We start from the raw sequence: 69,553 nt of genomic DNA on the forward strand, positions 1-69,553 counted from the left end.
CCCAACAAGTGTCCGGAGCAGGGAGGTATGATTTGGAAACTCGCCGAGGACAAGCAGCTGGCGATCTGCCTGAAGTACACGGGGGTGTTCGCCGAGAACGCGGAGGATTCGGAAGGAAAGGACGTCTTCAACACCAAATCCGTGGGCACCCTCATCAAGGAGGCCATGGCCACCCACCCGCAGCAGGTGGCGGACGGCTGCTGCTCCGACATGGCCATCACCTTCAGCGGGCTGAGCCCCAACCACATGCACGTGATGATGTACGGGGTGTACAGGCTGAGGCCCTACGGACACACCTACAGCGATGCCCTCGTGTTCTTGCCCCCGGAGGGCTCGGACAATGACTGAGGTGCCACCAGGGGAGGAGTGGAGTCGGCTCATCTCGCGACACTCGTTGGTACTGACACGTGCTGGTACTGCTGTACAGGTTGTTTTTGCACACTGAGGGTTGGTGAAGCTCTTAATTTTAAAAGTGGAAGGAGAAATTTTTTTTCTAAATCTTTTTATACGGAAAGCTTCTGGCTTTTGACAGAGCTGGAGTGAAATGATAAAAAGAAGTTGTTAATGTTTATAATGAAAGGGAATTAAGTTTATAGGGGGGGTTTGTACATGTAAATATTTATTAATGAAAATTCAAATGAAGTTTAGTCTACTCTTACAAATATATTTTTGCAAGACTTTGATTCTCTCAGTTCTTCCAGGCATTTCTAGAATGTCTTTTTATCTTTCTAAAATATACCAATAAAACTGACTACAGATTCAGTCTCAAAGACTAACTTTAAGATGTTTCTTTTACTCTCAACTACACAATAGCTTGAGCTACATTGTTTTATGCAGCAGCTGCTGCTTTATGTACAGCCTCCTAACCCAGTAAGGAATTATCAGGAAGCAAGGTGGCAAGAAATCCTTTAGGAAGTTGCAGCATAATCATATCAAGTGCCCTTTGGACTGCTGTTTCTAAGCAGACAAAAGAAAGAGATAACTGTATTTGAGTGAGTATTAATGTGGTCAGGGAGCCTGTTTGCACAAGAGTAACTGCTCATTTAAAACTTCACTCCACCTATAAGTGTATTAGAATAAAGGTTTGGTGTTATTTCCACTCATGTTAGTGGTGCTAAGTGTTTACAAGGAAGTAGATGGCTAATTGTCAGTAAAAATGTAGTGTAGATACATTTACAGAGGCTTTTAACGTGAAGATGCAGAAAGAGCAGCACGTGCTTGCACTCCCACCCTTGGAATTTTATGCGACACAGGTAACACAACAAAACAACCTGCAGAACTCCCCCATACTGGGGTTGAGGGGGGGGTGGTGATGGGGTTTGGGTTTGTTGTTACAGTTTTGGGGTTTTGTTTTGGGTTGGAGTTTTTTGGGGGGGGTGGGAGGATGGGTGGTGGTTGTTTGGATTTGGCTTTTTGGTGTTTGGGTGGTTTTTTTTTTTACAACTGAGGCTCAAGTTACTGGGTCACACTCCCTTCCCCTCACAGCACGTGCAAATAAACAGCACTTCAGTATTTACTCCATTTAGAATTCACTGACCTGACGTGGGTGTTTCAAGACTTAAGGAAGGTACTACATCCATCTGCTACATCTAGGACTATCACAGGCTTTGTTGGTACTACAATATTCATAAAACACCGGAGAAGATGGTGTTATCTCACCTTTAACAGACCGTTTGTGACACCCTAGCCTGAGCTGCAAGGGGGCAGGTGGGAAACAGCTGCTTCAAATTGTTGAGAATATCCACATCTTGTTTTTTTTGTTTTAAGCATCAGGTCCTTCCTTTTTGACAAGAAGGGTAAGACAACTGCTGAGACCCCCTGACAAGCTCCCACAGCTCAGCTGTTTCAGAATGTGTAAAAGGTGAGGCAAGATGCACCTTCTCGTCCTGTCAGTCAGAGCTCAGCTGAAAAAGCAAGACATATGTCCATGATTGCTGCTAAAACCTATATAAAACCTGTATTTTTGATGTTTTGCTAAACTGATAAACAATTTAAGCCTGATTTGACTTGTATCTTCTTACAGAATAATTCATAAAGGTTAGACCCACTGTTGGGAACAGAACCAGATGAAGAAAGTAAAATTTTGATTTCAGTGTTTCTGATATTAAAGACAGTTCTGACCCCCCCACAACAACAGCAGTCATAGGAGAAAGGATGGCAGTGAACAATTCAAATGAGAATCTCATTTGTCACAGATTTGAGAGGTACTGTAAAACAACAGGAGACAATGCAAAGGGAAAAAGCCACAGAACACAAGGCTAGCTTGTTTTACACAAAAAAAACACTGAAGTACAAACTGATTTCACATAGCACTAACCAGGAATTTATAGTGGGACCTTTAAGATGCATAAAAAAGTCCATCAGCATTCTGAAGTTCTGAGGTTTGATGAAACTTTTTCTGCTACGCTGCCTAAATTTTGTCTTCCTACATTGACAGTTTCAGATTTACCCTGTCATTTTCAGAAGTACAATCTCATAAACAATCTTACAGGAGAAATTTTAAAGTAGCACATACTAGGTAATATATTCTGTCTCCCACGTTTTAATTTGGCTTTAGAATCAGATGGAGAACTCCTTGCCCACTCTCTTCTGTGAAGGTCCCAGGGTGGGGAAACCAAACATGCAGAACAGCACCGAGACAAGGCATGGGCACACAAAATTACATTCTGCCTTTGCACAATGCATGTGTTAGAATAGAGACTTGAAAGATTAATAAATGCTCCCAGAGACAGTTATGAGTGGTAGACCTTAAGGTTTCCTTAGTTTATTACATGATTCCATTTTTCCATAGGCATAGCTTTGGGTATGCAGTTGCTGAACAAAGGGTTGGGTTATCCAGACAAACACACAGTGCTCCTGAACCCATTCTGTAGCTGTAGGGACGTGTGGCAGTGTGCACAAGCTGAGATCTCTTGAAGTTCCACCTGAAGAAGCTGCTCCTGGCTACACTGATAACCATGTTTTCCTATCATGCCTTTATCTAACAGTGATTTTGCTTCTGCTCCTAAAATAAGGCGGCAAACAGGGAGTAGAGAGCGTCAGGCACCAGGGTGGCACACGCTCCCTTCACTACAAGGAGAGCAAATATCAAAGTGTTGGCAGGTAGAAACCTGAAAATAGGTATAGTCTTCAGATATGAACCAGCATAAAAGAATTTCTAGTCCACGTATCAGTCTAAATTCATAAATCCTATACAGATAAAAGCATATTAAAAAGAGAAAATCCTTAAGTAAAATGAAGTTAATGCTGTTAATAAGTTAAAAAATAATGTCAAAAAAAATGATTTCTCCACATTCAAGAAACACGTAGACTAACAAGATGTTAATCAGAAGAAAAAATCTGAAATGTTTCAGAGGTTTTAAAAACTGTATTTATATTTCACATACACTTTATATTACTCTTTCAGAAGAGCATAAAAATGTAAACATTTCTTGGCTTTTTCCTCCTTTCTGTTTGAAATAGTCTACTCACAGTCCATGCAGAAATTTTTCCACCAGGTATCTTCAGTCACTGAAGACTTGGGTTTAAGACAAAACAAAATAACTGTAATAAAAAGAAATCTAGAAAACTATTGTAGCCTAACAGTACTTTTGCATTCACGTGATTTATTTAGCATAGCCACAGAACAAAATAATTTGTACATTCAGTCACATTAAAAACAAGGAATTACAAAGCAGTCCACATTTAATCTAAGTGCATTCCTTTGGAGTAACAGTTCCTTTTGTTTCATTTGTATGTCTTCATATGCCAAAGGCCATCATTTAAATAGTGGATATTTTCAATACCAATCCCTTTGTTGACCTTCTCACTGTGGAAGGAGGAAAAAGGTACAAAAGCATTAGATAGGTGAAATATTAGAGCAGTATAAAATATAATATTTAAAGTAGAAAGTGCAGCATTTGTCAGCTGGAAGGGGAAAAGCTAATAATCACAAAGTCATTATCTTTAAATGCGGGTGGACGAGAAACAATATTTGTTATTACATTTGCCCACATTGCTGATTGATAAGAGGACAATATTTGCCTTCCACATTTTGTCAACAGCCTTCCACAGTGTTTTTGCTATTTCTTTGTGGGAGACAGTTCTTCAGACTTCTGCCAGTTTCTTTAATTTTAGCATTTCTCTACCAAAGTAGCACAGCAGTTGTGAGTCTCCCCCTCCCAGCACAAGAGGTGGTACAACATGACTGGAATGTGAAATTTGACAAGTTCTGGTTCCAAGTGTGCCACCAACACAATCAAACACAGGTGAGTTGCCTTGCTGCTGGTTGCAGGTCACCTACCCACTTAAGAAAGAATTAAAAATGCTAAATTTATGTGCCAAGGACTTGCAGCATGTTACAAACATACCATCCTCTGTAGCAATGACTCTGTATCTTTTAAGTCATGTCATCTTTTAAAAATTTTTAGTCTGTGTGTCTGCATTGAATTTGTGTTTATCATTTTTCCAGTACATTATTCCACCAAAAAAAAAAAATCTAGTTTTGTCACAATAAACAAGACAAATCTCATCATTCTAGGAGTGAGAACAAGTTTCATTCCCCTGGAGAATATAATTTACTGTATTTACACCAAGTGTTCTATTACTTACACAGCTTGTCCAAAAGTAATCAGGAAGGAAAATGCTGCTAGCCCAGAATTAACACATTCAGTATCATAATCACACCAAGAGACTGAAATCACACCGTTCCACAATTTTCTGGTTTAACCAATGTCACACAAAAAAGCAGCCAACAGGCTGCAGAGATCAGTATCACTTTGTTTTCCCCTCCAGTTCATCATAATTCTCACAGGAACAGGATATTCAGCTGCAGGGCTGCTGAATTTGAAGTTAGGATTGGGAACACAGATAACCTTGGCTTGCAATGATCACAGCATATCACTGCACACTGAGGCCTGGGACACTTTAGTAGCTTTTCTTTCCACTTACTCTTGGAGTATTTTGAAGCACTACAAAGAATCCTGAGAGATATAATTTCTCAACAGCTACAGCAGGTCCAAGTCCAGGTTGCTCCAGTCCCACTCTATCCCTGTCCTCTGGAACACATTCCCTCTCCTCTCCCTTGTGCTGCCACCATTATGACTTGGGACCGCAGAGTCACCCAGCGCAGGAGATGATCCTGCTGAGCATTATCCCCACAGAAAAGAGTGACTTGTTTTCATCAAAATCAGCTTCCTCACTGCCACAAATGTCACACAGGGCTGGAACCAACCAGCCCAAACCCGCTGGGTGCCCCTCACATCCTGCTGCAAGACCTTACAGAACTTCAAATGACAAGGTGATGTAGCTACTTACAACATTGCACTGTGTGAAAGCCAAGAACAACTAGCACCCATTTCCATATTCTATCCCTTTTCCTTCTCCAATAATTTTCAGTTTATCCTCTGAACAGAGCTCTACATTTCACAAAAAGCTCAGATAAGCTAGTCAGCACATCAAGCAGGAATGTGTGTGGGTACAGGACAGGCCACAGAGGAAAGCCCAGACAGGCAGCCAAACACCAGCATGACTTCAGTCTCTCTGTCCCTGCACACAAAAATCACTTCAACATTTTCAATCCTCTCAAATCCAAATTGCATCTCTTGCCCAGCCCAGGTACTTGATACAAATATTTCTTTGTTCAACAAGGTCTTTGACAAAGTATGATTAGAGCTCTAGAAATACTAACATTCAGCAGTAATACTAATGCTGTGCACCTTAAAATCCATGAAATTTGATTCCAAATAAGTACAGAAGATATTCCCTGCCTCCCTTCCTGGAATACCAACCAACAAAACAAAATCTTAAAAAACTCTGTACTTGAACAGCACGTGCTGCAACAGTGATGCAGTAACCTTGACAGTGGTGCCTATATTCCAAACTAACATTAAGAATAATGACATGGGACAGGTTATATTTCAATTTTTAAAACACTTACATGTCCTCAGCTGACATCTTCATTACTCCCACACATAATGCATGTTGTTTTCCCTCTGCCATTATTGCCTACAAATTACTGCTAAGGAAAACAGATTTCTTTTTAAACTATTTCAGAAAAGGAAAAGCAATATGAAGAAATTACTTCCAAAACACTTTCAAAAGCCCACGTTGAACTTTTACCCTTTTAGTAATTCTAAAGCTGCAGCTCTTAAAGATAAACAAAACAATGCACTGCATTTAACAACTGAATCACAGTGTGCAGAACAAAGCATGTATTTATGAACTTGGAACAGCAATTACAGAAAAAAAAATCTCCCAGCACTACACTCCACGTCTTCCTTTGTGCCTATCACAGAGATGACAGTCTCTCCTTTCTGGAACAAAATGGCACATCTTTGTGGGGCCATTTCAGATTCCAAGGCACAGAAAAATTGGGACACAAATTTAAAAAAACAGAAGTACTGAAATCAGATTGTCTTTTTCAAAGTCTAGCAACAGCTGATCTTTTCCTACAGCATCTATCTGAAACACAAGCAGCACAGCTTGGTGTTATTAATGCTGTATTTGCTCAGGGTTTCCTTTCTCAGTAATATAATGAGGAGTGAATTAGCACTTTCCTCATTTTACACTTGCTGACTTCATCAGACACATAGAGCAAGTCCTGACTACAGTAAAGCCAATCCTTAACATCTTTCCAAATTCCATTGGAACAGGAAAGAATTCTTCTTTAACTGAAGGGAATAAAAGATTGACTATGGAGGCAGGGGACAAATTACACCGCACCTCATCTACTTTTACAGTTCTGCATAAAACCACCAAGGAGCTCCACTTACCAAGGAGATTAATGGAACAGCAGCCCACCCAACAGTACAGCAGGAACATCACAGTAAGTAAAAAAATAAGAACAATGTAACCTTGCCAAATAACATCTAAACCTCTGCAGCTCTTTTCTGATTACTAGTTATTTCATGAAATCCGATTAAAATCCAAAGTAATCCAGATTATGATCAGCTGAGAATACAAGAACGGAATTTAACTCGTCTCACAGCAGGCAATAATTCATAGTTCAAGAAGGATACAACAACAGTATCGACAGCAGCAGGGTAAAGCTTTGCTCCAGGAGACGTCAGGCCAGGGCACATTATATTGGCTCCACTGAGGACAAATTTAATGGCTCCTTTATCAACCTGCTGATGTGGCAGAATAAATGGGTCTAGGAGGGGAAAGATACAGCACTACAATTAATACAGGAAGATGACAACATGAATAACTCATTACCAAGTCAGTTTAGAGGGGGCATTTAGATACACAGTGTGCTGTGAGGGCAGGAAGTTTGACAATCACCAGGGCTCCTGCTGGGCTGTACTGATCCAAAAGGACACAAGTGCTGTCCCAAAAGGACACATCTTTTACCTGAGAATCAAAGGTCATCCAGCACTAGAGGCCTATGCTTCCTGCACATTCACAGACCCACGTACTGAGTAACAATTTTAACAAGTTCCCACAGGGAAATAAATCTCTCAAGTGCCCAGATACTCGGAGGTCTTAAAAAAGAAGAGGTCTAAAATCCCTCAAATGTATTCTTACAAATTAACCTAATATGAAAGAGAAACAGTTTCATGTTAAGAGGACAAAAAAGGCAAAGATGGACAAAATTCATGAAAGCTGCCAGCTCTCCAAGCCATCCTTCAAGTGCAGGCACCCTCTTGAAGTATTTTCAGCACTGAGATTTGACTGAATAACATTTTTTGGGATTCAAATCAGGGTAACACAATCAAGCAGAAGAGCAAGAAAAATAATGCAACAGTAAATTGTAAAAAGTAAAAAGCATGCAGCCTAAGTTCCTACGGAGGCAAGTACACATTACATCATTAAACCCATTATAGATCACAGAATATTTTTTTCATCCTTCTCTTCCCAGCACTTCTACCCTCAGAAAACTTACATTTGTGAAGCAACCTTAGCGTGGGGTAAAAAATCCCTTCTCTTTGCCTGAAGAACAGCAACTCCCCATTCACAGTGAGGATTTCTATATGTTCATGACTGCAAGATTAAAAAATAATTATTCCGATAGCTACTTTAATTCTTCTACAGTTTAAATGAAATATTTCACATCACAGAGTCTGGTCTATCTTGGCACCTGAGAATTAAGACAATCAATTAGCAAGAAAATATAAAACTAAACATATTATCTTTTTGCATGGCTTATTCTTCAACAATGGTCTCCTGCTCACTTCCTTCCCCTTTAAAAAAAAATCTATAAACAAAATGCACAAATTGCATTTCTTTGGGGTTTTTGAATGTAGTGCAAAGGGTGGATATGGAGAAAGAGTCAGCAAAAATGTACTACCCTCTATCTAGAAAAAAATAAAATAATCAAGATAATATATGGAAGCCCAAAAATTATAAAAAATGTTACTGGGAGGTATCCAAACAAGTCTGAACTTCCATACCCATAAAGCTGAATGTTTCCCTTCAACAACAGGCTAATCCTTGGGCAGTCCCTGAACACACTGCATGTTGACTACTAAGCAGCAGTTTTATGTTCTTCAAGCATCCTACAACAGCAAGTGCCTTCAAGAGCATGATGAGAACATGTAAACTTTCTGGTTTGGCCATAACTTGGACTATTAGCTACTAAGATATGACAGATGCCTTTCAAAAACAGCAGGTTCATTTACTCTACAAAGTCAACACATAAAGGAAGCACCTTAAAAGCAAAGCTCAAGAGAGAAGAAACTTACCATCTTACTATTTTGACTGGGTCTTTCTTTGGCATGATTTGGTTTAGCCATGGTTCAATAACAGGAAACTGGTCTATCAGTTGATTCTTGATACCTTTAATAACTGAAGTCTTCAGCTGGATACAGTTCGATACATTCTCCTTTTCATCAAATCTGTAAAGTGAGTGAAAGTTTTTCAGAAATGCACAATTTACTGCCTGAACGATGCCATGTCTGCAGCATTCTTCAGAAATGTTTATATACTCACTATAGAACAGCACATCAACTGTCCAACTTTCAAATCCAAGACTTCATGAGACTTAAATTTGTCTCCTGGGAACACTGGGCAGAGGGATGGTAGGGGAGCCCCATTAGTAGGCTGTCTTTATCCCTAAACTTTGTGAATCTCCACAAAGCATGCGTTTAGCCTCACAGACACACCCTGGCACACAGCGTTATTTCACTCAACTCCAAGAGCACTTTGCTGGCAACACAAACGCCCTGTTGGGGATGTGAGCCCCTCACCTCCACCGCACAAGTACGAACGGCGCTTTGTGCCACCCCGAAGTTGAGACAAGTTAATGACTCAGCTCCCTCCGGAGGGCTTCCCATTTAACAACCGAGTGCCCGAGGCAGAGCCGGGGCCGCGCTGCCCGAGGAGGCCGCGGGGCCGCTCCCGAGCAGGGCCGAGCCCGGGGCTGAGGGGGCGCCGGGCCCGCCCGGACCCTTCCCCTTCCCCTTCCCCCGCCCCTCCCGGCCCCGGCCACACTCACTTCTTGAACATCCTGCGGGCGGAGGGCGCCGGGCGGGGGCCGGGGCCGGGCTCCCACAGCCTCGGCGCTGCTCACACGCGGCTCCGGCCGGGCCGTCCCTCGCTCCGCGCCCGCCGGAAGCGCCGCTCCATCCCCGCGGAACGGGCGGGGCTCCGGCAGCGCCTCCCCGAGCACCCCCGGCACCGGCGCGGCCCTGCCCCTGCCCGCGGGAACCAGGGGCTGGCTACCTGCGGGCTCGCCGCCGCCTCGACTAAATAAATCCTTTAACAGAGTATCGGAGTGCTCGTAGCTACTCACGGCATTTAAACAGAAAATGTGTTGAACACGAAAAAACGCTGCCACCTGCAAACTAGCAGAGGTAGAAGCTGTCCGCTCGCCAGCTTCAGAACAGGACACACGATCTTGTCACCAGCATTCTGGAAATAAAAGGGAAAAAAAAAAAAAAAGGAAAAAAAAAAAGCATTTCTTGTCAAGGAGCAGATACCGGAGCCGGCCAGGGAGTCAGTCACAAGTGACAGTGCCACATCCTGCAGTAGGGACTGGGAGCAGAAGCCTGGTTTGCAGAGATTTCAGCTGCCAGGCAGAGAGATGGGCTGTGGTGGGGGCAATTATGGTCCATAGCGTTTATTAGAATCACATTAGATTTTGCTTGGTGATGGCTCAAGCAATGGTGAATAGAAAACCATAGACAGAGGGAATTTACCACACTGCTTCTTCACTCTCTGAGGAGCAGACATGCACGTGTTTGTTTTCTAGGCAGGTGGCTGCTATATAAGCAGACATACAGGTGGCCATCCTTTCTTTTTAGAGTTATGGCTTTTTAGAGTCCCTTCACTGATGTAAAGGGAAGGGAGGAGACGACATAAAACACCAGGTTATCATTATGCCAACAACCAAGTTCTTTTTTCCACAGAAAATTATGAAATCACCTTTGATACTATAACAACTAATTAAATCCTAAGAGTTACAGCAGTCATACAAAGTAAAAACAAGTTTTATATGTGGTATCATCTATTCAACTAGTGAAGTACAGCGTCAGGAACACACTAATAACTTTTTAAGAGGATAGGAATGAACTATGGCATTACATAAATAGTCAGGCATTTCACTTATAAACGCCACCTCCACCTACTTTGTAACATCACTAAAAATACTGAGTTATAATCAAGAATTCAATTATAACTGAAACACAGTGACACTGCTCGTGCCCAGATTAGAAAGTGAGAACAGCTTATCACACTGACAAACTATGTCATGCATTTTTGGTGCTCCTTAGAAAAATTTTCATTAAATAATACTTTGCCATGTAAACAATCACATTTTTAAAAACTGTAGTGAAAAATTCATTCAAAATTCCACCTCAGATGTTAAAACAAAAAGATAAAATTCTACCCTTCCTGAGGACTGTAACCACCTGAGCACTTGTTTTCATGCCTGCCTAAACAAGCAAGATTAGTCCCTAATTTTCAAAAATGGCATTTGTCAACAGGAAGGCCTTACCTCCATTCTTTTACTCTCTTAAAGCACTTGGACCACTGGTTCCCTTCAGGGCTGAGCTAACATCGAGTCTGGTCTCAACTTTTCCATCTTCTCTTCCAAATATTTTTTGCTGGTGTAGCTGCAGACTTCAGGGCCAGGTAACGGCTCACCCAATCTAAAAGTGCTTGTACAGAGGATTTTTGAAGAAGGCTCCAAGGACCTGGATTGGACTTCTGTAATACAGCTCTCAGTGTTACTGTTCAGCCTCACCACCAAGAAGCTGGAGACATTTGCTCTGGTTGCAGTGTCACTTTTAAGTACAAGAATTTTAAAAGCACTTTACCTGGACAGGACTGACAAAGCAAGGGGCATATCCAGCAAATGGCACTACAACTCTTCCAGCCCTGAGAAAAAACAGCCCTCAGGGCCACATGCTAAATAGAAAGGATTTAGAATCTCTTCCCCCATAAGTTTGGGGGGAGAAACCGTCACACTTGGTTTCTTTGTGGATCCCCAGCACTTTACATTACCATCACCTGCTCTTCCATATCCCAGAGCTGCATATTCTGACTGATGGGACACAGTCACTGACTCCTGGACAGGATAACCCTTTTGCACCTCCAGGAGAAGGGGCACTTAATCATGCCTCCTCTTTTTTAAATCTAATCCTTTCAACAAACCAAGAATCTGTAGGAATTTTGTATCTCTTACAGCTCTACACTCCTTACCTAATTTGGCTTAAGTGAACATGACAGTTACTGCGAACAGAGGAAAATTTTTCAGCACAGTCACATAAGTTTTATTTACTTAGCAAACCTGTTTATTTCTGTTACATCTGACTTGGAATGTAAGGTATTAGCCTTGGGAACCCACAAACTATTCTAAAGCCAGTCAAAAACAGACTTAAGCTTTGTTTTGCTGATGTATTTTTTTTAATCTGGAAAAAGTACTTTTCTACACATCACTGGCATTACATTCCAGGCCTCAGGAGTTGTCTGACAGTGACTCAGTGACAAAACACGCTCCAGAAGAACCTCAGTAACATCACATTCCTATCTCTGTGCGCCACAGTTTCTGTCAAGACAAGTTAGCGTATCTTTTCCTATCAAACGCAGAAGTGCCACCAGCCTTCCCCCGAGGAGCTCTGCTGTCAGGCAGGCAGGTGTGCGCTCTCTGCTGAAATCCTTGGAGAACCTCCTGGAACAAAAACCTCATCGCCTGGTTTGTTACTCTTTCCACAGCCGTTTCTCAACAGCGTTTGAATCATAACAACGTTCCCGGGGAGTTCACAGCCCTCTTTGGTAACAGATCCACCAGCATCAAAAAAAAAGAGACCCTGAAGGGCCACGACTTCTGTATTTGCTTCCAAAAGTTTTAAAAAAAAAATACTAGGCTGTAACCCGATGCAAGTCCGTATGTATTAAAGTCATATGAAAAAGCTGATGCTAAATGATTGTTTATCAATACGTGTAAGAAAAACCATTTCCATAACAGGCCGAGGCCTTGGCCGCAGGCTCCGGGGCCGGGCCCCAGCGAACCCCGCCGTGCACCGCAGCGACCGCAGCCGGAACCCGCGGGGGGACGGGCCGGGTGAGGGCCCGGGAGCCGCCCCGGCTGAGGGCAGGGCGGGACCCCGGCACGAGACCCCCCGACACCGCAGTCCCACCACCCAGAACGAGCCCGCCAGCGCGGGGATAACGCGCCAGGATCAGTTCCCGCGGGTCCCGGGGCGGTGCCGGGGCGGTCCCTGAGGCGGTTCCCCGGTGCCGGGGCGGGTCCCGCCGCCTCCCCGGCCGCGCTTCCGTGCGCCGCGCCCCGTCATGCACGGCGGGCGGATGCGCCGCCATCTTTGCGCTCCCTCCGCCGTGCGGTGACAATAACAACCGGCCGGGCCGTCCCCCCTCAGCAGCGCGGGCACAGCCGGAGAGGGGGGAGCGGGGCCCGAGCGCAGCGGCCGCGGGGCAGAGCGGGAGGCGTGCGGGGCCCAGGGGCTGGAGCCGAGGCGAGAGGGAGCCGCGCTCAGCCCGCCCCGCTGCTGCTCGGCGGAGACGAGGCGGCCGGAGCAGGAGGGGAGCGCAAGGAGAAGCCGGGGGAGCGGGCGGCCGTGGGGCATTCCGCTGCCGGAGAGCAGAGCTCAGAGGAGCTGGTGGGGGGTGAGAGGCAGGAACGGAGGCGCTCCACTGAGGAGGGAGTGGAAGCAGGAAGGCAGAGGCAAACTACCAGAAGAAACAAAGTATTAAAGAAAAGGGGAAGAGGAGATAAAGTGATTGCTCCGACAAAGAAGAACGAGAAGGAGAGGGAGTACGGAAGGACTCCACTGATGAGAGAGAGGAGTTGAAAGACCCCCCACGAGAGACAGCGAACAGAGACTGACTCTAAAACTCTCCCTCTCTTTGTCACACCACAAGGATTTGATGCCCCTCAGCCTGTTCACTTCTGTGTGTTCATGTTTCCCACAGGTTTCTCTTCCCCCAACCCCCCAGCTGCAGCCCAGGAGGTCAGACCTGCCACTGATGGTAACACCAGCAGCAGCTCCTCCTGCAAGAAGAGAAAGTTAAATAACAGCAGCAACAGCAATTCCGAAAAAGAAGAATTTGATTCCATTTCCTCCTGCACCTCTTCTCCTTCCAAAAACACCTCCTCGTCATCCTCCTCCGTCATCACCACCTCCTCGTGCTCCTCCTCAGGGGTTGCTTCCTCCAACCATCACCTCCAGAAGAAGCTGCGCTTTGAGGACTCCGTGGATTTTATTGGACTCGATGTGAAGATGGCTGAAGAGTCTTCTTCCTCCTCCTCTCCTGCTGCCTCTTCCCAGCAGCAGCACCAACAGCAGCTCAAAAATAAAAGCCTTTTAATTTCATCAGTGGCTGTGGGGCACCATGCAAATGGCCTGACCAAAGCTGCCTCCTCTACTGTTTCCAGTTTCGCCAACAGTAAACCTGGCTCTGCTAAGAAATTAGTGATCAAGAACTTTAAAGGTAACAGGCCATAATTTGTCACAACTTAGGGGGAGCTGACACTCGACTTCACGTTTTGTTTTCAGCCTGAAAACCGGTTCCTTTCAAATAGCTCCAGGTTTTACGGGAAAGGCTTTTCTGTGGCGAACATTTCTATACTTATGTAAAGGAGAATAATGTTTTCTGATGCGTGCTTGCCCAGTCATGTACACATCCTGAGCTACACTTTGCTGCTTGAAATTATTTTTCAGGCTCCTTTCACTCTTGCCTGTTGAGAAGGCCTTAACTTGTATGTTAGATGAAAGGTTTTACTACCTAAGTGTGTAAATTGCCTTTGTTCAAACTTCTAATGTTTGATACCTCTTTGCTAGTAATCCTGATTCAGGGCTTAGTGTTTATTTTAACCTAGTTTATGATAAGTCTTTGCACAGATCGTGGTTTTTTTTAAATTGGCCTTGAATCTACATGTCTTGCCTCTATCCGAGTTGCCTGTTTATAGGTTAATCTGCCTGTGCTTAGTTTTAAATGTTGAAACTAAGGTGATTATCAGGCTCTTATGGCGGATTTCCTTTCTGGTTTTCCCAGTTGCCTTTAAAGTAGGTAGTTCAGATTTTTACTGAGTGTTTTACTTGTAATATCTTCACTGTAACTTATAATTGTAGTTTCTTTTCTCTGTCTTAATTTACTCTTATTTTACAAGTTTACATTATTTTATAAATTCTCTCACAAGATGTGTTTGAGATTCTTTAGTATTGTTACTAGAGACCAGCTGAAGCAGAGAAGTGAAACTTTTCTGCTATGATGCTGTTTCATTTTCTGGTAAACAAAAATACAAATAGGTGTAGGCAGAAAGCTAAAATGCTGTCATTTTTTCCCTATAAAGATGAGGAAATCATGGACTTTTCTTACTTCCTGCCTCTTGCTGCCTTCCAGAACAGTCCAATAGCTTGCTTTCTTGAGTTGTTTCCTTTTCCTCATGTGTTTGGGGTTGGGGAGGGGTAAAAGAGATTACTGACATTATAACTGATTTCTAAATACACAATTGGCACAAATGTTCAGTAGAGGTACTGCATTAGGTAAGGATTAGGGTTATTTTACCCACTGTAATGTTTTACAGCAATTCACGATCCCAGTGAAACTTTAAGGTTCCAATTCTCAGAAATGTTCTCCGCCCATCACAGCAGCATCATTTAATTTGATTGTTTTAAAACATGAACTTATGATGCAGCATAGTGAGAAAGAAAGCCACTCTTTGGTTATTTGTACACCCATATCTTTACGAGAAGTTAACTCTTCACATGTAAATTACCTGTTAAATGTCACGGGTTGCATGGTGCTGTGATCATCATTGCTTATGGATTGGTATTTGAATCACTTGCTTAGAAAGGACATCTCAGTAATCTGACAGATTTGCTTTTTAGTTACTCTCAGATACTAAACTGAATAATAATCTTATTGTCTTTATCTTAGAGTGATAGCAATAGCATCCTTTACAACTTAAATAACTTCCTAAAATCCATACCCCTGGTGTTTCCTGCTGAGCAGCATACTCAGGAGTTGCTAGTGAAAACAGGCAAGTCTGTAGTCACTTGTCTCTCCAGGTCCTTAGGATGCAGCTAATGTTGGGATATTGCCAATATTGTAGGGAAACGCTTGGGAGAGAACAAAAAAAATTACTTCTCTCTGTTACTTATTTCTCAGGAAATCATAAAGCTTTAAAATTTGTTTCTTACTGTTAGGTATGTAAAAGTCAACTATAATAGAGTATAAACTCTGGGCCAGTTTCACCTGTTGATGGCATGGATGTACATGTGTCATCTTTCTCCCTAAATTTTCTTCTCCTTCCTTTCTCCATTTGGGAATGTGCATATTAGAACAAACATGGTCATTTTAGTTAATTATGAGAACACACAGAATTTTGAAATAGTTCTCATATTCTGAGGATATGACCTGGGGAATATGTGAGCCTGTTGCAAATGCTCTGATCTCGCTGAAGGTGCTGCAGGGCAGGGGCATCTCTAGAGAAGAGGCAGAAAAAATAACGGAGGGAGTCAGATCTGTGAAGCTTGAGCTGTTTGAACATTAAAGGAGGCTTAACTCTAACAAATATCCACTGGCCAAACCCAAGAGAGACATAAATGGATTACTTTAAAATTGGAATGTTTTCCTTGGGACCATAAAGCCTGTATTATAATTACAATGTTTCCATGCATGTTTCTTGAGGATTTCTTTCCAACCTCTAATACAGAGTAGAATTAATGAGCAATAAATTAAAAAATAAGATACACACAACTCTGTATCTTTTAATCTATCATTTTCACCTTTTATGTTCACTTTTTTTTTTTTGCTCTGCTGTCCTGGTAGTGAGAGTAATGAAGATATAGACAGTTCTTGCTGGTTTTATCCCTTCTTGAGCTGATCAGGAACAGTATTGTGCTTTTTGTAACCATACCAGTTTTGGGCTACAACTGCTATGATGTGTATTTGAAGAGCAATGCTCAATTTTTATAATGTGTTACTCTTTCAAATATAAATAAGATACTGCTTTTACATGAATGCTTTCTTTTCTTGTAAGTATAAATTCAAATCTGGAGCATCAACCCATACCTTTTACCCTCAAAGCTACGTTCTTTTCATTTCTGTAAAAGGTTCTGCTTTATCTAAATACTTTCTCAAACTTTATATTATTTCTTTTAAAGATAAACCCAAATTGCCTGAAAACTACACAGATGAAACCTGGCAGAAACTGAAAGAAGCTGTAGAAGCTATCCAGAACAGTACTTCAATTAAGTACAATCTAGAAGAGCTCTACCAGGTAAGTGTGTTAAGTGAAAGGGATGGGATGGGGCTTTTTGGGTCATTGCAGGATTTTTTTGCTTAAAACACTTTTGATAAGGTGGTAAGAATATGACATTTTGCTTAATAGCTGCTTTTGTCATTGAAAAACTTGTCACCAAATAGTTTCTCTGTTTTAAAATCATGACTAAAAATTTCACAAGACCTAATATTGAACTCAAAATTATTTTTTTTTTAATTTGCCACAACATAATCCAAGGTATGTTATCCCTTGCAACAGTTGACAATAATTAAATAAGGCAAGGATCTGTATTCCCTTTTCTGTTTTGGGCATATGGTGTTTATCTGCTAAAGGAAAAATGTGAAATCCTAAAACATTGGTGTTTAGGTAAGAAAAAGACGATTTATATTAAAATATAATTTCTGAAGACAGTATCTGTCCATGATCAAGTATCAGAGATCATTTAAAAACTGAAACTTTTTATTGACTTCTTGTATGTGAATAGAATACCATTTTTTCTCCGGGAATTGTGTTGTTTTTATTTGATTGTCATTTTTTGGCATTGCAGCAATCTGTCTGTTCTAACAGCTGAGAACCAAAGATTTATTCTCATCAACAGCTCTGATTGTTTTGTCTTAAATATTTTAGGAAGTGATCAGACTTGAAGGGCATTTCCTGATTCTTTTTTATAAGCTCCACTTCTGCTTTTTCAGCTGAACGTGTTGGGGAGGTTTCCCCCCTTCACCTTTTCCCTACACACGTCACGGTATTGCGGTTTTAGCGGCTTGGCAACCGTGCTGCTCTAGCTGGGTATTAAGAACCACTTGAACTTTTTACTCTGCTTTTAAAGCCTTTTTTTACCTGATTAGTTGTTTGATTTGTTCCTCTGTGTGTATGTAGCCTTCTCACCATCTCTTTTTAGTGTCTCTTCTTCCCCTACCCTCCCCTTCTCAGTACAAGTTGCATTTCCGTGTGGGGAAAAAGTCCGGTTTGCACAAGGTTTGGGGACGGATTTAAGGAAGAATAAATGGCCATTCCTCGTGGCACACAGTTCCTCAGTCCAATGCATTCTTAAGCTCACTACAGTAATTTATCATCATCATCATGGCTAAGCTTCGTGAACGAAGATTTGAGTCAGTAATTTATAATGCTCAATTAATTAACTAAAAATAGTGGGGGTTTAACTGAATAATTTATAGTATTGTTATTTTTGTAAATCTTTATGAAATTAATAACAAATTACAACCAACTGTACTGGCTGGTATTGTAAATTAATCTAGACTAAATAACTGTTAAATGCATGAAGGATATCCAAAATTTTTTTTAAAATACAAAGTTATATTGAAATCCTTGCTTCTGTTTCACAGTTATTACTTAAATTCCTGCTCACTCTTACCACAGGCTTAATTTAATGTTGCTTGTGGTCAGAAAACAAAAGATAAGCTTTTTTGTTTTAAATCTCAATGATTCAACATTGTAATAACTTAGATACTTCTCAGTGAAATAGAGTGCAATCAAGTATGAAATTTTTCTCTTTTTACATAAATCTAAAAATAAGTGTCTTGATTTAAAAATAGTAATAGGAATCACTAGTGTTTTTAGATGCTAACTAAACTAATACCATTTCTGAACAGCTGCTTGGTAAATGGATCTGATGCCAAATATGCCTTGGCAGGCACCATTATCCCAGCAGAGAGGGGAATTGCTAAAGAGTGCAAAAGTTCTGCTGCACACCTCAAAAGAAGATACTTCTTTTTTTAATGGAGGAAAACTTCTTGAGTTTGGTTTAACTCTTGTCTGTGTTGGAAAATCCCACTGGGCAAACATTTTGAAGCTTTATCTCTTTGTGATACCCAAGTTTTGTACTTTGTTTCTCCTCAGCAAGAGAAATTATACACATCTTTGAGATGCTGAAGTGCTACAGAATTGAAAGGTTCTTGCATAGAATAATTTTCCTTAGATTAGTACCTGAAAGTAGAAATCTAGATGTTTGGTACCAGATCCATACTTAATTTTTTTTTTAATCAATCAGAGTTAAATACTTAAGGAAAGTTCTGATTTTCTCTCATTGAAGCTGTGTTCACTTCTTTTTCCTACTTTTCCTCAGCACACAAAGCCAGGTGTTGATGCTGCAGTTAACAAACTAAAACAATAAACTCAAAACCAAACCAAAAGCCCAACTACCCCTATGCTACACAAAGGAAATATGACAGTTCTTCAGATTTTCTGACCATCTTCAGGGCACAGGTTCCCCAATCAGAAACACTTATTCCACTAATTCAGAACAGGATAATTTTTTGAACTAGAGCCCCTGAAGTTGTTGGGAATTTTTGATACATTACATTTACTGTTGTGCAATGCCAGTAATTTGCAAAGCATAATATTGCAGTAGTGATGTTATGCTTCACAAAGCAAATGTTAATAAAAGATTTGGTGTTTGTCTGCTTAGAAAGTTTAATCTCTTGAAAATAAAAAGCCAATTGAGCAAAATTCACAAAATTAAAACATTTCAATGGATGTTATCAACAAAGATGCAGAAGTTTTGCACTTGATGTTCAAACACTCAATCCTAACAGATGTCTTTAACACTTTGGAATTTCTGATACACAAATGCAAAAGCACAGATTTGTATGAACACTCCATAAAAGTAGTTGTATATTAATACATGTTAATTTATTTCACTAAATCACATGCATTTGTCCATCTACAGTGCAGAGACTAATTCTTTTAAGAATTTAGAGCAGCATGGTTAAACAGTACTTGTTTGGTAGTCAGCAGTTCTGACAGTGTTGGTAGTTGAGAAGAGGTGACCAGAAGGGAAAAGGGGGCACTGGTGTCCTGGGCTGGTGGGTCAAAGCCAGAGTAACGGTGGTTCCACAGGTGACAGGCAAGTTCCATCCAAAACATTTGCCTTCCCAGCTCTCTGTTGCCTCCTCCAAAGTAAGTGGAAGAAATTAAGAAATCCAGCAAGTTTGCACTTGCTGAAGGTCTAATCAGGCTTTTGATGCTCAGTGTTTTCTACTCCTTTGTTCTTTTGAATCGAAGTATCGGGTTATTTCCTGCTTTGCTGCCTGAACCTGGGGGTACAGTGGTGGAATAGAGCTGAGCAGAGCCCATAACCTGCTCTGAACACTGAACTATAGGTTATATTTTCTTATCACATCATGGTATTTGTTTGGTCTTAAATGTTAAGGCTGAGAGTTAAACTTGTTACTATTTCTAAATATTAATATTGTATACTTGGTTGATAATTCCAGCTTTCCTTATAATTGTAATTCAGACCTGGTTTAGTCTTAATTGGCACACTGACTCTCTTGCTGTACCTGTAAAATTCTGACAGTAAGCTCATGCAGGCTTGGGGTTTTTTTGCTGTTATCATTGTGTGGGATGGTTTCGTTGTGGGGTTTTGGTTTTTACGGAAGTTTGTTTTGTTTGTGGTTTTGGTTTGTTTGGGTTTTCTTTAATCCTGGAGCCAGTATTGGATGTAGTGCACTTGCACTCATCAATAATTGCCATTGATACCCAGGATAGATCAAGGAACTCCTTGTTTGGCTGTTTTGGTTGTTGCTGTGCTTTTATTGGTGACTGTCTGGACTGTTGGGGAGGGTTTGGGGGGACTTGAGTGTGATGGAGTAGATCTGCTTTGGGTGCTTCTGAGCTGTGGTCCCTGCACAGTTGCCTGCAGGTGCTGGGGAACAAACTTGATCTTCCAGTCCTTTGTTTGTTTGGTTTTTTCCCCTAGGAGTTGGTGGTACTGGCAACTGAAGTCTTTTCCAATAAATAAATAACAGCAAGAAGTGTTAGTTGAAAATTATATATATCTCTCCTCTAGCTTCTACAGGTGTTTTACAGAATATATTGTCTTTCACTAGTCTGCAAAGAGTTAAAGTTGTTCAGTTGCTTTCCAAATCTGGTCAATGGATATGAATTTTGGAAAAGTCTTGAAATACATTTTTGCCCTTAATGATTGTTTGCTTGATAGTCTCCAAGACACGCCCACATTAAATTTCTTCTCACTTGCTGTGAGCACAGTGATAATTCTTCTAACACTTGATGATGATCTAGAAGTTGGAATTTGTCACTGTAAACATCTGGAATGTAGTCATGCTGCTAATGTTCAAGGTTATAACTAAACTTACTCAGGCATGGGGTTGGTGGATGGAGATAAATAAAATATGTATATGTATGTACTTTTGGGGATGAGGGAAGCTTCATCAAGGAAAGGACTGAAAGAGGAAATTAAACCAGCAGTGCTTTTCCACTGCAGAGCACAGCAGTTAATAAAATTAAGACATTGAGTGTCTGCTCTGAGGTTTGAAGCCCAGCAAGCTGCTGGAACTTGTTAAACTCACATCCTTGTTCTTAGAGATGCCGGTCCTGCAGTTCCATGTGAGATACCTGTACTGGAACTGAAGTTGATAATCTGTGAGCTGTTCATGGCCTGCCTTTGTCTCCTGTTACCTTCACAGTGCCATGTCTCTCTCTGGTGTTTTGCATGTTAAAAGCTGTGAGAACCAGAAGAATTCCATGGTTGTTTGGGGGTGGTGTCCCCCTTTCCTTGTAAAATCACATACAAAAATATAAACAGATTTCTTAGTATCTGTTTCTCTTTACTTCAGGCTGTTGAAAATCTCTGCTCCTACAAGATTTCTGCAAATTTGTACAAACAACTGAGACAGATCTGTGAAGACCACATTAAAGCACAAATTCACCAATTCAGAGAATATCCTTTTTTAGCTGTTGACAAGCCAAAATGATTTTACCTGCAAGTGATGGATTTCTTTGACTAGTTCATGACGTTAGGCCACGGTAATCTGAATTCCTGGTTTTTGCACAAGTGGTTTTGTTTTCATTTTTTTTGTGGGACATCAGAGAACACAACTCATTCTTTTATGTCTGTAACCCTTTGAAAAGTTTGTGAGAAAGTTTCATTGGTATTTATGAAACACTTTGACATCTTACAAAAGCTCGTGTTAGACTTGCAGCAAGGCTTAAAAAGGCTGTATTGGCTGTATCACATCAGGCTTTTTTATACTGAATTTGCCATGCTTAGACAAACAGAAGTGTCTTCCAACAAGTAATTGTTGTTTTCTTTTTGAAAAATACTCGTGGTCTGGCAGGATAGATCAGGTTCTGAGATCAAAATGTTTTATTTTCAAAAGTTTGGAGTTGCAGCAGATCGAGATCCTGTTAAGCAGATATTAATTAGTACCAGAACTGTGCAGTGAACTGAATAAAAGATAAACTTCAAGGGCAAAATTTATCTCTTAGCATGAGCTGAAATTATAGTGCCTGTGTAGTGGTGGGCTCTTACATGTGTTTGTGATTGTTGTTTCTGAGGTGTGGGGGTGTGGATGTTTGTTCCGCTCCACAGGAATGGGAGATTAAACAAAACATTCAAAAGTGTTGAGATACTTTTTTTTAATTTGTTCAGATAATTTTGATTTCTGACTATTAACACAAGGACCCTCATTAAAAATAAACACGTTACAAGAAGTTAACTGGTTCTTTCTGGGAGTAGGTGAGTTTGTTGTGCTCTCTGTTAAGTGCCTTTAAAAAGTACAATAAGATTGGTTCATTTCATTGCTAGCACTACCTGTTAATTATGATTTTCTTAATGATTTCTTCATGGATTCATTGGATAGTGTCCTTTTTCTAAAGAAAATAGACAAATGTTGGCAAGATCACTGCAGACAAATGGTAAGTTTCTTATCTTTTTGAGGAAAACTGGTTGCCTTGCAGCCTGTGTTTTGCTTAACTCTGTTCCTTTTCAAACTTCTGAAATATCTTCTGCCTGCAGTGTGTGCACACACACACACACCCCCAGCTCCTCACTGTCACTTTTATGCAAACCTTTCTCTTTTATACCTATTTTTCAAGGAGCTGTTCTGTTATACAGAAACACGCTAAGTGTCACATTGATCATCTTGCTGGGATTGGCACACGATGTTAAATAAATAGCAGTGTCTAGGAAAGCACTTAGACACTTCCCATTGATGGGAATTTTGTTGTTGTTGAGCATAATTTGTGTTGCTCTTTAGTTTCAAGAGTAAAATGATTGTGGCTGTTTTATTCCTTCTCGTGACAGATTATGATTAGAAGTATCTTTTTGTTCTTGGATCGAACTTATGTACTTCAGAATTCCATGCTGCCATCTATTTGGTAAGGGCACAAAGAATAAAATTATTTGGGGGTACATTTAAACTTGCTTATATCTTGCTGATTTTCAGGTTGTTTCGTGGGTTTTTTATTTAAACCTTGTAAATTACATGATAAATGCATATGTCCTTGTTGCAAAGGGAGATGTTTAATTTATTTGACATGAATTACAGCAAATTTATTTGCCATGAATTACAGTTGTTCTAGAATAGTTGTGATGCCAAATCTCAGTGAAGTAGGTATCAGCCTCCAGTTGCACAGTTAAAGGAAGGGGTCTTGTCAACAACCAAAGTGCAAGGGCTTGGTGTGCCCAGTTACTGACTTTACATGTACAGTATTCCAAGTTCTGTAAGTATTTTTGAAGGAAAAAGTTACTTCAATTAAAAGCAAGTTACTCTCTTTTGGACTTCAACTTCTGCCCCCCCATGTTATTAATAATTAGTCTGTGCCCTACCGTGCCTTTGGCACCACCTGAATTCATTTGCCGGAGATTGGAGGTCCTGACTCTTCCTAAAAGTGTCCAGACCCATAGTTTCAAATTCATGGAAGGTTTTAACTGGGACACCCAAAGCAGAGATCCTTGTCTTTCACCTCACTGAGTTGTTCTAAGCCCTGCCTGAGAATTAGAGGTTGGCAAGTGATGGACAAAAGGAATGTTGTCCAAAAACTTAACCATGGAATTTGAACCCAGGGTGAAATTATGATTTTCTTGTGAAGGCTGCTGTTCCAACATCTTGTCAACCAGCTGAAAAATAAAGATGCTGTAAAAGCTATGTGGTTATTTAGGAAAAAATGTCTGCATTGGTCTTTAAAACCTGTAGCTTACTGTTCATGCTTTGTCATGGTTTATTGTAGTGTTCATGTATTTGTTCATCTGGAGTGATTGGGGGCAGAGAAATGAGCAGTGCTAGTATTGGCCTCTTTATTTGATCAAGTTTTAATAATAGAGACATCTGAGGTTTATTCTTATGCAATTTATTGAGCAGTCTTTGTTGTCTTTTTAGGGATATGGGGCTAGAATTGTTCAGAACTCATATAATCAGTGATCAGAAGGTTCAGAACAAAACTATTGATGGCATTCTTCTGCTGATTGAGAGGGAAAGAAATGGGGAGGCTATCGATAGGAGTTTACTGCGGAGCCTTCTGAGCATGCTTTCTGACTTGCAGGTGAGTAAACCTGCTTCACCTTTAAACCAATAAATAGCTCAAATCCTTATTTAGTGCTCAGTAAGCTTTACCCTGGGTTGCTGTTGTGTTGTTTTCCCAGATTTATCAGGACTCTTTCGAACATAGATTCTTGGAAGAGACAAACCGTCTGTATGCAGCAGAGGGACAGAGGCTCATGCAGGAACGAGAGGTATTTTGAATGTTTAACAGTATTTGTTGTGCCTAATGACAAAGCATGTGTCAGGGAGTGGAACTTTGCTGCTGCCTTAGCCAGTGTGCAAGGCCATAATGTGACCTTTGTTTTGTAGTACTCTGAAAAAAGAAATGCACATCCAGTTGCCTTCAGTCACAGTGCTAATGATTTCTGCTTAAAGCTGGAGCTGCTGCTGCTGTTACACCAGTACTGTCTCTCTTTTTCCCTTCTTGGTTGTTCTGGGGTTTTTTTAAACATACAAAACTACTCTGGCATTTCAGGTTCCAGAATATCTTCACCATGTCAACAAGCGCTTGGAAGAAGAAGCAGACAGAATAATCACTTATTTAGATCAGAGCACACAGTAAGTACTGTCTCTGCCTGGTGGTATTACCTGTTTGGCTCCTCTTCTGATGAGGCCATTTAAATAGCTACAGTTTATTTCAGTTATTGACTGTCTATCAAATGCTTTTCACTTTACAGTGAAGCACTGTCTTGGCTCACACAGCTAATAGCTTTTTGTTCTAAGTCACTGATTATTTTTACATAAATGTTGGGTATTTGGTTGGAGAAAAATAGGCTGCCACTTGCAGTCCAAGTGTCTCTTTCTTGCTGAAATGCAATTAATCAACTGGTGTCCTACCTGAAAAAATAGGACCCAGGATGGAGAATTCTCAAACTAAGGACTCTGAATATTTTCCTTAAAATATTTGTATATTCTTTATGGAGTCTGGGAAATTATCAAATAGTGTCACTCTTCAGTGTTTTCTACTTAGAGACAGGATTTCTTCACACACAGTCAGGTGGAGTCATGACTGGTAGGGCAGGAGAAATATTCTCCTACCATGAAGCCATAAAAAATGTAGGTCATTTATAAGATCTCTGAGAGGAAGGTGTTTTATCACTACCATCACACATTTTTATTTTCTTCCTCCTTCAGCTGTTAAAAACATTTAGCTTGTTTAGTGGCTTCTTTCTTCCACACCATTATTAGTGGCCAATTCCCTATTTTGTTTTAATACCTCTTGACTTGAGGTGTGGTTTTTTTATCTCCTTGGTTTATCTCCCAAGACATGAATCTCCTCCCATAAAACAGGAGTAGGTATATTATTTGACAGACTTCTGCCCAACTTCTTCCCTGATGGAATCATTGTCCAGCTGCCTGCAGATCATGTACAACAGACTTACTGTGTGAATTAAAATCATCAGTCAGCAAACAGAAAAAAGATTGCTTACTGGGGAGGGAAAAGGATAAATATGTATATAACCATTTTGGGTCCTTAGCCACATATAATTAGAGCACTCCTAATGAAAATGTAGTTAACATAATCTCAAAACAAAGTTTAAAAGTGTTAATAATGGGAAAAGGAAAAGTAATTATAATCATTTCTTTCTGTAGGAAGCCACTAATTGCTACTGTAGAAAAACAACTTCTAGGTGAACATTTAACAGCCATTCTTCAGAAAGGTAATCTTTCTTCTTTATAGAAATGTTTCTAATTACTGCTTTGGGCTTTCAATTCCTGTGCAGAAAGAGAAAGTGGCAGATTTAGGTGCTGGGGGAGGACACAAGTTCCATCACTCTATAACACCCTTTGCTCCTCAGTTCACAAAAGAGCACTGACCATTTTGCAAGAGGGCAAGTCCCATTCTCCCTGCTGGAGGTAAAGAGATGCTGTGCTGTCTTCTGATACACAGCAAAGAGAAAGGACAACTAGAACTAGAACAGGGGACTCGAGTTCAGTCTGTTAAATAGCATTTCAAAGACTTGGAGGTAAAGAAAAGCGTAGCCTTCAAGTTATGGCTGTAACAGAAAGAAATACTGAGTACTCCTAACAAAAAGCAGCTTGTTTTAGAAATGTAGCGTAATTTGAGCAGTGGAATACGTTGCCTCCGTTCTGCAATAGCCTCTGTGGAGTCAAGTGACCCTCTGTTGATCTGAGAATCAGGAAATAGAAATGGGTGCAGCAAGAGTTGAATAATAAAATGGCCAAGTCCTTAGTAGCTGGATTCTGGATGAAACAAGTATGTGAGCATCTTCCTGCACATCTGTTACAAACTCTTCACTGAGAGAAGTATCAAGTTTGCAATATTTACCCACCTACTTTCTTAGAACCTTACTGTGATGCATCAGGCCTTCTCCAGAAAGTTAAAATTTGAATGGTGAAGATACTCCTCAGAGCTGCTTGCCTTCAAACATTAACACTGATTTTACACCTGGAGTTGAGACTCAGAGCTGCCTTGCCAAGGAACTTTTCCTTCAGATCAGTACAGTGTAAACTTTTCAAACCTTTAGAGAATAGTAAAGCAGACATAAGCAAAGGTTTTGTGATAAGGATGTTATGTAAAGTACATGTAGCCCAAGATATCCACTGTAATAACAAATTTTTAAGGTTTGAGCTGGTTCAGGCAGCCATTCTGTGTTTTGCTGTTAAATTAGGTAGCTTAAAATACCCCCCTGCCCACCTCCAGTAATTGTTTGATAAAAAATATTAGTTTTGAAGAGGTCTCTCACTGTAACCATGCTTTCTTTGGGTTACACTGGTTTTAATTTCCCACTGAAACTCTTGCATTTGCAGGTTTAAACCACCTTCTTGATGAAAACCGAATTCAAGACCTGTCTCTTCTGTATCAGTTGTTCAGTCGTGTAAGAGGTGGAGTACAGGTTCTCTTGCAGCACTGGATTGAGTACATAAAGGTACTGATGCTAGAACTACTGTATCACTGGGGTTTATACACAGATACTTGAGTCATCTCTATAAACTATTGCATTTTTCGAAAAATTAAATACTTCTTGCTTATAAACATGTGTTTAATAGACAGCTTTTGAAACATCCTGGGAAAGGTACAGTAACTGTTCTGGTCCTGTCAAAGAAAATACGGAACATTGAGTTGAATTATTGAACTCCAGATAAGTTTGGTGTTTATAATCTTGCTTACAGTTAGTTTTGGGGGACAACTGTATTTCTCCAACAGTTATTTTGGTAACGGCAGAATGTTTGTCTTCTTCCTGATAACATTTCCTGTCAGAATGAGCAGTAGCTTAAGTTAAGAAGTTTAATCTTATTTCTCAGTGAAAAATGTCATAGAAAGTATGGTTGTTGTAAAGGAAGGCTTTGGAATGGCATAGGAGTACTGTTAAATAAAATTGAGTTTAATGGGAGCTTTATCTGTGTGAAACCTGAGGCTATAGATGATAAAAACAGATGTGTTAATTTTGTCATGCTTAACTTCATTTCTTTAGACAAAAGTTCTGAATTGGTTTTGAATCAATATAAAAAGATCTAGGAATGATTATGTAGTAAATACTTCATAATACTATTTTGTTGTGGAATTAATATGAGTACTAGAAACAATACAATAAGAAGGTAACTTTAGGCTTTTACAAGTCTTGTCATTTAAATTAATTATTCGGGCTAATTGAAAGTTATGTTTTATTTTGCAGGCATTTGGTAGCACTATAGTAATTAATCCAGAAAAAGACAAAACCATGGTCCAAGAACTTCTTGATTTTAAAGACAAAGTTGACCACATTATTGATGTTTGCTTTCTGAAGAATGAGAAGTTTGTAAATGCCATGAAAGAAGCCTTTGAAACATTCATTAACAAAAGACCAAATAAGCCAGCTGAACTCATAGGTATTTTCCTTCAGTCTCTTCCATGTGAGAATTTGGGTGTGGAGTTGCACATGGGATATGCTGGAATTGTGTGTCAATCCATGCACAGTGCATGTCAGACTGGGGCTTTCCTGTGCTGCCTGATGCAAAGGAATTGTTTGAGAGGGTAGCATTAAATATCAATAACTCTGTTTATCACTTCACTGGCTGGGCTGTAGAAAAGTCCAGGGCATCAGAATTTGGCCATTCCAGCCACTGGCTGGTGTCCAGGTGTGACAATACTGCTAATGTGATTTTTTCCAGCAGCTTACATGACTGTGCCAGCAGCACACGTGCACAGAGCTGGTCAGGGCTCTGCAGGGATCTGGGGCTTAACATGTGAAAGTGAAGAGAGCTGAGGGTGCCCTGAAGCTCTCACAGTGTGGGGACAGTCTCTAGTTTGCAAAGAACATTGTTTACAGATTTGTGCTCCATGCCTGGCACTCTGCACTTTTGAATTCCTTCATCTTCCCCACACAGTGAATAATACCTGCTCTGCAATTGGTTGTGCTGTTAGGTTTGTGGAGTGATGCTTTCTGTCCTCCTTTTTTTGTATTAATTCCCTAACTGTCATGTGCTTACCAGAACATTTGAAATTACTGGGTTTTTTAAATTTTTTTTTAATCTGCTAGAGGAATTCAGCAATGTAGTCAACACATTTAAATAACTGGTTTACATATTTTTCTTCTGATTCCTTTTATTATGTGCATGTCAATCTGTAGAAACAGTGACTTTTTGCTTTGAGATCACAATATAGACCAGGATTTTCCTACACAAGCACAAATGTTTTTAACGTTGTGTGTGCTAGTAAAGTTAAAATGCAGTAATTCCTTATCTGAAAAAATATTGGCCCATAATGTTTTTATAACTTTATAGCCTCTATGAAAAGGTATCAAGTTTGTTATGATGAAACTGATAGAAGGTGATTTCAGGATCATTTTTATTTTCAACATTTCACAATATTAGATTTATAAATTTTTGTTTTGTTATTATATTAAGCATATGCTAAACCCTTTATTCTTCAACACTTTTAGCTAAATATGTAGATTCAAAGCTTCGTGCAGGCAACAAAGAAGCTACTGATGAAGAACTTGAAAAAATGCTGGATAAAATTATGATCATATTTAGATTCATATATGGTAAGTATTGGGATTTTTTTCATGGGGATACTGTTGTTTAATCAGTAAGGTACTTGGAAATTATTTCTGCAGTCTGACTGCATTTTCAGGTGTTCTTTCTCTGTGGATGTGGTTTGTTGGTGTAGTGCTGTTTAAATACTTTGCCTGTTAAAATGTCAGTAACAAGACCTGACTTAAAACCTGTTGAAATTTTCCTGTGAAGGCCTTTTTCCTTTACTGAGCTTTGAATTGGGCCTCTTGAAGGTAATGTTTGTTAAAAAGCAACAGTGATTTGTGATCACTTCCAAATCTTGTCTCTTACAGGAAAAGATGTCTTTGAGGCCTTTTATAAAAAAGATCTAGCAAAGAGACTATTAGTTGGGAAGAGTGCATCAGTGGATGCTGAAAAATCTATGCTTTCCAAACTCAAACATGGTAAATATCTATCAGCTTGCTTTCTTTTAAAAGTAGTTATTTTAAGAGGCCTTCCAAGAGGTGCTGTTAGTGTTTCCCCTTTACATGAGGGCAAAAGCTTCCTGTGCAAGTCTTGAATGACTGGTGGGTTTGGAGGAGACTCATTTGCTTTTAGTTTTGTAATTATAACAGCCAAAAAACAGGAGCTTGAAGTGTATCTTGGCCTGTGGAATAGAGTTGAGGTTCCCTGCTGAGTAAATCAGTGAGGTGCTCAGGGAACTTATTTGTTATTCACTGTGTATAAGGTCTGGAACACGAAGCTGCCAGCTACTGGTCCTCTAGTCTGATCTTCACTGTTCCATTGGATGGAATCTTTGGGTGGTAAGAGTAAGAGTTTTAGAGCTTGATCTTGTTCTGCCATTAGGAGAGAGTTTGGCAGGCAGCTGATAGGGATTGGAATTGTCATCTGAATGACAGGCTGCCACCATAGTCCCAGGATGAACAGTCAGGTCCACGTGCAGAAAGGACTGGGTTAACAATAGCTGCCACATTAAAACATTTTCCCCTTTCTTGTTTATAACCTTAATGTGTACCTTAATTAGAATCCTGGCTTTTATGTAAGAGCATCTGCTGAAATAGGTCATCTTGCTTAAAAGTGCATTCTGACATTTAGAACAACTACTCTGTGACATTGAAAATAAACAAGGGTAATTTCTAAGATTTACATTTTCTCTTTTATAGAATGTGGAGCTGCTTTCACCAGCAAACTTGAAGGAATGTTTAAAGATATGGAGCTTTCAAAAGACATAATGATACAATTCAAACAGGTACTGGGGGAAAGTCTGGGCTGTCTGTGCTTTTGAAAATTTTACTGAATTTATTAAGGGTTTTCTTGAGCAATAGAGTAAAAAAAACCTGGAAACTGCCTTCTTCAGACAAATAAACCAAGTAGCACCTGCAGCAATAAAAGATTTGTAAACTTAAAAAACATTTTAACACCAGTTCTAAAACATTTTTAGCTCCACTATATTCTGATGCCTGATTTGGAAGTTTTTGCCCATTAGTTCTGGCAAGGTTTTGATTTCAAAGAAATTTTAACATTCTTTACTCCATTCACACACAATTAGGTAGATCTTCACATCAGTCTGCTAAAACACTACTTTTGCTGTTTTCTTCCTGTGTTGAAGTGCCTTTAGAACTTGAGAAAGTGCTTTTCTTAATTTTCTTGTATGTAACTTGCAGTTTATAGGTCTCTTTCTTCTCTGCTCTTGCAATGTCTGTTCTAACCTTTCAGTTCTACCTGAAATATGTTTAATAAACATGGTTTTATTTCCATGTATTTTATTTCTCTCTGCAGTATATGCAAAATCAGAATGTCCCTGGCAACATTGAACTAACAGTGAATATTCTGACTATGGGTTATTGGCCAACCTACGTGCCTATGGAGGTCCATCTGCCCCCAGAGGTAATGAACACAGACAGGTTTTACAAGTATCAGCCTCTCAGAAATGCATCTTGGAATCAACTGCAACTTGCTTTTAAATATGCCTAGAGAAAGAAATGCAGAACTGTCTCTTTGTAAAGGAAATTTGTTTTCTTGTAATTCCTGTCATCATTCAAAGCCTTGATTTAAGGCTTAAATTGATTGTGGAGGAGGGAAGGATGCTTTTAAAGTAGAAACTGTGTTTTAGTGTTTCGGGGTTTTTCTTTCTTTAGATGGTAAAACTGCAGGAGATTTTCAAGACCTTTTATTTAGGAAAACACAGTGGTAGGAAACTTCAGTGGCAGTCAACACTAGGACACTGTGTGCTAAAAGCAGAATTTAAAGAGGTGAGTCTGTTGTTTCTCTTACTCCTTTGCTTTGTCAATTCCAAGTCTGGGTTGTACCTTAGGGATATATCAGGAAGCTTTTTTGTGTTGTGATGGAAAACCTAGCATTGTTTTTGTGGTTACTTTTAACCTCTTGCTATCATTTTCAGTTGGTAGTTTTATGAAATAAAGTAGTAAGGTCTAAGAAGATGCACCCAGTTTCTGTATTGGTGGGGAAAAAAGCCCTGTTGGTTACTATTGGGGAAAATATTCAATGGGTTTAGCTCCAGATTAAAAATGGCACTAATTTTTATAGTGGGGAGAAAAAAAAGGGGCAGTTCCTTAGGTGGCCTTATGTCATCTGACAGCATCAAGCATCCTTTCTTTATTTCAGTAGTGACAAGCTTACTGTAAAGTTTTGGATTGTACAACAACACAACTGTTTTTAAAAGGGTTTCCAGTTATTCCCCTTCAGCATTTCTTCATGGACATGAAATCTTCTTATGAAATAGGAATGTTTACCAGTTCTATTTTTCAGAAAAATGTTAATGCTAAAACAAGTAATATCAAATTTGGTTGTTTCAAAGATTCTATAGTTCCTTATACTGTGTTTCTTAAACTAATGTTTGTGTTAGACTTTAAGATCTTTCAAATTGCAATTTTAAGCATTCAGTGCTTTGAGATTTGTCTTGAGTAGGCTGATGCATATCTTGGGTGAATTTTGTCACAGGATAGAATAGTCCAGCCTTGTGACCTGTAGCTTGTGCTGCGTTTCATAGTAAACACAAGGTGACAAGTAACTTCTATTCTTTCATATTCTCAAATAAATAATGTCCTTAAAGTGAAATAATTGACATGTAATAGTGACTTGTTCCTCATGCTCCCCTCATCCCCTCTCCTTCCCTTCTACCTTTCCCCCCCCCCCAAAAAAATAAACCAGCCTAGTGATGTCTGTTAATTTCCCTTGTGACAGGGCAAAAAAGAACTTCAGGTCTCCTTGTTCCAGACACTGGTGCTGCTCATGTTTAATGAAGGAGAGGAGTTCAGTTTAGAGGAGATAAAGCAAGCCACTGGAATAGGTTGGTATTGAAAACAGCCAACTGCTTCCAAGTGTTCTTACTGAAAAAAACCTAAACAACTTGTTTCTGCTTTAGAGGATGGAGAGCTGAGAAGGACACTTCAATCTCTGGCTTGTGGCAAAGCCAGAGTACTGACTAAAAGCCCCAAAGGCAAAGATGTGGAAGATGGTGATAAATTCACATGTAATGATGATTTCAGACATAAGCTCTTCAGGATAAAAATCAACCAAATTCAGATGAAAGAAACGGTATATTTTTTTTAATCCTCTGGGGTTTAGATCCTTGGGTTAAGAACCTTGTTGCCTGCCCATTTCCAAGCTTTTTTCCTCTCGCTTGTGATGTCTCTGTCAAAGTTACACGTGTAATTTGGATGACAGCACATACCTACCAGTGCTGATTTAAATGTGTGCTTCTATACTAAGACACCAGTGATGTCTCTAAATAAGATTGTTCGAGAGAAGTTCCAATTAGGGAATGTTCTTTTCATCCTTTATCATTCCCTGGAGCTTTACTGAATATTTTGTTGAACATAGAAACAAGTTCACAGTGAATTTTCCCTGACAGCTATCCAATGTAAAATCTGTGCAAAGATTTTAATTCCTTGTACAAGTGGTTTTTCTAATAGACAGACGGTCTTTATATTTGTAAAGGATTTGTGTCAGATATTTGACAACAGACATTTTATTGTCTTACACTGAGAACTGTCTTAAAGATACGAAGAAGAATTGTTTTGACAGTACTGGTGTTCTCATTAAAACTTTCCTAAATGGATCCTCCAGGTAGAGGAACAGGCAAGCACTACAGAGAGGGTGTTCCAGGACCGGCAGTACCAGATCGACGCCGCCATCGTTCGGATCATGAAGATGCGCAAGACACTGAGTCACAACCTGCTCGTGTCAGAGGTCTACAACCAGCTCAAATTCCCAGTCAAGGTGGGCTACTGATTTTTCTTCTAAAACTTTACCAGTTCTTTTTATATTCCCTGGGCTGCCCTCAGTTAAACAGTGCTTCTGTCTAAAACATGCATCTCTTTAGTATTAGAAAGGGCAAATATTCACTTTCAGGAATTTTTGAAGTGCCAGTTACTAATAAAATCTACTTCCAAAGGCTTTCAGTGCTGGAGTTTGTCAGCAGTAAGGGTGCAGCTGGCTGTCCTTGTTACCTGCATTTGCAGTGTTCTGGCAGGGCATTCTTGGGCACAAGGGGAAAATGCTTCAGATCTCAAAACCAATTCTGCATTACATTCTTAATTTGGTTGATACTTTTTAATAAATTAGTAACCAATAAATGTACAGTGGTTTTTCTAGACAGATTATACTATTTAATATCTAGGAATTAAAATAAAATCTTGGTGAATGTCTCAGAGCTGAAGAAGCCCACAGTTGCAATATATAATGACTAGCTTGTTGTGTACAAATGAAAATGGGTTTTCAGATAAACAGTGATGCATTGTTGGAGTTCAAATATATGATGGAAATGTAAAATAAAAGGTCGTGCCATCTCATTCTGTTTTATTACCATGGTGAGTTCCTGCAGGCCTGTAAGTATTGCATAAGCTGCAGTTGGGCTTTGTAGGAGTATAACAGCTGATCTGAATGATTTTCCTCACTCTTTATCATGAGGGATTTTTATAAAGTCCTTCACCCAACAAAATCAGAGGGCACCCAAACTGTTGCAAAACTCATTTGCATCAAGAGGAATTGAAACTTGTACCATCTTTTACCAGCTAAAAGTCAGAAATAGAAGCGCTTTGGTATGTGATGCATGAACTGCAGTTCTTTAGAGTTCAGTTCAAACAGCAGTAAATATCTTTCCCTGCTGTAAAAAAAAAAATCTATGTTTAACTGCAGGTGACAAGTTAATTTTGTAACTTTCTCTTCCATCAGTTATACATTGCAGACTTTAGAAGCTCTGATACTTTTAGAGGATTTATTTTTTTTTAAACTGTGATTTCTGTTTCCTCAGTCATCTTAAACAGTATAGACATTTGGTTTAAGTGGAAAGAAAGAACCAAAAGGCATTGACTGCAAAGTAATAATTCTGACATGTGCTTTATTTTGCAGCCTGCTGACCTTAAGAAGAGAATAGAATCCTTAATTGACAGGGACTACATGGAAAGAGATAAAGAAAACCCGAATCAGTACAACTATATTGCATAAACATATGTTGGCCTTTATTTTACTGCACACTTGGTGTCCTACACAGTTGCCAGTGGATAAACTAGCCTGTTGATCCCGTTAATTGACTTTTTATACTACCGATGATTGAATGAAAGCAGTGTAATGGAAAAGTATAGTAGAGTGGACTTCTTTCAGTGGTTAACATGCCCATTTAAAGAGTACTATTTACATTTTAAGAAGAATGCTGTTGAACTCTTTGCATGTTATTTAGTAAGATGTGCAGAAAGCTGAAAGAAAGTACCTGGTCTTTTGTGATTCCATTTGTCTCTGGGTCTGAAGAGGAGTCCCTTGATGTATGACAGATGTCTTTCACATCTTTAAATGGAAACAGAAGGTTAATTAATATAAGAAAATAGCCTTTAAAAATGCTTAAACTGCATGCAAACTTTTAATTTACTGTACAGAATGCATTTCAGTTATACATACCATTGGTTTGGTTGATGCCCACACTTGGATTTTTTTCCCTTGAGGGAGGGAAAATGGGGAATAAGCCAAGCTATGCTTATTGCTGATCTAATGGAAAATATTCTTGGTCACAATTAAGGCAAAATGTTACCAATATAAAACAATGTATAAAGTTTGCGGTGTGGGCATATATACTGTATATACAAATGCCATTCTTAAATAACTGCTACAACAAAACAAGTTCAGATTAGATTTATATGGCTTGCCTGTGAGACTTGGTGTTCACCTTTGGGAATTTTAAGCATAAAACAGCCATACTGGAAGAAGTGACAGGTTTTACTAGTCATGGGTAGGAGGCCTTCACCTCTTGGCAGCAATACTCTAGAAAAGAGAATCTATTTACAGATATCTATGAAAAGCCACACTGTTATTTGTGGTACAGCTGTAAGAACAAAAATTGCAAATGGATTTTAATACTTGTTTTGCTTTGCAACATTCTAAACTTGAATTAACCTCAAGGTTTAGACAGGGCAGCTCTTCTAGGACTGCCCTGCTTTGGATTGCTTTAACTTAAAGCTTTAAGAACTCAGCCCTAGAGCCTAGCAGGCCTCCTAGAACCCAGAAGCCTACCTCTCATATAGAAAGTTAAGTATTGCTACAAGGCATCTAAAATATATTTTCTTAGATGACCAGAGAGCATTCTTTGCATCTTTATAAGACATGGGAGAGTAAGTCACTTGAATGTAGAGCTTTGTTTCAACAAAATACATTTTTTTTTTATTGCTTATAGCAGCATGTGCCAGGAATATATGGGAAAAAAGTGTCAGCAGAAAAGGTAACTCCTCCACATAACAGTTCTTCCTTACCCAGCCAGGCTTTAGATCTACGATCAGCTGTGTTGCAGAGCACAATGAAAAACCTCATCCTCTTTCAGGCACTGATAGTCCTGGGGAATACCAGATATTTCCTGAAAGCCAGATGTTAGTTTTGTTTAATGGCAGTGTAACTTAGCTCTCTATGACCTACAACTTCTATCACTGTGATCCCACATTCAGGGTTGTGCATGTGTGTGAGTGTGTGTATGTGTGTGTGTTTTCTATCTGACACATCCCATCCTTATTGCTTTTTTTATCTGCTGTTTAATTCCATACTTTCTCCAGCTGTGTTTTCTCTCAAGCTCTTTTTTATGCAGTCCTCAGCTGACAGATGAAGCGAATGTGGGTTTTTTCTCCTACTAAATTATTTGCAGTCACCCTCAGCTAACTGTCGTACAGCTCTTCGTGATCTGCAGAAAATTTACCTTGCCCCTTGACACTATTGCAGCATAACCACTGGTAGACATCCAGGACCACCCCTGCCTCTGTGAGAAAAATACTGACAGTAGAGTTATGTGGTAAGAAACTTGAAGACTGCTCCTGCAAATCTTCAAGTATGAGTTCAAATAGAGATCCACTGGGGAGGAATGAATGCCCCCCACCATAAAAATATCCCTTCTGTATTTTGCATTCAATGTTCCTTTTTCTTGTATGTGTTTTGTATCTTCAGCCAATAAAAGATTCCTTTTAAAGAGAATTGGGGAAGAAGCATAAGACTTAACTCTTTGGGACACAGGAGATGATGCACATCAGTATGGAACTGGTTCCATTCAGTCTGTTGTAGCATATAAATCTAACACCACCACGTGTTTAAATACCCATTCTGGTTAAACCCTCCCTCATTACACAAGTGTTGCATTCAGTCAAACTGCAAAGGTCTGTAGGTTTAGTTCATTTTTATCCTGTCTATTTCTGTAACTTAAAAGCAGAAAATACCATATAGAAAATACCCTCAAATCTGATCAGAACTCCACGAGCCGAGGCAGACCCTAAACGCAATCGAGTTAAAGCAACCCAAAGAATGGACTTTGAGAACCCTGGCCAGGCCAGGAGAGGGGGTGAGCGAGGGGAGGGGAGAAGGCTTCTCCTTGTAGCTTCATGGGTTTTCCCCAAGAACTTGTTCATCTCTTCTGCTAAGGTCTCACTCATTCCTGGTTAATGACAAAGCTGCAGCCAAGATTTGTCGTCTAGCCGTACAACTCTGCAACTTCTTGCTGGGATCATGTGCCTGCCTATTGAGCCATATATATCTCTGTAAGAAACAACTACAGTGGGCTTGGACCACAACTCATCTGGCTAGAACACAGCTTGTCTGTTTGGCCACACATTTTTAATCCTGACTCTTGCATGCAGTTTATAGCACCTTGTTCATAAGAAATTGCAGTTTATTCTTAGAAATATATATTTTAGGTTTTTTAATCTTTATACCCATAAATGGACTATTTTTTTGTCTTGGCTGGTTTCAAAAGTGACCATTTTGTTTAAATGCTGTAATTGCAAATGTGTTGTAAACGTTGTTTTGTTCTATAGTTTACACAAAGGTGCCAAAGTAAATAGTTAATAAAAAAACAAACAAACCCTAGCAAATTGTTAAGTTGCTTTAGCTGTTCTTCATATTTTGGTCTCTGCTCTTTTTTTTTTTTTTTTGTCAGCCTTTCATTTTTTCCTAGACATATCATTTGCCCTAATGCTTTCTTTTAAAAGAAAAAAAAAGTGCATCTAAAAAAATGTTCAAATACCACTTTTTTTAGTGCTCTCATATAGTAGGGAGAATATTTTCTTTGAAACGTTACACTAATGTAAGAGTACAGCAGCATTCAAAAATGTAATATACTTTTTGTATAACAGTCTTCAGAGTGTGTCTGGAGTGGGGGGAAAAAAAACTAACCCTGTTACTTTTCAGAAGCCTCTTCCCTCAGCTACCAGAATATGAATTGTGCTTTTTCACTGCATCAAAAAGTTATAGTTTATGCAGACTTGCAAACAGGGCATGTATCACCGTTGCATCCTTTGATGCAAAAAGCAGCAAAACCTTTTTTATGTTTCATAAGTCTGATATGGGTACAGAGAGTCTTTCTTAAGTTGGTAAATAATGTAAATACATGTCCTTTCAGAGAGTGAGTCTGTTATCTAGGTATTTTGTGTCATTTAATAAATATTAAACAGTTTTGTGTTGATAAACTCTTGTGTGTAAAATGCCTTCTTACTCCCAAGTTCTGTATGTTGGGCTTACTAATGTTTATGGCTTCTTTAAATTCTTTAGCTTGTGCTTTGATAGCAAAATACTTGTTTGCTTCTTAAATAGTTCCTTATTCATTCAGTCATTAAAATCCCTTGAGTTTTTTAAGTGGCTTCCATTCCTGAATTTTTATTATTTTGGGTTTTTCACTAAGTCTTCTGTGGTTCTTGGAGAGGAAGGAAATAAGCATCCTCACCAACTCTGATTAGAGTTGGGATTAGAATGTGTAGCAGTGTCAGAAATGGTACAAAAATACCAAAAGTGGTGGCTTGTTGCTCTTAGAGGAGGCTCCTCTCCTGTATGGTTATTCCTTGTCTCCTGGTTACAGTTAATAATTTCTTTAATGGCTCTGATACGATTATGGAAGTATAAGGGACAGGGCTTCACAGGGAATTTGCTTCTGTTCCTGAGGGTGGCCAACTGGCCATTCCTTGAGTTTTCTTCAGCCATGTGGAACCACTGGACCAAATCTGAGCAGCAGGACCATCTCCAGCCTGGCCTTTCCCAGTGCAGGAGCTCTGAGAACTCAGTGGAGATGGGAGGCAGAGTGTTTTGAATTTTTTTTCTGGGTTTTGGAAACCTGGACAGCTGAAGCAAAGTGAATGCTGGTCCTGCAGCCTGATCTGTGGAAGGCTGGCCCGTGCTGCAGGGAGGTCACACAGCCCTGCTGTAATCACAAAACAGTCCTAGTGCAGGTGGGTTTGGGTAGGTCTGGGAAATGTCTGCCACTAATCCTGCTCAGGCACTTAGTCTATTACAACCTGGAGGGATCTAAATGCATGGGATGGTTTTTCCACTAACACTTTCTCCTTAAAGAGAGTATTTCCTACTTCCTCCCTGCTCCATGAAAAAAAAGAATCCTACAGAAGCAGATGACTATTTGGAGACTAATAGATTGTCTGTCTACTCTGAGGATAAGACCAGAGAGCAGTAAATTCTTTAATTTCTTTTCCTATATGAAATGCAATATATGCTACTATACTTTCTCCTGACTGAGAGAAACTAATGCCAAACCAAATGCAAGATGGTTGCTTTGGATTTGCCCTTTTTTCCCCCCTTAAAGAGGCCAGGGCCTGTGGACATACATTTCAGCAGGGAACACCTCAAAACTTACTCAAGTGCTTGAGAGACATTAGACTTCGTGCAGAGGGTATCTTGTAAAATATGGAGTTAGCTGGGAAGAGGAGCAATGGATGGTGATTAACCTACAGTAGAGCAGGTTTTTCTTCTGGTTAAGTAATTGCTTCCTGATACAAGGTCACTTTTAAAATGACTCACAGCTTGTCTTGCCACTGCTTATTAGGATATAAACAAAACAAGTAACTTTGAAAGTTAATTTTCTAAAAGCAGTAGGGCATTGCAGTACCATAGATAAACCCCTTGTCTTAAGCTTAGGAAAAGTAGTTCAAATCCAGCAAATACTAAATTTTCATTGATTACTACAGATTTACACAAGCCAGCCACAGTAACTGGATCTGACCCTGGGACCCCAGTGAGAATTCCAAGTCCAAATGAGTGTTTTCAATTAGTCTTGTTAGTTCTTTAGTTACAGCTCAAGCTGGTGCTTCCAGAGAGAGACCCTTACCCCAGTTCACACCTCTCAGTTACACCCATGTCACCCATCACCTGATCCCCAAGTCAATCACTAAATTCTGGCCCGTGGTCTCTTGATCTCTTACTGGATTTCACTGTCACTGGGCTGGCCGCCTTCTGAAGTTACTTTATTACCTTGGAATTGTCTCCTGGGTCCTTATCATCTTCATTCTGCTCCTATCTGCTGAATTCAGGGAGTTCTTTGTTAGCAGCATTGTTTTATCAGAAGTTTATGTTTGGTCAGCTCTTGTGGCCTGAGGCTTCTGCAGCCTCTTCATTAGCCAGTGCTAAATGAGACTGTTCAGAGAGAATATACTTAACCTAATTCCTCTATAACATTGATGATAGTTCTTTAGCTTACTCCTTAAAACAACCAGTTGTTTGTCAGCCTGAAAAGCCTTTTAGAGCTGGAGGAAAGCAGGGATGTCACTAGGTGCTTCTGTGTTAAAATGCCTGAGTCACTGTAGCTTGCTATGAAATTTTGTTGTTTCCAAAAAGTGTACAGATTCTGTTCCATCTAATGGTATTTGCAGTAGCAAGGAAGTTGCAGTAACTGCTTTTCCAGTAGATCCAACATTTAGATGCTTTATGCAATCAAGGTACGCAGAGAGTCAGGTGTCAGGCTGACAATAATGCCCAGGCCATTGCAGGGCTCAAGGGCTCCCGGGCTTCTTTGCAAAGCTTAGTCACTATGACTTTGCAGACAAGGGCAAGCATACAAGTAAACTGCATCTACAATGATATGGAATAGATTTCTTTTTACTATTTGGAGCAGTAAGTAGATTTAATGCAGGGTGAAATATCAGTGCTGAGTTATTTGCGAGATATGCATTTAATATGTAGGTTTTCTTCCTCCTTCTGGACCAAACCTCACACAAAATTATCACAATGCCTGTTCTGTTTTACCCTTATGTAGTCTCTGAAGCTTGAGATACATATGAGAACAATTTGTTACCATGGTCAAAAACAGATACCTTTGTCACTTTTGACAGTCCCCCAAGTACATCCACCAAGTCCTTCAGTTGGTGCCAGTTTGAGGCAAGGCTGCTTTACTCATTTTCACTAAAGGCTGGGCAAGACACTGTGCAGGCCAAGTTCTGCCACATGCTGGGGAGGAGGTACAGCTCCTTTTGGGCACGAGATGGGAACAAAGATTACAAAACAGAGCCTCTGCAGAGATGAGCTGAAACCTTGTGACCGCACAGGTAAAGCTGTAGGATGTGGTCAGGGACTAGGTCAGGCTCACTCCTCCAGAGAAATGGTTCTGCAACCACAGAGCTGCGATTCTGTCACTTGCAGAACTGGCACCTTCTGCATATCCCTTCAGTTTCTTTTGATTCCTACAGCAGCAGCTGCTGCTTCAAATTCTAGCTCCAAAAGCACAGCAGACACACAACCTCAAACTGCAGAGAGATCATTCTCCAAAAGGGCTCAGGACAATGCAGTCCAAACAGGCATTAGCTCAGGGTTTGCCAGACCTGGTTTCCAACCTCTGTCAGAGCTGGGAACTATAGACTAATTACAGATATCGTTACGCTCTCTGTAAAAGGGATGTAATGTTATTCTGGGTCACAAGGGATCCTGTAGCCCTGAAATCCTGCCGTTAAAATATCCAGATATGAAAATGACTGTGTACTACATAATCTCCCTCCCAACCCTGTGTTTTTGATATAACTTCCTTTCCTGCAGAAATCTCTCCGAAAATGTTACAGCCAACACATGTTTCATAAGAGCTGGAAGTGGGAGGTGCCTCCTGTGCAGAGCCATTTTCACACAATAATTTCTGCTCTGAAGCTGACAGATGTATCTCCAGCAAGTTCTCAATGTGTGTCGATAAAACCACAAAAGCGAAGAGTATTGACACTTTTCTACTTCGCTGTAACGAGCCCAGAGAACATGTTGAGCTGTCGGTCAAACAAGTTCTTTTTTCACGTTAAACAGATCTGCATGTAGAAGCAGTTTGTCGTGACTCACAGAACGCATAAATCTCATCTGCTGCCACATGTTAACCCAGCTGCCGAGCGCTCCAGCACGTGTCACATCCAGCAGCAGCTGGAAATGCCTCTGAGCACAACAGGGCAGCCCAACAGCAGGGGCACGCCTCGCCCCGCATCCCACAGCAGCGGGACAGCACAGGAGCAGCTGCTGCCCCAGCACCGTGTCCAAGCCCAGCTCCTGCCCCGCTTTCCCCCCCGCCAGAGCACCAGCACATGACTAAACCAAGCCGCGTGTGTGTGAGCCGTGTTTGTTTAACAGGCTGTGACAAAACGCCGCCTGTGCCTCTGCTCCGGCCTGCTACGCCGGGAATGTGTTTTTCCAGCTGTGTCACAACACCAGATTTCACAGGGCTTTAGCAGGAAGTTTTGCAGCCCTCTGCTGCAACCTGCTCTCTGATCTCTTCACCGCCCCACCAAGCGTTCTTTTTTTGGCATTTCACGTGATTTCCCCGGTCTTGACTCAGCAGTTTCCTGCAGCAGCATTTATTGGTTTGGTTTCCTACCACCACCTCCTCCAGAAACCCGGCGGCTCAGAAACGCTGCCATCTGCTCAGAGCTTTCTCACAGCTTAGATAAGGAGCGTTTTTTCAGAGCAAGCAGCACAGAGCTCTCGGAGCCCTCCCTGTCCTGTCCCTGGGCAGGCTCACACACACAGCCGAAGCACTGGGCTGAACAAAGTATGGTCTTCATTATGGTGACCAGATCCCAAATCCCTGGTCCCCAGGCTACAGACTGGGGCTGCATGAGAAGGAAAAAACAGCTGTAACTCTCAGTTGTTGGCACAGTCCCAAGAAGGCCCCTGCGGTTCATTCCCCTCTGCCAAGTGAATATGTGACCTCGCTGGCCAGCATTAATATATTCCTCTTTCCATCCCTTCCACATGAAATGGTACCAAATCCTTCCTCTGCCTCCTGGAAAGGAATAATTGGTTCTGACACAATCTTGTCCCTGGAAAAAAATACAGGAATTGCCCTTCGGTTAAGAGATATCTAAAAGAATGAATAAAAATACATTAAAGTCGTGATTACTGCATGTCCTAGGCATTATCTCTTCCTTCTTTTTATCACAATCTCTACTCTTCTGCACCAGGAATCAGAAACATTAAGTTACTCAGTGATTCATTAAACAGTGGCACTTCTGGCCACACATGTTCTCCAATTTTTGCAAGTCCCTGGGTTAAGAAAAGTTTGATTACAGATATAATACCTAACCAGCTGAAACTGATAAAGGATTCACAGAGGATTAAGCATATGATGTGAACGAAAGTTATTGAACAGCCTCTACATTTGAAATTAGGCATAAATCCATATTCCTTGATGAACTAAAGCTTTAAAAAGAAATCATAAGGTTTTGCATACTTGTTCTCAGTACATATCAATACCTTCTTAAAATGACTGACATCAGACTTGGTGCAACATGGTAAAACTAATGCCCTACAGAAACATTACAGTCCTTATTCTCCCATCCAGCAATAAACATAAGGAATGTCTTAGAAAACCAGGATCAGCTTGCCATCCATCAGCGGCTCCCAAAATCATGCCAAATGCAAAAGCATTTCTCTCTAGCAAGCAAAAGGATAAGGCATTTTCTCTGCATTCTGGTAACAATCATTCAGTCTTCTATCGTTAAAGGAAAGTAGCTGAGTTTGCATATGAGTGTGAGTTTATGTTACTGAAGTCCAACTATCACATAAATTTTACTGGTTTTTAAGACTGTCACAATCAATAAAGAAAATACTCTTGATAAATAAGATGAGGTTGAATCCTACAAGTACTGAATATAATAGCTTATGGAATTTAAGAGGAATCAGACAATACCTGACCCCAAACACTAATTTTTTTTTTCTAAGGAAAGCTGAAGGATTTGCTAAAGGAGAGGAACTGTTTCATTTTGTTTCCTTCAGAGCTTCAAAGAAGAGATAGGCTTTGGGAACTGCCCAAAAATTCTTTATTCAGGGAGAACGGTGCCAAAATCAAGCTTCTGTCAGTTGGCTGGGCAAGAGGAGAATATCACTGTGCAAATGCAAGAGTACCTTGCTTTTAACAACCTTTTAACACATTCAGATGGCTGGAGCATGTGGGCTTTGTTAGACAAACCTCCTCCCGTATAAGAACATGAGGTGCTTGTACCAACTCTCTGCAGGTGGAATTCGTTTCCCCAGGGATTCCACACAAGGGCAGGAGCCCTTTGGGCAGCTTTTGTGGTTGCCTCATCTCTTGCTGTGCAGTCACTGGGGTCAGCCTTGATGCACACACCCCACGTCAGTCCCCCTGTGACAGTCTGTGACAATGACAGACTCACAGTCTGCTGAGATCAGGTAAAATGATGTCACATCACCACCTGTGGAAGCCCATGGAAGGCTGTTACATGGCAGGGATGGAGGCACAGGGAGGGCAAAGTAACCAGGTACAAACAAAGAAAGAATAATCTGCGTTCTCACATTAATGATGATATTTCTGGTGCAAACCAATATGTTTTTCATTATGCTAAATTATATAAATTATACTGCTCCTTTAATCCCACACCAGTTGCTACTTTTCTTGTGTTATTAACAGAAAGGGATTTGCTCGTTACGATAGCTACCATTAGATTTCATTTCAAGCTTCACTAAATTGGCATAAAGGAAACAAGTTAATCAGCCTTCCTGTTATGTCTGCAGAACATTTAGCTGTTTTACAGTCCATTTCCTATGTGCAAGAAAGAGATCAAAATATTCAGGATTTTTCACTCAGAACAAGGGGGGTGTTTGAACAGCTCAATGTTTATGTATAAAACTACATATCCTGAAGTAAATATTGCAGCAGATACAGAAGGTGACACTCCACCACACCAACTGCATGGATCAGACCAGTCATTTTCTCCTCTTCCAATTAATTAAAGCCTAATTCAATGTCTGTCTGCTAATAGTCAAATCCTCCTAATGTAATTGCTCCTAACTCCCTGAGAGATCACTTTTTAAAAACAGGATTTTGAACTAAAATAGTGAAGCCTGAGGAAATACAAAATTCCCCAGACCAGGACTCTCCCTCGCCTCTGAAATGCCCCATTCTTTGTGGTGAAGCTGAGACAGAGCAAAGACTTGCTGCTTTCAGAATTTGTGGTTTCATCTGTGCTGCTGCTACTGGACATTCCCCCACAGCCTACAGCAAGTGCTGGCTCAATTATTAAAGTTTATTTCCTCAAATAAATTTTCAATAATTAAGCCCAAAGGCTAAATATAAATTTATTCTAAGTGTTTTGAAATTATATAAATTTTGACATTCAGATGCAACCTTGCTTAGACAATTGCATGTGCAGGTATGTAATACACATGGTAAGTGGGTTCTGGGTGCAGTTATTAAGCACACAAAGAAAAGCAAAGAAGCAGCGAACGTGTCTGACCACACGAGCACTTGTGTGTGGGACCCTCATTTGTTTGACGCCCTGGTTTCTGTGGCGGCCCTGATACATCAGCTTTGGTTTTGTGGTGCTCGATGGAAAAGTTTGGTATTGCAAGTACAAAACTGAGAGAAATTAACTGCCATTTGATAACAAATTGCATTATTGCCACTTCCTCAAGAGTTCAGAACTGCTTTCTTGTCAACACCATCTACACTCCAGCTGTCTCAGTGTATCAGGTCAATGTGCTTTATTGTCATTTTCAGCCTTCTTTTCTTCTCCCATAGCTGGGGATGTCTCCTAAAGCCTGATTATTCAAAATCCTCAGTTCTACCACAGCATCAGAAACAGGAATATGTCATTCCAGGAGGCCCTTCCTGGCTGAGCCCAGAGCTCCTCAGGCATCTGCCTGCTATTTTCATTGCCATCTTCCCGCTTCAGTCTCTTCTTCCCCATCTCCCCTTTCCTTGCCAAGCCAGCCTTCATGTTTGGGTTTTGGGTTGTTTTCTTTTTTTCCCTAATCAATACTTTCCAGGCTGCAATCCAGCAGCCATCCCAGTTTATACCTCCTTCCAGTCCCAAATCCACCAAGTTTCTTGCCCATCCCTGTCTTCTCCCGCCCTCCACACCAGCGGCTCTTTTCTCCCCCAGGGACACCACGAGCCCACCCCAAGGGCACCGCCAGCCTCAGGACACGTGCAGTGAGAGCAGCGCAGCTCAGTTCTCCCCCTCTGTGCTTATTGCAAACATGGACAAGATCTTTATTCTTTATTTTTCTTTATTAGTGAAAGCCTCTATATTAAACTTCTCTGCATGCGCACGTCCTCTCACAGCGCACAGCGGCCTCAGAGCGAACCGCAAACGCTGCCGAGGCCCAGGGCAAGCGGCCGGGACGCGGCCCTGCAGAGCCAGAGCGGCGGCACAGCCCCGGTCCAGCCCCGCGGTGCCGCCGGTGCACGGGGAGCATGCACCCCGGACCCGCCCGCCCGCGGCGCTTCGCGGCGAGCTCCGCGTCCGCGACCCATGGAATCGAGCGGCGGCGCCGCGCGGCGATTGGCGGCGCTCGGGCGGCCCCGCCCCGCCCCTCACATGACCGCTGGGCGAGGGTTTTGTCGCGCCCGCTCGCCCCGGCCCCTCGCCGCCCCCCGGAGTCCCCGCCGGCAGCACCCCCGCCATGGAGCCGGTCCGCCCCGCCGCCGCCTCCCGCCGCCGCCTCCTGCTGCCGCTGCTGCTGCTCGGCGTGTCCGGTGAGCGGGGCAGCGCCGGGGCCCGCGGGAGGGGGGGCGGGCGGGCGTGGGGTGTCCCCGCGGGTGCGTGCCCGTCCCGCTCCCCCCGCTCCGTGACGCGGCGCGCGCGGGGGGTCCCGGGGCCGCCTCGGCCCCGCGGCGGCTTCGCGGGGCGGCCCCGGGGCGGGGGCACCGCCGGGAGGGGAGGAGAAGGGAGGGGAGGGCGGCGGGGGCCGAGGCCCCGCGGCCCTGCCGGGCACACCCGCCCCGCGCCGCCGGTGCTGCCGCCGGGGGCCGAGAACCGCGGGGGGAACCGCGGGGGCAGCCCCGGGGCTGTGGCCCGGCAGCCGCGACCGCGGGCCCGCCCGGGCCGGTCCTGCCCTGTCAGCGCCGCTCGGCGCGGGGGCAGAGGGCACAGCCGCGGCTCTGCCGGCATTCACCCCCTTACAAATCCCCAGGCTGGGAAGAGTTCTCTAGAAACGCAACGATCCATGTGCTCTGAGCCAGGAATTGTGGAGGCACGAGGCACGCCGATCCCATCTGTTAGGGTTCAGCTGGAGTCGTAACCACTGGCACAACATATGAAATAATAGGGAGACGCTGGTCTGCGAGCAGGACGCTGTTTAAGTGCTGTGCTCAGGCACTTGGTTTACTCAGTGTGTCACCAGAAGGCCAAGGCTTATTTCATACAGTTATAGAATCCCAGGTTGGAAGAGACCTCAAGGATCAGCTGGTCCAGCCTTTCTTGGCAAAAACACAGTCTAGACAAGATGGCCCAGCACCCTGTCCAGCCTAATCTTACAAGTGCACAATATTGGGGAATCCAACACTTCCAGATTATTAGTCTATGTCAGGTAAACAGACTATAAAATGTTCTCACAATTTTTGCCTAGCTTTGATAACTTCACAATATGCTTCCTGTTTTTAATACTTTTTAGAAATCTAGCTTTTCTTTTAGTGTCTGGCAAATTGAATATAGTCCTGACATAATTTACTTAAGAGGGATCTACCCTCTTAAGTGATTCTAGAAAATGAAGTAAAAGCAATGTCTTAGTAGCTAATAATCATATCTTACAGGTTTTTTCCAGTCCCATGCAGTGGAAGTAGATATAAAGGATGCCTCTAATGCTACATGCCTGTATGCAAGTTGGATGATGAGGTTCTTGATAACATATGAATCAAACACTGGTGATTATGTAAGTATTTGGAGGTAACTCTTGCTGAGAACTATATTTTGACCTGCATAGAAGTTTAAGTATACTATGTTACCTAGAGTGTTTGATTTCTTACTTCTTTTTTTTACTGTTAAGAGTATTCCTACATACTCCTTTTAAAACCAAGCATAAGTTCTCAGTCATACAAATGACTCTTACTTAAATGACATACACAGAACTCACCAAGTTTAACTAGTATCAGCATAGTTATGTTTTTAGCCCAAACAGTAAATCTGAACTGCAGCTCAGCACAGTCAAGATTTACAGCCAAGTTAGATTTGTACTTTTGTACTTGAATCTGTACTTGATATGGCTCCTTTCTCATACAGATGTCAGGGAGCCTTTTTCATGATTTTGTAGAATAACCTAAAATAATCTCACTTATCTTGTGCAAGGTTCCATCTAACTCCAGCAGGTTTATGATGTTGTCATGAGGAAGAACTGCTATCTTTTTCTTCTAGAAAACCACAACCTTGAATTTGTCATCCAGCGTGACACACAATGGAAGCGTCTGTGGCAATGACACACAAGCTGCACTTGTGGCAGTGCAGTTTGGGGAAGGTCATTCTTGGAGCATCAACTTTACAAAAATCAATGAAACTTTCCAGGGAGACTTGATCACATTTACCTACAACACCAACGACACAGCTGTGTTTCCTGATGCTAAAAGAAAAGGTAACGTTCAGTGCAGGATCTGACTTGCAGAGCAATCTCAGCCACAAGTGTCAGACCTTGGTACCTGATCTTGTTTGGTGTTTTCAAAGTTAGAAGAGCTAGTAATGTGTGTAGAGAGCTCTGTGGCAGCTCCATATGCTGCCAGCTATTGCTCATCCTACCTCCCTACTGGATAGCAATGCAGACTAGTTGTCTTGGCTGAGTGTGTAATTCCTTTAAGTGGAACGGAATGGGAGGGATAACTGAGCAGCTTTGATCAGTGTGGTGCTGGTAGGCAGCAGGCACATGGAAAATTCATTTTAGTGTGCACTACTTGACCTTCCACCTTGCCAAGCAATGCAGTGTTAGGCTTTCTGTGTACTAATGCATGCTAATAATAGGACTTTTTTTCTCTTTAAGTAAAGGGGTTCACCTTTCTAATGGCTTGTCTAGTTCTAGAAGCTTGGTTACTTCTCTGCATTACTCAGCACTTCAGGTCAGGACACATAGGGAAAACAAAAAACAGAGCTTAGGACTGTTAAACTTAATTATCTCTTACTCTTTGTCTTATGGAATTACATAAAACGTAAGACTACTTCCAAGTTCTTGTAGTTCATAAGGCATTAAAATATTTTTACTTATTTGTAGGACCAGTTTCTGTTGTTGTAAAGGACCCTGCACATCCAGTTCAACTGAATAATGTCTACGTGTGTCATAATGATGAATTTATTGAAGCAGAAAATGTAACACAGATTTTCTGGAATATTACTCTGCAGCCTTTTGTTCAGAATGGCACAGTCAGTAAAAAAGGTGAGCATTTAAATTTGTGAATAAACTTTTTTGTGTTGCACCTTAGTGCAGGGAGCAAAGTCCCATAATAAAAAGTCCACCAGTTCTCAAATGTGCTGTGTTTAATAATACTCATGCAAATATCCTTTAGTACTTCTTTCCTTGTTCCTGGAATAATAGATTAGGAGAACAGATTTAGTAGTGTGTCGTAATGTCGATTGTGTCCATGCCAAGGGGGTAGGCTCCTGAAGTGTGTGTTCCAATAATTGGGGTTTTAAGAATAAGCACTTCAGAACTACTGTTGCTGACTAGTTCATTTGAGCTTGAAGGTTTTTAATTGCCTGCCTTCCAGTGGGGCCTCTGCTTATAGCATTTGAACAGCCCAGAGCCTGTTGTCTCATCTCCCAGCCCAGCTGCTAAAAGAGATGAGCACATCATCCTGGTGCCTGCAGCTTAACAGGGTCACTCACTTTGTGACAGGAAGGACATATCACACTTCTATAACCGCTTAGCTGTCTTTGTGTGTTTTGGTTTCATGTGTCAGAGGTAAGTAGTACTGCATGGATTTAAAACTGTGAACATTACAGAATTTCTGAGAATAGAGGGTAGCTGTACATTTTTTGGAATACTGTGCCACAGTGCCAAGTTTGGGGCTTCTGACTTGGTGATTAACAGACTCCCAATGAGCCTAGATTTCAACGAAGCAATTGATAAGTGTATTGAACTGACTGCTGAGTCATAAGATTTTAATAAAATTCAGCACTGAAATGGTGGTTAAAATGTCTTTTCAGAGTTTAGATGTCGTGCTGATACACCTACTTCTGCACCTACTGTTCTGCCTACTACTGCCAATGTCACTACTGCATCCACCACCACTTTGTCACCTGCTCCAACCACTCCTCCCAAGCCTGTGGAGAATCCAGACACAGGAAACTATTCTCTTAAAAGTGGAAATAAAACTTGTCTGCTGGCTACTGTGGGGCTGCAGCTGAATGTTTCCCAAGACAAGGTGCTTTTCTTTTGTTTGAAGAGTAAAAGGTTGCTGTAGTTATTGGGTGTGAAATCTGAATGCAGGGTGTTTGCTTTGTACGCTGCTGGCTGTCCAGAACTGCTTCTAAGTATTGTATGTAGCACCTCTCTGACATCAGAACAGTGTTGTGGCATAATGTCTGGCTTCAAAACCTTATGTGCATTCAACATAACATGTTATGGGAGTACTTCTAACATGATTAGAAGTCTGGAACTTTCTTAGCTGTTAGGCCTATTGGTCCCTGCAGATACTGTCTTTCCCCTCAGAGGGAACCAGGTAGCCTAATGTGTTGAGAAGCAAAGTAAGACTTCTCTGGGCAATTGTTTGCTTCAGTTTTTGCCAGCATTTAAATTTTTAACTCAAATAGCCTTGGTTTGATAGTAGTCAGGCTCAATCTTCCTGCTGCCGTGTTTGTGACAAGCTCTTCTAGCCCAAGACTGAACAATGTATTCCAAACGACAGCTGAATGTCTTTGTGGTGTGTCTGTGTTTCAGCCTCTCCTGATCAACATCAATCCAAAGACAACCATCGCAGATGGCGCCTGTGGTAACACAACAGCAACTCTGAAGCTGAATGATGGAAATAGCACACTGATTAGTTTCACATTTGTTGTTGTAAGTAACTTCTTTTATTTTAAACTAAGCTTTCATTTAACAGCACTGCATGGTGATCACTCATAGTAAAATCCTTCTGTCACTTGCTGTGGTGGGCCGTTCCCATATGGGAAGTGGAACTGGCTGCCTCAAGACAAACAGGTTTAAAGGCGTAGAAAATGTAAGACTGGTAGATGTGTTGGCCTTTGTAAAGCATGTGTTCTTACAGTTACAAATGCAGAATTGCACACTGACACTTGGTTCTTGCTTCTTAAACAGAAAAACACAAGTGCAAGTGTACAGAAGTTTTATCTGAAAGAGGTGAATGTTACGCTGCTCAACCGTCTGAATGGTTCTGGTAAGGAACAGTGTCTGCCTTAAAGCAAGTGTAATATTTTACTCATTGTCTGCATCAAATACTTCTGACTTTTTTCAGTGTTGTTCATGCTTACTGTTAGCTCCTACTTTATAAGTTGGTATGAGCAAAAATAATGAGCAGAAATGGCAGTAAGAGTTACTTTAAACAGCAGTGTGGGATCATTCTGTGATTCTTGAAACTTCTGCTGGTGGAGTTTCTATATAAATTAATAGAGCTTCTTTACAACTATTTTCAGTAATTTAATTTTTTGAGGTGTGAAATACAGTTGTACCAACTTAGTAGCTTTTTTTCCTAAACCAGCTGTTGTTTTCTTTGATTGAAGATGCTGCTGTACCTTCCAGCCACTTATACTTAACTCTCACTGGGAAAAGAGGCCAGTCCTTCAAAAACTAAAGCATATTTTTTTCCAAAACAAAAGTATGTTGTTTTTTTTTTTTTTTAAGTTGCTTGTCATGGCTACAGCAGTTGAAAGAGCACTAAAGCTAAAACACTTGCAACTCTGCAATGTTGGGATGAGTGGAGATACAAGGAAAGCCTGATGTCATGTGTATATATTGAGGAGAGGTCACTGCCAAGTACTGTAGTAACTTCAGTGCCTGACTTCTGTTTAAGCAGATCAATCCCACTTTGCACTACTTTGCTTTTCAGACTAGTTAGTGTTGAAGTGTTGGCCCCTCAGTCTTATGATTGTTTTAGCAACTGTCTTGCATTTCAAGTGGACATGCAAATTTCCTCTCTTTTTTCCCCCCTTGGTTTAGTCATTTCAAGTGCAGATAACCACAACTTCAGCCAGTGGGATGCTTTCCTTGGGAGCTCTTACATGTGCAGAAAAGAGCAAACTCTTGACATTAGTGAAGATGTTCAAGTACATACTTTTAATCTGCGGATTCAGCCATTCCTTGTGGAGGCAAATAAATTTGCTACAGGTAAGAGTTAACTTTTTTTGTTAACTTTATCAATGCTTGCAAGATTCTTACTTGCTAAAAAGCACCAGCATTGGGTACGAGCATTCATCTTGGAAGCTCTTGTTCCAATTTTTTTTAATCTGTTTTTATATACATGGAGTGAAGAGAAGTTCTGAGACTGACATTCAAGTTCAAGCAAAGCTTTACTCTCACTTAAAAAATATCTGCTAGATATGTGGTTCTCCTTCACAAAACTCAAATGAACTAGAGACACTGAAGAGGGACTTAAGCTTTGCCATGTAGAAAAGATTAGAAGTTACCTGACATTATCTTGACATACAGCTTTTTGTGGCTCCAATATATAAGAAAATAGGACAGAACTTAAGCAAAGTGGACTATGAGAACGCTTTGATGTTTTGTTTCTTTTTACCTGTCAGTCCAAGGATAGGAGTGTTGGGGGGGAAAATGAACTGACAGAGCTTCCTTCAGAGGCAGTGTTCAATATCCAGAACTAAAGAAAGATTTTTAAAATGTTTGTTTGCATTATCTGGGTCTTGTCTGGAGATAATTGGAACGTCTTAAATTCTTCATATTTAGTGTAACCTGGTCTTTGTTCTTAATAATAATACTTACAGCACAGTCTTTTTGGACTAGACTGATATGTAGACATATAGATTGAGTGCACATATTTTAAATTCTTTTTTTTAGACAGAGGTAAGTAACTCTCCAGATGTGTGCAGGGTAAACAGTATTTCTAAAGAGTTAGGGTCCCATTTCATTTTGTAGTTCAAGTTGCAGCTAGCTTTCTTCTTCTCCTAATTACAGTTACTTTATCTGTGTAAGATGTCTCTGTTCTGGATAGATTCTTGATACCAAATCTAGGTCACTTTTTACCCTTAATGATTAAAAGCACAAACCAGACTTGCCTTAACTGTGAAATAGATAAGCCTGGTTCTTAAATATAGAAGAATGGCTACTCCCTTGTCTGGTGCAGATCTTGTGCACATGAAAACTCAGACACCTTTACTTTGCTCTAGGTGTGTGTGTGTGTATATATAAAAAACATATATTTATTGTTATATGTATGTTATCAAACATTCCACATGATTAATACCTAATATGTGCTAGATGTAGCCATGAGAGCTCTGCAGTTCTTTCTGTCTTAGTTTAAAGATGTAAAAATAAGTGATTTTTGAACATGTTCACATTAAGGAAAACAGGTTTTTCTACCACACTTAGGAAGTATTCTGTCTTTATTTATTCTTTGTTGCAACCTTTTTCTCACCTACAGCCCAGGAGTGTTCGCTGGATGATGACAGCATTCTAATCCCAATTGTAGTTGGTGCTGCACTTGCTGTCTTGATTGCCATTATAGTGGTTGCTTACATAATTGGCAGAAGAAAAAGCTATGCTGGATATCAAACTCTGTGAATCTAAAAGTGATTCCTGTTCTGATTTCACTCTAAACAAAGCAAGTGCAAGTTCTGAAGTCCAAAAAAGACCCAAACTTAGGAGTAATTACTAGCCACAGCTAATTGGAGTTGAGAAACAAAGAGAGAATGTTTATCTCAGATGAAGCAGAACTACGGTTTCAGTTTCCCTGCTCTAAGAAGACGCCGTGGGTTTCATAGTTGTTTTGAAGATGTCAAATACTGGATGAATTGCTAGGCTAAGGATTTTATCTTGCAAAAATCCTAAAGCATTTAGGATTTATTTCTGCTTTTTACAAATAGTAGCCTGAAACAAGAACACATTCTGAACTGATGTGCATTGGGCAACTCCCAGAATAGCATAGAATTTGTACTTGCTTATCTCCTTTGCATTCCTTAGTAGTTGTCATAATTGTGGGTTAAGCTGGCAGCATTAGTCACTATGTTGACTTGTGTAGTATTTAACAAGGATTGTATGATGCCCAATAACAACTTCGTTTTCCATAGGATTGAACTTCAGGTTGGTGATTAAGTGATCTCTTGAAGTGGCAGCAGTAACTTACTTACCTTTGTCAGAATTTGAGTAATTTACTCCTGCCTTGGTGTAATTTCAGGAGTCATTCCTATACCCTGGCTGTAAAAAACAAAATGGGTAACCTATATTTGCCACATGGTGGATACGTAGGAAGACTTCAGTGCCACTTCCAAATGTTTTCAAAAAAAATAACAACTGTTAGGCACTGAATTCTTCATTCCTTATTATACCTTGGCATTCATCTGAAATACTCAACTAAGGCAGACTTCTGCTAAATTAATGCAAGCTTTTTTGCTGGCATCAGTTTAAAGGGAATAACCTTTCTAAATATTCCAGAACTTTAAAGTGCACTTAACTTCATACCATACTCTGCACAGAACTGGTCTGTCTTGTTGCTTTGGATGACCATTGTTTAAAGATGCTTTCATTTAATGAGCCAGTATCTGTTGTTGCAGCTTTTAAATCTTCATCTTGAATGGTTCTCTGCCAACCAAAATCCACGTTCTAACTGCCCTCCCTTGGCATTCTGAATGTTCAGCGTACTTTGTGTTTGACTGTTTGCAGTGTAGCATTTTGTTAATGTTAAGAATGCAAAAGCCAAAACTAGTCTGAGATGGACCCACAACACCTGTTTTTCCTTGCTGTATGGAAAGAATAACTAGGCTAAAATATGCAGTGCAACTGGACTGTTCTTAAACTGCAGCTCTGTAGAGACAAACCCTTGATGCACAACTTTTCTCTGGCCTCCTTGTGCTGTAAAACATATTCTTACTGCATGGAAAAAAAGAAGTCTTTTAGACTTTTAGATAAGTGTGGCTTTTTTGCATATGTCATAACATCAGCTGCCTAAACTATTTAATGACCATAACATTGTCTCCCCTTTTAGGATGAGTTTAGCCTGCATCAAAGCTGCTCTAGTGTTTTATTAGTGTTCTCTAGGGTTGTAGAGATGTCTGTGGCATGTTTGTATACAAATCATAAAATACACTTCTTTCAGTAATGGTTTGGGTTGGTTTTGTTTTTTTCTGTAAAAAACAGTTTACTCTTGACACTATCTAAGGAAGCAGGTATGGGTGGATAATACTATAGCTTGTAGTCTACAGCTTGAATTTTGCATCAGTTACTGAAATTCATTTTAATGAAAGTGGGGAACCTGCTATAAATTTAATCATGAAACAGGCTTCAAGACTTACCATTTTAATTTAAAAAAATGGATCTAATGACTTTCATATTAATATATCCTCAAATGCAGAAGTTCATATAGATTTTTTAGCCTTTTTTTTTTTGTGAGTGATGTTCAGTGGCACCAGTTAAACATGCATTTCTGTTAAGGAGTAATCATCACACTGTATTTTTCTGGCCATGCAAATTTTTGAACTGTACACAGTTTCCAAGTGATAACGTAGAAGATTTGTGCAAACTGCTCCCAAAAATCAACACTAATACCTTTGCAAAAGCCTGCAAGGACATTGGCTCAGAGTTTTAAGCACTCCTAGACTGATGTGCAGACAACTGGTTCAAAAAACATCAAATTTCACCTGACTTCCTGTTGTTATAAAACCACTAGTTTTCCTGTATGTATTGCTCCATAGGGAACTGTCAATCTGTTTAACTTGTGCTCTAAAAAATAAAGATTGTTCTATTTCTTAAGGAAACTTGTTCACATTTTTTAACTGATTTGAAAATGGACGTCTTGTATTGTCTTTTTTTAAAGAAAATAAACTAAATGAGTAAGGTCAACTCCAATCAGTCTATACCTGAGATTCTGTTACGTAGCTGGCTTTGTTCTGGTCTGTGGAAACAGCACTTCAATAGCATGTGCTTGTGGATGTTGAATATTAATATGGGTCATCTATCATAGAGTGTGGTTGGGTTTGTGCCTCATACACAGTTTACTAAATAGTCAGATTGTACTCTAAAATGCCAAGACTTCTGATCTTTTACGTTAAAGATGTCATACTAAGAGGTCTCAAAAGAAGCAGTTCTAGATAATGAATAATGGGCTTGGGTTTTTTTGGGGGGGTATTTGTTAATTTGTTTTTTGTTTGGCTGTTTTTTTAATTTTTAAATTTACCAGAGTGTTCTCTGTTGCATAGCATATACCAATAAACCACAAAATTTGGGGCTATTGGTTGAATGTCGTGATTGGAGTTAAAAAGGAAGGTAGCTTTTATACTGGGGCTGAGAAAGTTTTGGGCCAAAATTTCTGGATTACTTTGAATGGAGGCACATTCAGCCGAAAAAGCTGTTCCTGCTGGCCCCAATGCAGGGCCTGTGCCATGGTGTAGTTGCCAGTTCTGCTTGTGAAGACACCTCTCTGAAGCTTCTAACCAGAACAGTGACCATCCCTGGTCTGAAACTATAACCTCCCTCTGGGAATTCTTTGCAGTTGTCGTAGTGTGATATGCAGCCATCCCCTTCCTCTAAAGAACACAGGGAATTGTCTGTCCCTGCCTGCTGGGCACTCTTCATACTTAACAAATCCATTCGTGTTTAGGGTTAATGGCCCATTATCCAGCATGCAGGAAATCGTGTCTCTTGATCTTCAGTGAACAAGGATGACTAAACATTGAATGCAGGTTTCTCTTTAAGGTGCTTAAATATTTTCTCAGTAGTTCCTTTCCTCTTTTTTTTTTTCTTTCCAAGTGTTGCTCTGCTTGGCAGTAGGTGCCTTCAGATAGTCTGGGTTTAGTATTTTCAGGTGTGGAGCCTCCAGGTGTTCTTCCCCTGAGCCAAAGGCTTTGTATAGGGTTTCATGAAGGGGCAGTGGCAAGTGTGTGCTGGACTGTAATAGGCTAAATCAAGACAGTAAATTTTCTGTAACTAATGCTGATTCTATGGAAAACTCAGGCAAAAAAGTTTTATAAGAAGTGCTGCTTTATGAGAAGCATGTAAGTCAGGCACCCTTCCAGGCACAATATCAATATCTTACCAAACCTCTCCTGGCACCAGGCAGGTGGAGCTCTGCTCTCGTTACCAACAGCACAGAATGCCAAGCCCTGTCCCCATGTCTGAGGTGTATCCCTGAGTTTGAAACCAGTTCCCAGCATTGTTTGCTAATCCTTGATGAGTGTTTATATCAGCAAGGTGCTCCTCACATGTTTTATAATCTGTATATAACAAACCAGTGTAGCATTACAGCTGCCTCTTCTGGTTTTTTCCTCCTCTGTGGATTTCAGTGAGGTCTGTGTCCTTCTCATCTGAAACTGGTAACCCTTTTTTGCTGAAAATAAAGGTACCCAACCCAAGAGAGTCTTTCAGCGTTTTCCATTCAGTGCTTTTCAGTAAGTTTCCACTTTGTTACTTGGATTGTCCATTATTTCTTCATGTCTAGAACCCAGAGAGGTGCTGGTGACTTGAGGGTTGGGAAGACCCTTGGACAAGGCAATAATACACCAGTCTGGGGGGTTTGTTGCTTTATTGCTGCTAACTCTGAGGTGTGATCAGCTAATGCATGCTCAGGCTGCTGGTTTGTCCTCACATTTCTGATTTATCCTCGCTAGAGGAAGCTGAAATTAAATGTAGAAATCAGAAGAAGTATAGTACCAATATAATTATGTGTGTAGAATATATGTTTAAAGAAATCACTCTTTCCATCAATTCTTTACTCAATACTGATTTTACTTTAGATGTGTTACTGTATCTAATGCAGCATAATTTCTCAGAAATGCCTCTTTGCTCCTTGCTTTCTTTGGTTTCTAATGCCTGATTTCCCTTACTAACTTACTCTCCCTTGCTTCTTTTTTGTTTTTCTCCTTTCTGCAGCCCAAGAATGCCCTGCTGATTCTGACCTGAACTTTCTTATTCCCATCGCAGTGGGCATGGCGCTTGGATTCCTTATCATTCTTGTCTTTATATCTTACCTCATTGGAAGAAGAAAAAGTCGTACTGGCTATCAGTCTGTATAATCTCTTAATTCCATCTCTGTTGCCACCTTCCCTGCTCATTTCCCTTTCCCAGACTCCCTGATCTGCCCCTTTAAAAAGAAGAAAAACAAATTAATTCATGGTTTCTTTCTTTAAAAAGATTTAAATCACTCCATGGTAGGATAACATGCCATGAGTATGAAGATGAGTTGCGATGACTTGAAGCTACTGTATGATTTTGGAAAAAGTAAGTGTTCTGAGGACCATAGAATTGAGCAGAGGTGATGTGTGTCCTTGTGAAAAATTATTTTGAGGAAAGAAGACATCTACCAAGCTTTATGTTGTTTAATCTTTTTATACAAGAAAATTTCTAGCTGCCTACAGCTTGTCTTGGATAATGCTAAAGCTAAAACTATAATTAAAAGTGTGAATGCTGTGTCAAAAGGGACTGTACACGCAGTGGGAAAAAATACCAAGCTCTTAACAGACTTCTATGGGGAACTTGGCATATGGCTGTTCTTGTGAACCAGTCTGAATTTCCTGTTCCTTCTGAATGTAAAGGTGGTACCTGATCTCGCTAATAACATAATATGAGAAGGGCATCTGAATCTTCTAGTAAATTAATTTGTTTAACATCAGTATGGAGAAGTTGACTGCTAACATATATTGAATAGCTTTGCACTTAGCATGGTGTCTAATTTGCTAAGATAAGGCTCAGTCCTGGAGAACTTTAGCTACTCAGAAAAGCCAACAGTCTGCTAAAGGAAATGTCTCCTGTGCTATTTTGTTGGACTGCATTTTTCCTTTTGTTCTGAGCTCAATTGTGAAATGAGGGTGGGAGGCTGGAATTTCAGTGGCTGCAGTTTCTCTCAGCTTTGATTCTGAACATAAAAGAAATTACACAGCACTGCTCCATGTGAGGCTCAAGAGTATTTTGAGAGCACTCAAAGACTGACTAAACACAGATTGCTCAGAGATTCCTGCAGGTCCTTTGGACAGCTTTCATAGGTTAACAAGGGATCACTGAAAAGCTGTGATTTAGGAGTGCAAGTGAAGATAAAAAACCAGTTGGTTTTGGTAGAATTAATCTGCTTTTAACCTCCTCATTATTACTGTCTCAATGTAAGAGCACAAAATTTCTAGCATGAGGAATGCTGATCGTAAAGCAGAATATATATATATATATATATAGTGAAGAAAGTGACTTCCAAAGGAATAAGAGCATCTGACCTGTTTGAAGACGCTTTCTTTGTTATTAATGCCATACCTTTTGCAATTCTATGTTCCATATATAAACTGTACCAAAATATAAGTTAGTCGTTAGTGGTTGTGTTCTGCTTCATTCCCATCAGGTTCATGTTGATGGGATGGAAGGATGAAAGAAGCCTCTTGCTCTTTCAGCCTTTTTGGTCCACGTTGGCAAAAGTCTCGTGCAGCCAACGAGCCCTGATCTCCAGCTGTGGGACAGCTCAAGAGCTGCCAGGTCTGCAGAGAGCTACTGAGGGCACACAGAGCTCTGTCCTCTGCAGCAAATGTTTGCTAAAGCTGCTTTCATATTTAATCTCTTTGTGCATTGAGCCCATGTCCACGTTGTAGGGAAAGCACCTTGGGTAATTCACGTGCTTAGAGGTGACAGCCAACACTGGTGTTTAAATAACTCACAACAGCTCTATATTCAGGGAAGGGAGATTTCTGAAGAGTTAGTTTTGATGTCTGAGAAATGCCTGTACATTCAATTATTCTTGTCCTCACTGTGACCAAAGATACACTCTACCTGAATCTGACAAAAGTGACTTTGTACTGCAAATGGGCTCTTGAACCAAGTTGTCTTTTTTTAGGAATGTAATTTAATGCTGCTGAGTTGGACTGTGTGCTTCAGATTTGGTTGTCTTGGTCTTTTGTATTGTACCTTTGCTCTTGCAATACTTGATTTCCCTGCCAGAGTGGTGAATGGAATTATTTCAAGGCTGGCAATTTCTGAATAACACCCCCTGGTGAGTGTGGTGCTTCTCTGCTGCCAGCAGATGGATCCCAGCTATGGTTTCATGCTCAGATTGCAGATTGAAGTATTTAACATCACTTTTGCTAGGCTATTTTAGTAAAATGTGGTCATTTCCCAGATGCAGACACATACACATATATATATTTTATATATACATATAAAGTATTATTTTGAGCTTCAATAGAAGTCAAAAGTTGATCCAGCACTTTCAGGTTGTTGCAGCATGAAGAGTGGTGTATACAGTTTTCCAGATCTTGAAATGACTGTACAAATATGCTGAAAGCAGAATATGTGTGTGGAAAATAAAGTTAACTCTTGTGTTTATAAAGCTTTGTTTCAGTGTAAGTAGACAACACATGCCATTTCTGAGAGCTTTTCCAATGGGATTGTCAACATGCCTGGATCTGGATGTTGGTGGGGAAACAGAAGCTCTTGCTTCTAGGCTGTTCACACATTTGCATCCAAACAAGTCAATTTTTCTTTGTCGATTTGATCAAAGCAAGGGTGCAGTGTCTGCTAAAGGGCCTGCTACCTCCTGAATCCTTCCAACAGGCAGATAGGGAATAGACATTAAATAAAGTTTCACCTTGTTGCTGGCATAAGAACTGTTAATTTCATGGCAAAAAGCATGAAGGGTTTGGTTTCCTTTCAAGACCCCACAGAAGTATAAATGTGTTAAAAGAGCTAAAGCAATTGGCAGGGGGAGGAGTGCTTGTGGGTTCAATTTATTTCTGATGGCAAAAGAAGAGCCACTCCCCCAGCATCCTCCTCCTTGGCAGAAGGCAGTTTCTGCTGATCAGAAGATGCCCTTTCAGATAACTTGTGCAGGCAGAATGATTGTGTTGCCCTGGCTCTATCAGTGTCATCTGAATAATGACATCTGAGCAGAATTAGTTCCTAAACTACCTCTGGTTCAGGTTTTTAACAGTTCTTAATAAACAGGTTTTGCCAGATGATTGGTTGTGATAGCGTAGAGGGAGTCTTATTGTTCTGGGTTCCTGAACTCTTTGGCCCGAGGAAGTTAATCAAGTTCTCAGAATTCCACTTAATCAAGTGCTCAGAATTCCAGGATCAAGTTACAGGTTGCTTTGAAATTCAGTCCCTAACTGGCCAGCACAGGGAGCTAAAGTCACAAACTGCATCTCTTACACCAGTGTTTGAAGAATGCTACCACAGAGTTAATTTTACTGTAGTCACTTTATTTTTAATACAAAAAATTACTTCTTAGAGACTTTTATAGATCAGGAAATGACAGCAGATTAAGTACCTGGACTAGGATGTAGGACAAACATACCATAATGCTCCTGTTCAGTCAGTAATTTTAGTAAGTGTGCTTTCCAACTAGTACATTATCCCAAGGTGTCCTGTCCTGCTGTGTTCCCGTAGCTCCCAACATGCAGAGTGCAGTTCATGTCTCAAACACAAGGGCTGGGAGGGTCGTGCAGCAGAGGTTGCTCAGGGTAGCAGTGCTCTGCTGGGACAGGGACAGATGTGCTCCATCAGCCTTTGGGGATGATGAGCTGGGGGCTTCATCCGTACCCACATTGACCCTTTAACAATTAAACCACCGAGCGTTTCCCTGCGGCTGCTGCAGCGTTAGAGCTGTGACCTCTCTGGAACAGGGAAGAACCAGCCTGAAAGCTCTGGGCACTTCTGTGCCTGATCAGGGGAAGGAATGAGGCACTGCCAACCTGTGAACCGTGACAAGAGGGCTCCTTTTGCTCGGCCCTGCCTAAGAGACTTGATGAGGATTCCTGGGGCAGAGAGAAGTACTGGAGTGAGGAGGAGGGAGGGACAAATGCATTAATCTTCCCACATCAGAAAGGAACAGCTGGAAAGGTTCAAGGGCAAATGATTTTCTATGGGGGCCTTGCTCAACACCCTGGGTGTGCTGAACAAGCTGTGTAAAATGCTGCAGTCAAGATGCTTCTGGTGCTGAAGATCCTAGAAGGCATTTTGAGAACTGCCATTTTCACTTTTTAACTCAGTTATTGCAGGCATAATCCAGAATTTTTGCTGTTTATTATTTTAACAATAATAGTGCTAATAAACTACCCTCTTGTTAGCTTTTGCCTGAGAAATGATCATAAAACTATGGTAAAATTTAAAATTTAAAGCCAGGAAAAATGCATTCCACAGGGGTCACTCATAAAAGACCTTATGAAAATAGCATTCGGATACCAGAGGATTTTTAATCAAAACTGAAATGCTTTTGCAGGTTCTCTGCCCAGGAGAGAACTTAATTTTTACTAATAATGATTTACATCAGGTGATGAAAAATGTGGATCCATGCTCCATTGCATTTCCTTTGTTTCCTAACTATGAACAAAAATAAATTAACAGTAATCTCCATGTGCCTGTTTTTCCTAGCTGAAAAAATGCTGGCTTGATGCTTTAAAAAGGAAAAAGCCTCTGACTGACTTAACCTAAGTGCCTGGTGTTGGCAGTGGCTACTTCCCAATGCTGAGTGTGAAGATGATTCGGCCCAGGAAGCGGTCGCTGTTAAGGTCGTTGATAATCCCTTTCCCATTCAGACTGCACTGAATGGGGACCAAGTGATTCTTCTCCACATCTGTAAAGTGCATGGCCACCAGTGGGGATGTGTAGTTGACCTGAAAAGAAGGGAGATTTAAGTGTAATTTTTGAGGGAGCAGAAAGGCAGGCTGGGCTCTCACGATCAGTAAAACCATTAGGAATTGGTTCACGATTCCCAGGCATCTGAGAGCGTTTCCCTGATGTCCATCATGATCCCTTGGGATGATGAAGTTGAGCCTTTCTGTGCCTGTGCCTCAGAGGGATGGGATCATGTTGGAGTTTTGTAGTGCACCTTTGCCTCTTGAGCTGATTACCCAGGACAACACCAGAAAATGGGACTCCCCGATACTTTCTGCTGTTCTAAAAACCAGCCTATGGTTTGTAATAAGAAATCCATGGTGTTCCATGGCTCTGTGTGCTCAAAGGATGTGCAGACATGGCATCTGGGGCTGTAACTCACCCTCAGCTGGCACCAGTATGACAATAGGAATCTAGTGCCTGCCTCAGCTTCCATTTCAGGTTTTTCTGTGACAGTGTGTTCCCTCCCAACACTGCACAGCCCAGTGCAGCTCAGAGCAGTGCTGGCCAGTGTGTTCAGAAATAGCTGCTGATGTTGGACTGCTCTGTTTGGAGCCATCCAGCCTGAAAGCTGTTTTGCCATAGCTTTGTCAGATGCCCCATCCTTTTCTTCTTGTGTCACCTAACCCCTGACTTCCCTAATATCCTGGGAAAATGCTGGTGTTGAGACCTTCCCTGGGAGTTAGCAATGCCAATCTTCGTCTCCAGCTGGTAAATGTAATCATTCCCATTGCTAGCAAGGGGGAACAGGAGTCCCCAAGGATTTCCCGTGGTTTGTCAGAGACAGAAATAGAGTGCTGTAATCCCAGTGCCCATGGCCTCCCTCCTGCCTGCATCTGCCCAAAATAGCCAGAAAGCACATCTGTGCTCTGCACAGCAGCTCCTGCCCTCTCCTCCTCACAGAGGCAGAACAGAGATGCCAGAGCCTTTACTTACATGAGTGAACTTGCCGTAGTAGGGATAATACATGAGGTCAAACGTCCCGTTCCCAGGGTAGAAGTCCACGGATCTGAGATGGCTCTCATTGCCTTTCTGTGATCAGAATAAAAATAAGGACACACACACACATAGGACATGGGACACAAAATGCAGCTCCCTGCAGAGCAAGGCGAAGGAGCTTTGACATGGGTGTCTCCTGCCAGCCCACGGCAGGGCTCAGCTGCGCTACCCGCAGGGTGTCTGCTGTGAGCACAGCTGCTCTCCTCATTCCAGCCAGGGCAGAACGGAGCTATGGAGCCATGGGCAAGGGTTTGAGTTTGCTGCCTGATGATTTCTAGGGTATGATCCAGCAGCTGCCTGGGCAGTGGGAGCCCTTCCTTCCCCTTATTGCAGTTGGCTTGCGGGGTGCCCCCCAGGACTGAGGGTGCTGTGGAGAGGCTGGAGATGGATGTGAGCAGTTCCTGCATGTTCCCCCCAGCTCCAGGCTCTAGCTGGCACTGCAGCACCCAGCCCAGCAGGTCTGCCCACAGGGGCTGAGCAGAGTGCTGCCCGTCAGGCTGACAGCAGCCAGCAGCGCTCAGAGGGTGATGGCCAAGGTGAGAAGCAGGAGACTGGTGGCCTCTGCTGCTCTCAGCAGACCAGCCCCACTTGCACCCAGACACATGGGCAGCACTGGGTCCTGTGAGTGTTTGGGGCTAAAATGAAGACAGATAGTGGTGGGGTCCATCATTTGGCGTTGGCATTTGGTCTTGCACCCACCACAGTGCCCAGCACGAAGGAAAGCAGTACCTGCACTTTGCAGTCCACGCTCACAGGGACCCCAGCGCCAGGGCGGTAGCCTATGATCTGCAAAAACAAAAACCATCCATGCTTGTAGGAAATGCAGTGCCAAGCACGTGCTGCCACCCTTCTCCAAGGCTTAAACCTTTCTGGGTGCCAGTCACATTGCTCAGGACAGGAGCTGTGTGTCCCTACAGCAGAGTCAGCCACCCCACACAGTGTGACCTGCCCTTGGCTCAGTGCTGGATTGGTGCCTGAGAGCAGGGGCAGAGCAGAGCACCCAGAAAGCCCAAACACCCTGGAGTAACACAGCCCCCTCCCCACACAGTTCACATCCTCCTAGGCTTATTTTCCCAGCAGTATGTACTGAACCACCATGCTATTGGATTTAAAATAAACTCTATGAAAATTCCCACTGTAAAGTGCCTGGGGTCTGGAATGTACCCTGAAAGCTCAGTTCCTTCCAGAGAAGGGCCTGGCACAAGACCCTCTAAGCACTCAGGCCTCAGCAAATCAAATCAAGCAAGTTTTATAGTGTTTCTTTTTATGTTTTCTAGTGGGTATGAGCCAGCAAGTTTGGGGATTCTAGTTCCCTTTTTCTCTGGGCCTAAGAAGCTAAAGAGTTTCAGTCCCTGCATGGTCTTTATCACACTGGGATGCACTGAAGGAAGGAACTGAGATGAAGAGCTTCCTCTGTACCCGGTTCATCTTCAGCAGGATGCAGGGCTGGCCTTTGGAGTATCCAAATGTTGGGTCCTCAATGCCAGAGCAGTTCTGCAGCAGTGAGCGCTTGAACTGGCAGGCCTTCTTCTCCTCACTGTCATCACCCCCTTGGATGAAGTACTGCCCCGAGACACACTCGATGTTCTTCTCTTCTTGAACTTTGTCATCATAAGCTGGTGGGGACCAAGAGACTTGTTAAAATTTCCTGAGACCTGCACAGACCCACACTCTCAGAGCACATCCACGTGTAAAGGGTGTTAAAAAGTCCCACCCAGAAAGGCAAAGCTCCCTCCCACAGAAGCTCCCATGACCTTTTGAGCCTCCCTTTTCAAATGGGGGTCATGAGATGCCCAGGAGGAGACCCCTGCACCCATGTGTGCATGGATGGAAACAACTCACCAGCATGATTCCTGGGGTGATGAAGAGCTTACCTGCTAGGAAGTGGTGCATGCTGTCCACGTAGGGCTGCCACGTGTTGGGCTGAGAGACATTGAAGGCAATGGTGAACCCATTCAAGTACGGCCTGATCATCACTCCTGAAGAAGGAGATGGACCCTCATAGAGCAAATGTGGGTGGACTGGCCACAGGCTTGGGGTGTGTGTTGCAGGGGCTGGTTGCTCTGTGACTGGGCTTGGGGGTGGGCACAGCCATGAGAGTGGCAGCACCAGTGCACAAATCGACTCTCTTCTCAACCTACTGATCCCTCACCTCCATTTCACCCCCAGAGAACACCATATACACGTCAAAATATCCCAGGAAACATGGGAGATATGGAGGGTCTCAGCAGTGCTGTGGGTAAGTGATGGGCTTGGGGTTGCACAGAGGGGCTGAGGCATTCTCCATGTTCCAGCTGCCTGGCTGGCTCCAGACAGGGGTCAGGGTGAGAGGGCCTTGTGTTCCCCACCAACACAAAACCACAGGGAAAATGCTGTGTCTGATACAGGGAGAGGATTTTCTGAACATTATCTTGCCAGAACTCCCCCAAATAATAAAAGCTACTCTTGATTTGCATTTTATTTTGAAGACATGAGGTATTAAACAGGCAGCAGCTGAAATGAATCCACATCACCTATGAAATGATTAAACTTGGCCATTTACCTTGAGAATAATGATAACAATAAATAGCATAATTAGAATAACAATTAGTATAATCAGGACAAATGCTTCCCATGGGGCTATTTAAGATGTCTGATCCTCTGCAGAGAACCTGCAGCTCTGTCAGTGCCCTGAGGTAAGTGAGAACACCCTGTGTGATGGAGGGCTGGGTGACTGTGGGAGTGTACAGCTCCAGCAGGGCTTTGTCTGAGGTCCCAGCCATGCCATTTCACTAGGCCATTGCTGGGCAGGTGCCCTGAGAGGTGCCCAGGGTCAGGCTGGCTGGGGTACGTACCTGGCGGGGACACACGGTCCCGGAACCTGGGCGTGTAGGGGCTCAGCGTGAGCAGCATCACGTACATGCAAAAAGCAAACATTCCCGCCAGGCACGTGTAGAAAACGAAGTAAAACAGTAAGATCAGGCCTGCAAAAGACAGAGGCAAGTTGCTGTTGATGCAACCAGAGCACATCCCGTGGGAGGCGTCCCACAGGGATGCACAGTCGTGCTCAGCTCGGCGTCCTCCGCAGCTCTGAGTCCATGGTGGAGGTGGGAGCTTGCACACACACACCCTGCACGCAGGCCCTGGTGGTTTTGGGTGCAGGACTCTCAGCCAGACACGCTCCCTGCCCAGCCCTGGGGCTGAGGCAGCTGCTACTTGGCTCTGTACCCCTTTTGCTGCAAGGCCCTTCCCAGAGCTGTGTCAGGACCAGGTCTGTGTGTCCACCTGCCTCGGCTCTCTCCGACAGACAGACCCAGCCTTGCCTCTTGCCCTTCCCTCCCGCTCTTGGCATGGTAACATGCAAGGGCACCCACTGGCTTCAGCACCTCCAAATTCCTGATGGGGCTGTGGGGCGATGCTCCTGCCCTGACTCGTGTCCCCTGCATGGCAGGGACCCTGGTGCTGAGACTCAGTGAGCAGCATCTGAACACTCCGGGGCTGCAGCACCACACTGGCTGTTTCATGGCCCGGACATTCAGGGAATAGGTTTGTTTTTCCTCTGGACCAGGCTCATGGCTGAGGATGTCTCAGGAGGCCACGGCCTATGAATAAAACCCAGCGGTTCAGAAAGCAAAGTGAAGCCCTAACCCAAACATTTCCCAGGAGAAACGTTCCGGCAGCTTGGGGGGAGCCCTGGGAACACAGATGTGCACTCCTGCCGTGCTTCTGCCGCAGCCACGGTGCTGGGAACCACTGAGGGCCATGTCCTGCTGCGGGCTGAGCTGAGGTGCATGGGACCATCAGTGCTGCTGCTGGCACAGCAGAGACAATGCCCAGCCCTGGCACGGTGATGCTGGATGGTGCCTTTGCCCCAGCCTGGCAGAGCAGGAACTGCTGCTGGGGTGCCAAGATGATGCTTGTTGAAACATCTTGCCGCTAGCATTCCCCTTCTGATGTTTCCTGCAGTGCAGTGGGAAGCATTGTCACCGGCAGAGAGGGGGGTGCAGCCTTTCCCAGGGCCTGGGCCCTCCAGTGATAACCCTGTGGCACTTTGTCTGTGCAAGTCCCCTGAGCCCCCAGTCTGTGAGGGACACCTTCAGAGCAGCACGGGGAAGCAGCCTCAGGCTGGGCAAATTTTCTCCTCACCCATGAGATGAGAGTGGGAAAGTTCAACTTCATTCACCTCCAAATGCTCTCACTTTAAAAGAAATTTTGATTTTCACAGTAGTTTCAATGTCTCTCTCCTGTCCCCCTGTACAGGCATGTGAGCACAAGGGTGTGCACCGAGGGCATGTGTGTCCATGGAGAGTGGGATCCTGTGGCAGAGCATGATAATCCCAGGGTGCAGGAGGATGCTGCACCCACCCTGAGGCTGAAAATAAATAACTGCTAGCAGGGTCACATCCACATCAGACTGAGCAAGTTCTCTCACAGGCATCTTCTCAGCACCTGGCAGAGCCCCCAGAAACACAAACCCACATCCCTAAGGACTGTCACCCCCATACTGCTCCTGCACTTCATTCTGCACCTTCCCATCCAGCAAAGGGGCAGAAGAACTGGGCTGCCTCCATGGCCAGCAAAGGGCACAGGGGAGCAAATGTGGATGTCAAGATCTGACCCTGACTCATGCTTGTGGGTTTTCAGCCTCCTCTGGTGCTGGTGGGCAGCTTCCTCAGTTCCTCCTGGCTGTCCCCACAGGCTTTGCAGGAGACCCAGAGTGCTCAGCAGGGGCACGGGCAGGCTGCGGGGCTTGCGGCGTGTTGCCAGTGCCAGCCAAGGGCTGCAAACACTGAGCACCAGCCCTGAGAGTCCACAGCCTTACACTGGTGTGGATGTGCAAGTGATTCTGGGCTCAGGTTGGGATTTTCACTCTGCCATGGGAGCTGTGTGCTGTCAGAACAGAGCTGGAAAGGTGGACGGCACCGCACGTGCTGTGGCCCCTTGGTTTTGCACCGAGCCTGCAGCAGAGCTCTCCCCACAGCAACGGGCTGCTCTTAATCACCCGGGGCACCTCCAGCCTCAGAGGTAATTTTTGAGGGCCACATGGATGCAGATAAAATAGACAGGGCACTCTGAACCCTCACTGGCACATCCCAGCCCACTGGCCCTGACAGCAGTTGTGGGTTCTGCTGTGGGCACCATGGCACGGCCTGGGAAGCTGTGGGGTGACAGTGGGGACCAGCCCTTCCCTCCCCAGAGCCAGGACTCACATAGGCAGGGAGGGCTGCTCAGCCCTGTGGTGTGCACCCTTCACAAAACACCTGCCCTACAGCTTGGGCACCCTTCCCCTACCAACCTGATGACCCCAAAGCCACTGTCCCACAGGCTCCTGACTTACACAGGCAGGAGCTGGGGTGCTGGCAGAAGCAGAGATGCATGGCTGCAGCAGACTGACCTGCAGCCTCCAGGCTTTTTTGGGCTCTAAATTTCTTTCCAGGACTCAGTCTGGGCAGCCTGAAATCTTTGCTTTCACGCTCTGAGTCAACATTAACATCCAGACCAAGAGCAACTTTTCCACAGTTTTCTGCTTGTCCTCCTCACTAGTTCTTTATTGCACTGGCTAGAAACATTTACACTAAAAAAATGGACAGGGGTGGTCAGTCCAAGCTATCAAGGACATTCACAGTTAAGTGAATCTGTTGTGAAGCAGAAAAGGTAACAACCCCCAGAAGTGGGGCTTGAGCAAGGACCTACCCCAGCTCTTGGCCGTTCTCCCCAGGCATGTTCGCTCCTCGGGGTTCCACAGGAATATCTTCATCTCCCCAGCCAGGTCTGCCCAGGTTTTGCTCCCCATCTCTGCCTTGGTCTCGTCCTTCCCTCTGTCAGGATCCTGGACCTTCTCCTCATGCTTATTTTCCTGGAAGAGTTACAGAACACAACCCCCACAGGCAAGCTGAACATCTCATTGGCCAAAAATAAATGCAAAAGCACTTAATAGCTGGAAATGTTTCAAATTTCCATTTTCCCATCATCACTCTTGAGTTAAAGAGAGGCCGTTTTGGCTGTTCCAACTTAAGATCTCTTAGAACCCAGCACCCATTTTTCCATGACATGTACGGCACTGCCATCACACTGGGTACTGTCTCCTTGTCCTGGCATTTGCAGAAACTCATCTTTTTCCACCTGCGTGAACATGACCAAAGAAAACCTGTGATCTGGGAGGGTCAGGACTGTTCCCACGCTTCTGCAGCATCTCTGAGCTCAAATGCACATTTTCAGTGCTACCACAGATGATAGCAGGCAGCAGCATATAAGAGGTCATCCAGTTTGTTTTTCTTGGTGCAGGAGGAAGTGTTTAGCATTTGGAGAAATCCCTGTGTTGTTATATTTCAATTACACTGAGTTCCAGGGAAAAGCATCTCCCCGGGTTGCAACAGTTTGTGTTTTGCCTCGGTGGTGAAAACTTGTTTGTCCAGAACTGAGGAACACA

At 42.1% G+C, this 69,553-nt stretch overlaps 5 protein-coding genes across 9 annotated transcripts in view; 3 read left to right on the forward strand and 2 right to left on the reverse strand.

Moving 5' to 3' along the window:
* The window catches only part of C1GALT1C1 (C1GALT1 specific chaperone 1), a 1,620-nt gene extending 1,049 nt beyond the window's left edge, over window positions 1–571 (forward strand). The window contains exon 2 of the mRNA XM_027687195.1: window positions 1–571. This exon is cut by the window's left edge and continues 614 nt beyond it. Coding sequence (XP_027542996.1) covers window positions 1–348 — 348 coding nt within the window. The 3' untranslated portion in view covers window positions 349–571.
* Window positions 572–3,347: 2,776 nt separating this feature from the next.
* On the reverse strand, window positions 3,348–9,544 carry MCTS1 (MCTS1, re-initiation and release factor). The gene is made up of 6 exons (XM_027687196.1): window positions 9,416–9,544; window positions 8,664–8,816; window positions 7,865–7,962; window positions 6,999–7,132; window positions 5,918–5,985; window positions 3,348–3,808 (listed from the first exon to the last, which is right to left on the reverse strand). The coding sequence occupies exons 1-6, from the start codon at window positions 9,424–9,426 to the stop codon at window positions 3,727–3,729; spliced, it is 546 nt and encodes a 181-aa protein (XP_027542997.1). The 5' UTR covers window positions 9,427–9,544; the 3' UTR covers window positions 3,348–3,726.
* Window positions 9,545–12,708: 3,164 nt separating this feature from the next.
* Window positions 12,709–38,046, forward strand: CUL4B (cullin 4B). The gene is made up of 20 exons (XM_027687145.1): window positions 12,709–13,872; window positions 16,551–16,666; window positions 21,268–21,371; window positions 22,279–22,348; window positions 22,737–22,810; window positions 23,812–23,974; window positions 24,075–24,164; window positions 24,449–24,531; window positions 25,567–25,634; window positions 26,746–26,864; window positions 27,612–27,804; window positions 28,857–28,961; window positions 29,265–29,375; window positions 30,096–30,181; window positions 30,712–30,819; window positions 31,071–31,184; window positions 32,137–32,242; window positions 32,318–32,490; window positions 33,022–33,174; window positions 34,306–38,046. The coding sequence occupies exons 1-20, from the start codon at window positions 13,341–13,343 to the stop codon at window positions 34,399–34,401; spliced, it is 2,664 nt and encodes an 887-aa protein (XP_027542946.1). The 5' UTR covers window positions 12,709–13,340; the 3' UTR covers window positions 34,402–38,046.
* An 8,012-nt stretch (window positions 38,047–46,058) lies between these two features.
* Window positions 46,059–59,860, forward strand: LAMP2 (lysosomal associated membrane protein 2). Of its 3 annotated transcripts, none has more exons than XM_027687325.1 (9): window positions 46,059–46,156; window positions 47,213–47,331; window positions 47,811–48,024; window positions 48,652–48,813; window positions 49,584–49,801; window positions 50,317–50,436; window positions 50,695–50,773; window positions 51,553–51,720; window positions 57,430–59,860. In XM_027687325.1, the coding sequence occupies exons 1-9, from the start codon at window positions 46,084–46,086 to the stop codon at window positions 57,570–57,572; spliced, it is 1,296 nt and encodes a 431-aa protein (XP_027543126.1). In that variant the 5' UTR covers window positions 46,059–46,083; the 3' UTR covers window positions 57,573–59,860. The 3 variants fall into 3 exon arrangements, with proteins under 3 accessions (XP_027543126.1, XP_027543127.1, XP_027543128.1); XM_027687326.1 differs by lacking the exon at window positions 57,430–59,860 and adding an exon at window positions 52,991–55,319; XM_027687327.1 differs by lacking the exon at window positions 46,059–46,156 and adding an exon at window positions 46,584–46,989.
* An 850-nt stretch (window positions 59,861–60,710) lies between these two features.
* The window catches only part of ATP1B4 (ATPase Na+/K+ transporting family member beta 4), a 10,729-nt gene continuing 1,886 nt past the window's right edge, over window positions 60,711–69,553 (reverse strand). For 2 of the 3 annotated variants that reach the window (XM_027687337.1, XM_027687338.1), the window contains exons 3-9: window positions 68,818–68,980; window positions 65,979–66,107; window positions 65,019–65,123; window positions 64,564–64,760; window positions 63,874–63,930; window positions 63,082–63,177; window positions 61,983–62,144 (exon numbers count right to left, since the gene is read on the reverse strand). In XM_027687337.1, coding sequence (XP_027543138.1) covers window positions 61,983–62,144; window positions 63,082–63,177; window positions 63,874–63,930; window positions 64,564–64,760; window positions 65,019–65,123; window positions 65,979–66,107; window positions 68,818–68,980 — 909 coding nt within the window. Of the gene's footprint in view, window positions 62,145–63,081; window positions 63,178–63,873; window positions 63,931–64,563; window positions 64,761–65,018; window positions 65,124–65,978; window positions 66,108–68,817; window positions 68,981–69,553 lie in introns of all 3 variants that reach the window. The other variant, XM_027687339.1, reaches the window with a different exon arrangement.

The sequence above is a fragment of the Neopelma chrysocephalum genome, unplaced genomic scaffold, assembly GCF_003984885.1.
Source record: "Neopelma chrysocephalum unplaced genomic scaffold, ASM398488v2 Primary Assembly neopelma1_73b, whole genome shotgun sequence".
Lineage (NCBI taxonomy): Eukaryota > Metazoa > Chordata > Aves > Passeriformes > Pipridae > Neopelma > Neopelma chrysocephalum.

Excerpts from the sequence above, each read along its gene's own strand:
- MCTS1 (XM_027687196.1), bottom strand. Across the intron at positions 7,133-7,864 it reads GCTAAGGTTGCTTCACAAAT|ACCCATTTATTCTGCCACAT; the intron begins GTAAGTTTTCTG and ends TTCCCCTCCTAG. Across the intron at positions 5,986-6,998 it reads CTGCTGTCGATACTGTTGTT|GCAATAATGGCAGAGGGAAA; the intron begins GTATCCTTCTTG and ends AGTAATTTGTAG.
- CUL4B (XM_027687145.1), top strand. The coding sequence starts at position 13,341 with ATGTTTCCCACAGGTTTCTCTTCCCCCAACCCCCCAGCTGCAGCCCAG. Across the intron at positions 21,372-22,278 it reads CAAATTCACCAATTCAGAGA|GGATTCATTGGATAGTGTCC; the intron begins ATATCCTTTTTT and ends TGATTTCTTCAT. Across the intron at positions 22,811-23,811 it reads TCCATGCTGCCATCTATTTG|GGATATGGGGCTAGAATTGT; the intron begins GTAAGGGCACAA and ends TTGTCTTTTTAG.
- LAMP2 (XM_027687325.1), top strand. The coding sequence starts at position 46,084 with ATGGAGCCGGTCCGCCCCGCCGCCGCCTCCCGCCGCCGCCTCCTGCTG. Across the intron at positions 47,332-47,810 it reads AATCAAACACTGGTGATTAT|AAAACCACAACCTTGAATTT; the intron begins GTAAGTATTTGG and ends TTTTTCTTCTAG. Across the intron at positions 50,774-51,552 it reads CAACCGTCTGAATGGTTCTG|TCATTTCAAGTGCAGATAAC; the intron begins GTAAGGAACAGT and ends CCCTTGGTTTAG.